Here is a 72,089-nt window from a genome sequence, read left to right as displayed (position 1 = left end):
TTTATCTAAACCTAATTAAGGATATAATTTTACAAATTTCAATTTGATATAATCAAATGAGTTCTGAATAAGATAGAATAGGATTGCCTATTGGAATAAATTCAATTACACATCTTAGATTCATTCTTAGGTTTCTCATGGATCAAGACTTTAAATGGTTTACTAAATCACAATCAAGCAAATATGTGGGAAGAATTTTTTGTATTTTCGAGTATCACATAGGTGAAATTCATGGAAAAATTCACAAGAATTCACTCATTTAGTAATAGAAATCAGATTCTAGAGATAGGAATTAGAATTCATTGCAAAGTAAGGCCTTCTTATGTAGGAAACATTTAGCCTTCCATCATGAATAAGTCAATAGTAAAACTCACTAATTCTCTCTCTAGGTATCTAACTCTAACCAAATAACTCTGTGCTAACAAGCTATTTACATGTGAATACAACATAATTTCACCCATTCATAACTTACCACGTCAAATGAAAAAAATCATAAAACCAACCAAATAAAAATGTAATAGTTGCATCAGCCAAAAGTACAATGCTCAAGCACGAGAAAATAAAATTTGATACACGACCCCTAAATCTATACAAGTTGATACACGATTCTTCTTCCATCTTCAACTAGAGGTATCCAAATGTAGATTTCGATACAACTGGATACATCAAGATTCATTAAGCTCTTTATTGCCTGGTGTCGAAATAGTATTCACATATCAAAATGATGCTCCAACACCTTCAGTAGGTTTCAATTTATATCAAAAGGAGTGATTAATGTACATTCCAATACAATTTAATACATTAATTCTTCTATCGGAATGTGTTGAAAAGAGATTCAATTGTTGAAAAGAAGTCCAAGGTACCATAGAACGTTTTATCCTTTATCAAAATGCTTCCTTAGTATCAAATTGACATTCGATACAAAATATGCTTCATCGGTTTGCATAGTACACCTTTCCCATGTTCTCTTCAATTTGACACATCATCAGTATATCGAAATAGATTAATAATGGTTCTGGTATTGAAACTTTGAGCTTATACTTCGTTAATGTCATGAGATATTGAAAGACTAGCGAATTCTACACCTTCATTCCAATATAATCTTTTTCTTTTTGACTTCTACTCTTTATTCTTGTCTTTTCCTTCTTATCCTTTTTGTTTACTTCTTTGGAATGACAAAAACCTTTAAAACCTTCTAATTCTTCATAATATCTTACTCATTCCCAAAGTCAAATCCAAAGTAGGCACTAGCTCACACATAGGTTAAAGAAGATAATTTGAATGCTTTCTCTGTACTTGTTGAACATTTTAGCTTTAGAAGAACATATGATTTGCATAGTTGAATTAGAAGGAGCAGAAGATTCCTTTAGAGGACCCCATGAGTTGAATTAGAAGAAGATAAATATTGGGATTTGCTTTCTGTCTTTTATTGTAGTTATTTTTTTTTTCTAATTAGGATGCTTTTTTTTTTGTCTTGGTAATTTGATTTATTTATTTTAGTAGTTGTTTTGGTGAATAAATATAGTAGACAAGATATATAGTAGCGAAGGAAACCAGAGAAAGTTAGGTATAAGTATGTGAACCTGAGGAAGGATTAGTGAAAAAGGATTGATTTTGCTTAGGCAAAACATGAAAATAATAGTTCATATAAGTGAAAATTAAGCTACAGCTTGTACCTGCACCTTTTAAGCACACATACCATGAAAAATGTCAATTTTCATAACCGAACTTATGTTGAATCCTTTATTTGCATGCCTTATGCTTAAATGTGCTTGATTAAAACAATAATGCTTACTCAACATATGATTACTCGTATGTGACATTCTCACTTAGAAGCCAAACAACCAGGATGCTCATGATCTTGCACATGCATCTTGGGGTGCCTTTTATGTGAACATGGAATAACTAAGTTGTCTAGAAAAAGTTATTCAACTTATCTTCCAATTGCTAGAATATATATGCGATTACTCTCACTTTGGCAATATCACTAAGCTACTACATTATACCAAGAGAAAGGAAACTTCCTTAATCTTTCACTTTGTCTTGCTTAACCTACAACACAACTAAGTAGTGCCATTAGTCATGGTTGATTGCCTAGCTATGCATACCATTTTTTCATATTTTTTTTCAACCAAACCATATTACTTCCTAATAATGAGACCAATCTCATCTAGAGTAATTCTAAATCCTTAGTTCAGCACATATATATATTATAGGAAAAAAAAAGTGGCAAACATATATATATATATATATATATATATATGTGTGTGTGTGTGTGTGTGTGTGTTTCTTATACTAACCAACATCTACTTTAGGTTATGTTTGGAATGTAGAAATGGGAATGGAAATAAGGTAGAATGAGTAAATTGTAATACCATTTGAACAATGAATTTTTTTTTATTATTCTAAAAAACAATCTAAACATATTAATAGATGGGAAATAAATTCTTTTTCTCATTCTTATTATTCCATTATTTAAAACATGGTGTTAGGAATAACATTTTAAAATTTAGCATGTGATTTTTGTAGGGAACTTTGAATTATTTTGTCTTGTAGCCCTAGATCTTGTTAAGTATATGCAAAAACTTCCTAAGGGTATTTAGATCCTAGCAACGGAAGAAAAACAACATTAAAAAACTTCTATAGATCTAAGATTATGGGTTAGAAGTGCCTAACAATGATCTAGATGCTCCTGGATCAAATCTTTGCGGTGAAGACGATTCTGGTATGTGTGATAGTCATTAGAGCTAGATCTTGCAAACAACTAATCTTTTACGCAATGACTCCTCTTTGAAGCTAGACACTCAGAGATGGTGGAAATTTTGAGGGTGAAAACTAAGACTCTCTTTCTCTGTAACATAAAGGAGAATGAATGAAAGACCAAAAGTTGAAACCTTAACCTCTAAGGAGACATTTATAGACTTCCTACTGGGTTTAAGTTACTTGAACCCACCTTACGTTTGGGTTACTTAATTGTCCAATAATTCCTATATAACCTTGCATAAGTACCAAAACACCCTTATACACATAAGTGAACAAAGAACCAATTAAATCCTTATAAATTGGACTATCAAAGTATATGAACTTGAACTGAGACAATAGGGACCCATAGGATAGTACTGGCTTCATTAAAATCCAATTATAAAGTTGACTTAACATCCTATTACTGAAAGTTAATTGCACTTCAATATCTTATATATATTACAATGAGATACTAAGTGCTTGAGTCTATGACTTGCTATCCATTGTTTACAATCTTCCTATGAACTAATGTCCATAATCTAATAAAGTAAAAATTATTAGCCTCTCAAGATTACCTCTACCATCCTTCAGTGACAAATCCTCCTATTGTGTGATCAATTGACATGTTTTAACTCACAAAGAGTTTATATCAAGTTCTACTTAAGGAACTACTTGGCCATGGTTTATTAAAACACATATCCTTAGGATCACCTAAGGGGACTGTAAACCCTTCATTTTGTTCCCTTAACACATGCCTTATTAGGTGATCTCTCAGTATTCCCTTGTAGTTCCTTGGTAGCCTACACTACTTGTACAACTTATCTTTCGATCCACCTTGGAGACTCTTGTTTGAGGGATTTATTTGGCCTCTCATTGTGATCCTTGGTAGCCCTGAGTTAGACCTAGGATGCCTATTTAGGTTCACTTAAGCTCATTTAGACACTCTAGGATCATCTAGGTTCACTTAGGTCCACTGTAGACCCTCAATTTTGTCCTCCTAGCACATGTCTTATTAGATTGTTATTCGATACTTTACAGTAGCTCCTTGGTGACCCATATCTACTCACATTACTTACCTTTCTTAAACCACCTCGGAGACTCTGATTGAGTAATTGCCTAACCCCTTATTATGACGTCGGTAGCTCTAATTTAGACTTAGGCTTTTTCGTTCATTTTTAGGATAGCTTTTAGGTATACTTGGCCCATTAGGCACCGCTCTAGGCCCATTTAGACACACTTGGCCCAGTAGGCACTTTTAGACTCATTTTTTGTATGACTTGCATGGCCCGCATAGGATTGACTATTTTATTCAATTATTTTATTTTACTTTATTTATTTTTATTTTATTTTAATCTTTGATAGGTTGTAAGATTGCTAACTCATTTTGTTTTTATTCTCTCTATTTTTATTTTTTTATTGTTTGATAAGAGAATAGGGGCTGCTATTCAACTCTCACTAAGGTATGTGCACTCAAAAAGGTAAGAGAAATATTTTGTAGGAAAAAGGAATTAATGTGGTTGCATACATATGGAAAGAGAAGATCATGCATGAGAGGAGATGAACATTCTGATTTTTGAAAAAGGAAGGGAAATAGAAGAAAGGAAAGTGGATTCTTTTGAGCAGATTGAGTTTGAGAGGCTGATACAAATATAAGGAGAAAAGGAAAAGAACAACGGGGGAGATTTGGAGATTGTCTTTGGGGGGGTTTTTCTTTGGAGAGTTCTTGAAGAAAAGCGTAGAGAAGAGCAGAAGGAGGGAGCGATTGGAAGCAAGACTGCCTAGGTACGTTTCTGGGTACTTTTGGTGTTCTTATTCATACTCGATTTCTCCATTTGGTCGTTTCTGAATATTCAATATATTGTTGATTGGTGTGGACGGAAAGGGCCACAAATTTCTTAGTTGAGACTGGTTTGCTTGCATGTTTATGCTATTTTAATATTCCTTTTAATGTCTTTGGTTCCATCTGAAAGCAATCTGAATATAGGTTTACCTTTGAATTTGATGTTATGGGTCTTGCCCCCATTTATGTCCCAATCTGGCTTTAAAATACCCATCGACTGTCTTCTTTTCCCCTGTTTTCTTTTCTTTTCTTCCTTGGTCTTTTTGTGTGCTTCTATATCTACGGTTCTTCCCTTTCTTTACTTTGATATTCTCGAATATGGAGACCATGAGCATTCCGAGAAAGGTGGGAACTTGATAAAGGCCGTGTAAAACGGGTTTTCTTGGAGTTAAACAGATGCAAAGGTTACCATAGTTCTTGAGGGTTCTTAGTTTATGACATCTCTCATTCCACCTGGACGAAAGTTCTCACTAATTCTACCCGGCCGATCTCACAGCCGCCATTCTACCCGGCCGACATCCTACTTTCTCTGGATGTCTCACAGCCGCCATTCTACCCGGCCGACATCCCACTTTCTCCGAATGTCTTACAGCCGCCATTCTACCCGGCCAACATCCCACTTTCTCCGGATGTCTCACAGACGCCATTCTACCCAGCCGATATCCCACTTTCTCCGGATGTCTTACAGCCGCCATTCTATCCGGCCGACATCCCTCTTTCTCCAGATATCTCACAGCCGCCATTCTATCCGGCCAACGTTCCACCTTCTCCAGATATTTCACACCCGGCACCTGCCGCTAGATGGGAGAGGAGGACGATTCACACTCCACCCGGATAGATGTCTTTTAAGTTGAAGCGTTTGACAGTTGAACACTCTTGCAGTGAATTGGTCCCTTCTATCTAGAATTTCCCGGCTTCACTTCATGGCAACCTTGCTATACACACATTCTCATCTATTTGCTTCTTTGATTGGGAACTTATTGTTTTAAATTGAATTTTTGAACCATTGTTCAACTAAACATTCTTGGCTTTGAAAAATTCATCTTAGATCCTTTCTAGGTATAAAATCCATATTCTAACACACTCTTGTTGCCATTTTCCTTCCGGCATGCATTTTCACTATTCTATTTGATTTTCAACCGATTTTCTTGATTTTTCTCAATTTTTAACAAGCATGAATAAACTTCATGATTCAAAACAATGGAATTCATTGAATCGACTCATGCAAAATCAACTTGGACCTTGGTGAGGGGTCCTACATTCTTGATATTTTCACTAATATTGATTTTAAAGATGATTGTTTGGTATTTAATTGAATTTGATTCCTCTTGGAGATATGCCTGAATTTTTTTTATATTTGTTATTGGGCTAACCTTGCTTCCCATAAAGGCGCTTTAGCTTGCTATCTAGGTACGCTCCTTCTCATCTATTTTTTCGAGAATTTTATGGACACTTATGCTATTGGTGACTATATCCATGCATGATGTGATTCTTGGGTGTTTAAATATATATTAGATTTGCCCGGATAAGACATATGTTGTGTGATAGATTTCTACACTAACTATTATGTTTTATGATAGCGCTTGAGAAGTTGTTCAGGTACGCACTTCGAATCTCTCTTATGGTTTGTTTTCTTGTTAGGCATGCAATATTTGAAATCACCTAGCCTACTTAGGTATCCATAATTAACTGATTAATTGCCACACTACCCTTAACTTTGTTAGTAAAGACCTTTAGAGGGCTTAGAGGGGTGCTACCTCCTAGAGGTACCTTCCCAATAAGTAACCTGATCCCCGGACCAAGACTTAGGTTTTCAAAGACATGCTTTTCCAAAAATTATGGAGTCACCTTTATTAGGGTTTTTCTTTTTTATTTTATTTTCCCTTTAAAATAAAAATAAAATAAGTGGCGACTCCGACTTTTCCAAAAATTAATTTTTCACAAATAAAAAGCGAGTCTCGTCGATCGAGTGGGGGCGCATGTGAAAAATGCGGGTCCACACCCACTTATGTACACTTGGTCTATTAGGCACCACCTTAGGCCCATCTAGGCTTGCGTAGGCACACTTGGTCCATTAGACACCATCTTAGGCCCATCTAAGTTCACTTAGGCCCATTTAAGCATATCATGTCCACCTAAGCCTATTTAGGCATATTGGCCCATCAAACACTACTACTAGGCCCATCTAAGCACACATGACCCATTAGACACCACCCTAGGCCCATCTAAGTTCACTTAGACCCATTTAAGCATACCATGCCCATCTAAGCCCATTTAGGCACACTTGACCCATTAGGCACCACTTAGGCCCACCTAGACTCATTTGACCCATTTAGGATTTAGCTTGGCCTTTTTAGGTCACCCATGCCCTTTAGGCCACTCAAGTTCACTTAGGCACATTTGGCCCATCTAGGCTTACTTAGTCCACCTAGGCCCACTTTAGTCCCACCTTAGGCTTACCTAGGCTCACCTAATTCACCTAGGCCCATTTAGGTGCACTTAGATTCGCCTAGGTCCACCTAGGTTTGTCTAGGTACACTTAGGTTCACCTAGGCCACCTTAAACACACGTAGGTCATTTTTTAGGCATTTTTTGTATGACTTGTATGATTTGTATGGTTGCATATATAAGTCACTTTTATTTGTTACATTCTTTATTTTATTTTATTTTTTAATTAACTTATTTATTTATTATTTTTTTTTGGTTTTCTAATTTATCTATTTATTTATTCATTTGCTGTTTTTGTAAGGAAACTTATGAATGAGAAAAGAAAGGGTTGACATCAAAATATTTAGTTTTTTATCTTTATTTATTGAAAAATCAGAATTTTTTAAAAATAGAGAGGATAAGTCTTAAATTTTGAAAATCAATTGTTTATCTAAAAGGAGGGGATAAGTTTTAAATTTTGAAGATCAGATTTTATTTATTTATTTATTTATTTTAAGGAGATTTAGTTTTTTATTTTTATTTATGGGAAAATCAGATTTTATTTTTATTTTTTTAAATAGAGAGGATAAGTTCTAATTTTTTTTTTTATAAAAAAAAATCAGATTGTTTTTGAAAAAGAGAGGATAGAGGTTTATGGAGGATTAGGACTTTTCTTTAGGGGGATTCACGTTTTTGGAGGGAGGGCATACAGACGGCTGTAGAGAGTTTTTTTTTTTGGGAGGTGAAGGCTTCACCACGCATCACTCACACCGACACGGCTGCATATATATGCGTGGAAGTTTTTTTTTGGAATGGGAATACTGTTGGAAACAGTTTTGTATTTTTAATAAAATAAAAAAATATTTTAAATTGTGGCCCATTTAAATATTATTTTCCCTAAAATAAATGAAACGTGGGGCACATCTCTTATGGAGTAACCACCCATGTCTAGGGACATATTACTCGGTTGAAAGCCACCCGAAGTCTTCTTTGATGGGAAGAAGAGAAAATAAATAGGGAGATACAAGATTAATTCCAGAAGAGGGAAGAAGGGTTTCTGATCTACAGAATAAGTCTGTGAGTTCCATCGGTGCATGGACATAAGGTCTTGTAAGGGCTAGCCAACTAATCCCTATTTTGTGTGAATCTAATTGTCATGACTAGAGGTATGATCTTGGATTTTCATTTTATTACTCGTAATTATTATTAGAGATATTTATCTAACAAAGACCCCACACATCTCCAACAGCCCGCCACTTTGGAGAAGAAAACAGCTGCACCTTTGGATTTTGAAACAGCCTCCATGCATTGATCTGAAAGGAATTTTACACTGCTTTGAAGAGGGAACCAGCCGCACCATTCTTGAAGCAAGGAATAAATCATTCCAGCACGCACGATAAGACTCGCTATAACACGCACAGATCTTGGAGGGCAGCTGGGTTCTTTGGACAGCAGATTCGGTTGCTGAAGAGAGGAGGTGCAGTCGGGTTGGAAGCAAGTGCTCTTTATCTTATTAGAATCAAGAATACCAATTTGCTATGGAATCATACCAATTGTGTGGGTTGTTAATGATATCATTTTGTTTATTTATTCTTTTATCAATGGGATGAATATATAGTCGGCTGTGTGAGAGTCACTGATTGCATATTTGTTATTGGTTTTTATTTTTATTTTTTTATGAACATATGGTTGGTTGCGTGAGAAACACTAGTGGCATGTTTGTGTTTTTTTTTTTTATAATCAGTAGAATATGAATAATTGAAACCGACCATATAATGTGTAAGTGGCCATTGTTGGTAATATATATATTTTAAAACAAAAAAAAATTTCGGTGAAATATATATGAGAGTCAATGTGACGGGAATGAGTTATGTAAGTGACCTTGTTCTTGAATATTAAACTCTAATCTAATGAATATATGATAAGTGTTGCCGTGTACATGTGAGTTTTTTGCTGCTTTGACATTTTAAGTTTCTTTCTTTTAAAATTAATAAATGGAGGAGAATACAATAGATGGCTGGTGGTTATAGATGTTAATGCTTGTATATTTGGAATTTCTATTAAAGTTAAAGAATCAATTTTCCGTTACAACTTTAATTTTTTGATCCTACAATTCAATATTGAGAATATTAGATAATTAGTTTAATTGATGCTATGTTCACCCTATTTTAGTCCATGTGTTTTTCGAAAATTTTAGTTAGTTAGTTTAAATAATCGATCCCATGTGAATTGGTTGATGTTTTTCTTTAATTAAATTCATTTTGACTCATTTAGTTCGTTTAAGTATTTTTATTATTTTAGTACATTAATATAATTGATCTCATGGGATTAAGTTGGTGTTTTTGTTTTGATTCAGTTCGGTTCATTCAATTAGTTTAGGAACTTTTATTTATTTTAGTTCATTAGTAAAATTGTTTCCACGTAATAAAGTTGTTCTAAAATTTGTTTTGATTTAGTGTTGATTCATTTTCTTTTTTGTTTAAGTATTTATTTTTATTTTTATATAATTTCAAATTCGTTAATATAATCGATCCTATGTTATTGGTTTTGCTTTAAAGGTCATTGATACTTGCCCTTAATTTTATCTTAGTTTATGTGCTTATTGATTTCTTGATGTTAGTTCTTGATTCATATTCTGTTAGTTTATTTGATTTAGAAGTCATTAGTTTGTTGCCTTAGTGATTGTTTGTCAAATCCCTTTTTAAAGGCCATTGGAAACTCATGAAGGTTGGCCTTACTCTCACCACTTAAGTTTGCCTATGTTTGATCCTTGTGTATTGTTGTTTGTAAATAATTTCTTTCATTTAAAAAAGAAACCTTTTCTGAAATGTTCCTCATTAAAATGCATTTCAAAAATTCAATTAGAGTCCTTAGAATCAAAATATTATTTTCTTAAATAATATACAACCAAGTCTTAATTGGTTTGCATTTTTCTTAGTTTTCAATAAAAATTCTAATTTTGAGAGGAATGTGAATCCAAGCTTGTGGTCCCAAATAGATGGGAATCCATAGGCTAGATTTACCTATATCAATTGGGGAATTGGTGGAACCCCTATATATATTGAGATATTAGGAATGCTTTCCGTATATCATTCTTTCCTTATATTATTTAGTGTTGAGATATTAGGAATGTTTAAATATTAGGAAAGTTGAGATATTAAGAATATTGAGATATTAGGAATATTGAGATATTAGGAAAGTTGAGATATTAGGATATTAGTTGTTATTTCCTTCTATCATTCTTCCTTGTATCATTCCTTCCCATTCTTAGAATGGTGATTACCCTCTATATATACTCTATACATGAACGAATGAAAGTATGAATGGAAAAAACTACCATTTATCAATTTGAAGATGGTATTGGAGCCATGGAACTGAAATCCTGGATATTTTATCGCTATGGTAGTCCGACAGCGATCATCCATCCTAAGACAAGCCCTAATATTGATAAGTCAACCTTCAAATGCACTCACAACAATAAGATTGATCCCACCAATCTGGATATCCCACAATTTCAAAGCAACGACTCTTGATATGACCAGGAAAACAATGAGGAACCAAGGGTTTGAACCATGGACCTTTAGATCATGTTTAGGCTATCAACACTTTGTTATTAATGATAATAATCGTGATTAACGGAAGAAGGATTCCAAGAAAACCTCGATTGCAACTGTTGCCGAAATAAAAACAGAGGGTAATGTTGCTGAGAAAGCCTCTGCATTGGTAGCCGCTACAGATCATGGTGGTAAGTTTTTAAATACTTTTACACCTGTTATTAATAGTGCATGGATAATTGATTCTGGTGCTACAGATCATATGACTTTTGATTCTAGACAGGTTTCACCCCTTAGACCTTCCTCACAAAAAATTGTTTCCACAGCCAATGGTAACATAACCCCAGTCATTGGGGAAGGATCCTTAACTCTTTCTAATACTTTGAATTTGGATTCTGTTTTAGTTGTTCCATCTTTGGATTACAATCTTTTGTCAGTTTCTCAAATCACCGCAACCTTATCTTGTATTGTCATTTTTTGGCCTAAATTTTGTGTGATTAAGGACATCCAAACAAGACAGACGATTGGTTGTGGTATTAAGCGGGGAAAACTCTATTACTTGGACTTGCAGACAAAGGATTCAAATAAGTTGCAACAAGCCTTGATGGCAGATGGATCTGAGGGGGAGAAGAAAAAGTCTGAAATTTGGTTGTGGCATCGACGTCTGAGACATGCTTCCTTTAGTTATTTAAAAAAATTGTTTCCTAGTTTGTTTGCAAAGAGTGATATTTATGGTTTCCGTTGTGATATTTTGTGAATTGGCTAAAATCCATCGTGTTTCGTTTCCGTTAATTTTGAACAAAAGTCCGTTTCTTTTTATGGTTATACATTCTGATGTTTGGGGCCCATCCAAAGTCCCAACTTTGAGTGGCTCACGTTGATTTGTTACTTTTATTGATGATTGTACCAGAATGACATGGTTATGCTTGATGAAGACCAAAGATGAAGTGAACTTGTTGTTTCAAAAATTTCATAAAATGATTGAAACTCAATACAATGCAAAGGTTCTGGTTCTGCGTAGTGATAATAGTGGAGAATATCAAAGTTCTGATCTTCAAAAGTATTTGGAAGGATATGACATCATTCATCAGACTACTTGTTCCAATACACCCCAGCAAAATGGAGTCGCTGAACGGAAAAATTGGCACTTGTTAGAGGTTATTCGTGCTTCCTTGATAGCAACAAAAACACCGATATCTTATTGGGGAAAAGCAATCACATCTGCTGCATACTTGATCAATCGGGTACCTTCCAGCTCAATTAATTTCCAAACACCTCTCCAAGCTCTTACTAATGTCGTAGTTGCCCCAACTGTCCCAAATCTACCTCCTCGTGTTTTTGGTTGTGTGGCATTTGTGCATCTACACAAACACCAACGCACCAAGTTAACTTCCCATGCATTGCAATGTGTGTTTGTTGGATATGCATTGCACAAAAAGGGATATCGATGTTACCATCCTCCAACTCGACAAATGTATATTACAATGGATGTGGTGTTTCATGAAGATTCGATGTATTTTTCATCTGAGTCTGAACTTCAGGGGGAGTACCATAAGGAAATTCAGACTCTCGATTATGATTATCATATCTCTAAGGAGAATGAATCTGGACAATCTGAACTAGTGAACCAAGAAGCGGGTGAGTTGGATATGAGTGGTCAACAATTTGGGTCCGAAGATGTCTTCACTGAAATACCAAACCAATCGTCGTCTGTTGAAGGTGTTCTTAATTTGGAACCTGATCTATTCATGAAACGATTACCACACCGTCATAATAGAGGTATTCCTAAACCCACATATGAACCTGAATTGTCTACCAAAGTCAAATATCCCATGAGCAACTATGTGTCTAACCATCGTTTGTCTGAATCAAATAAGTCATTTGTAAATCAATTATCTACTGTAGCTATTCCTAACAGTGTGCAAGAAGCCTTAGCTGATCCAAGGTGGAAAGCAGCCATGAATGAAGAGATGAAATCATTGCAGAAGAATGAAACATGGGAACTCGTAGAATGTCCACAAGGAAAGAAGCCAGTTGGGTGTCATTGGATCTATACTGTGAAGTACAAGGCAGATGGTAGTATTGAACGATTTAAAGCAAGATTGGTGGCAAAAGGGTACACTCAAACTTATGGAATTGACTACACAGAGACATTTCAACCTGTAGCTAAGATCAACACAGTTCGAGTGTTACTGTCTTTAGCTGCAAACCTAGATTGGCCATTACAACAGTTCGATATGAAAAATGCCTTTATGCATGGCGAGTTATCTAAAGAAGTATATATGGATCTTCCACCAGAATGCATGGTGTCAGAAAAGCAATGTCAGAAGGTGTGCAAATTGAAGAAGTCATTGTATGGGTTGAAGCAATCCCCGAGAGCATGGTTTGGAAGGTTCACAAAGTCAATGAGAGCTTTTGGCTATCGTCAAAGTAATTCAGATCACACTTTGTTCCTGAAAAAGCAACATGGTAAGATTACCGCACTCATTGTATATGTGGATGACATGGTAGTTACAGGAAATGATCCTGAAGAAAGAAAAGCTCTGCAAAATTATCTATCTAAAGAATTCGAAATGAAATATCTAGGTCCTCTGAAATAATTTCTTGGGATTGAAGTTTCTCGATCAAGTGAAGGAATTTTTCTATCTCAAAGAAAGTATGCCTTAGATCTTTTACAGGAGACTGGAATGTCGGGATGTCAACCTGTTAATACACCAATAGAAGAAGGTCTGAAATTGTGTGTTGAGCCTAATCAAGTATCAACCGATAACGGAAGATACTAGAGACTTGTGGGGAGATTAATGTACTTAGCTCATACAAGACCAGATCTTGCTTATGCATTGAGTATAGTGAGTCAATACATGCATAATCCTGGAGAGCAACATATGAATGCAGTTATGCGTATTTTGAGGTATTTGAAGAATGCTCCTAGGAAGGGAATTTTGTTCTCTAAAAATGTTAATCATCAGAGTATAGAAGTATATACTGATGCTGATTGGGCCGGTGCAGTGGATGATAGGCGATCTACATCTGGTTACTTTACCTTTGTAGGTGGTAATCTTGTGACATGGAAAAGTAAGAAGCAGAATGTCGTCGCTTGTTCAAGTGCAGAAGCAGAATTTAGAGGTATGACTCTAGGACTTTGTGAGGCATTATGGCTAAGACTTCTCTTATAGGATTTAGGTTACCTATCTAGGCAACCAATCCGATTGTTTTGTGACAATAAAGCCGCATGTGACATTGCTCATAATCCAGTACAACATGATCGTACAAAGCATGTCGAGGTGGATAGATTCTTCATTAAGGAAAAGTTGGATGATAAGATTGTGGAATTGCCTAAGATTCGATCAGAAGATCAATTGGCCGATATCCTCACCAAAACTGTCTCAAGTAAAGTGTTCTCAAAATTTTTAGACAAATTGGGCATGTGTGACATCTATGCACCAACTTAAGGGGGAGTGTTGAGACATTAGGAATGCTTTCCGTATATCATTCTTTCCTTATATTATTTAGTGTTGAGATATTAGGAATGTTTAAATATTAGGAAAGTTGAGATATTAAGAATATTAAGATATTAGGAATATTGAGATATTAGGAAAGTTGAGATATTAGGATATTAGTTGTTATTTCCTTATATCATTCTTTCCTTGTATCATTCCTTCCCATTCTTAGAATGGTGATTACCCTCTATATATACTCTATACATGAACAAATGAAAGTATGAATGGAAAAAACTACCATTTATCAATTTGAAGATATATATATATATATATATATATATATATTAAATAATCTTCTTTTGATTAGCTTATTCAATTTATTGCACACTTGAAGATAATAAATCGATTTGTCATATGTATGATGTTTTTAAAAATTTTCCAATGATTTTATGATAGTATAGACATCTTGAACATGAATTTAGAACTTTGTTTGAATTAAAAATCAATTCTAAAATGAAAGACATAAATGATTCTTTTAAGGGTCCTGTTTTCACCCGGTTTAGGACACTCGAAATGTTTTTACAAAAATAAATTATTATATGACTATGTAAATTTAATTTGATATTTTTTTTTCTCAATTCTAAACATCTTTAAATTGACTTTAGATATAAAAAATAATAAAAATTGAAAATAACTTTTCTAATTGAAAGATATAATTTTCCCGTTATACACTCACTGCACTACCTTAATTTTGAAGAGAAGGGATGTTTAATTGTTTTCAAAATTGATCTGTATGCCTTCTAACCTTGTATTTATTTTTCTTGTAAAATAGACATTCTAAAATGTTGCGTGATTTCTTGTTTGATTTTGTGGCACTTTTATGTTAGTTTAAAAAATCAGTCTATGCATGCTATTGAATTTTGTCCTAGTCTAGACCTTTAGAGATGCTCTGTAAACTGGAATCAATCAAAGATTTACTAAATTGCTTGCCTTTTGGTTGATAATATAGACATATAGAAGAGGTCCTCTGAAAATTTTTTTAATTAAAATCCACTTTAAATATTTTTTAGGATTTATTCTTTAAAGGCTCCTATTGTAATTGTATGCTAGGATTTCTATACAATGTTTAACTTTTCTGTTAACTTGGAATTAATTGATATGTCTTTACTTGATCACATAATGAGGATGTCGCATGATTTCTTCCATGTTGAAATGATGCTTTTAGATATTTGTTTAGAATTTTTCAAGTAAATGCAACTATTCTAACCATTTACTGCATGTTTTTGTCTTAGTTACTAACTTTGATACTTACTCTACCTAGAGTATTAGTTTAAATTTAACAATGATTTGTCCTAGGTGATAGATGATATTCTTTTGGAATCTTGCATTTTTTTAGCTATACAAATGTTATATATATATATATTAGTGTTTTGCATCATAGTTATTTATTATCATGAATTGTTCTAACTCTATTTCATCATGTGTAAGCACGCTATAAGTCATGCATACTATCTAGGTATGCCTCTCACACCTTTTATCCCTTTAATTATGCAAACATGCAAACTTTAAGTGTGCAAATTCAGATGTATGCTATGCTTTGCATGTTTTGTTTGTAACTTAATTATTTGAATGAGATAAAATGCATGTTTCATGTTATATATCTTGTCGTTTGAACTAACTTCAATGTTTTGTGATGACTCTTAAGTTGTTGTTCAGGTATGCACACTATCCACTTATTTATGATTGTGATTTGACTTTCTTGTTTAACATGCTAATTTTGAAATCATCTTAGCCTACTTAGGTATCCTCAATCAACTGACTAATTGTCATACTTCTCTCAACTTGGGTAGTAGAGACCTCTTTAGGGCTTAGAGGGGTGCTACCTCTTTGAGGTGCCTTCCCAATAGGTAACCTGATCCTTAGGCCAAGACTTAGGCTTTTTGAAGACTTGCTTTTCCAAATTTAAGGAGTCATTTTTCTTAGGGTTTTAGTTTCTTATTTTATTTTTCATTAAAATAATAATAAAAATAAGTGGCGACTCTAGTTTTTAACAAAAATAAATTTTCACCTTAAAAAGTGAGTCTTGTCAACGAATGGAAACGTATGTGAAAAATGTGGGTCCATAGGGACATTATCTTAATCCTATGAGATATCATTATGCCTCTTTTTAGAATACCTATTGCTATTGACTTCCATCAATAGTGACCCAATCCATAGGGATTATATAATTATTTTAAGGTATCACCTATAGGTCAAAACCATTATTAACTTTGACACAAACTTAGTATTATCTCAAGGTTAAGAGACAATATGACATAGAAATTTGGTGAAGTCATGACTACCCAATAACCTTACATCGTGACTCACCATAAGTCATGTCTAATGTGTAACCATACACATTAATACACTTATTGTGAGAATTCCATCTTGATTGCCAAGACTAGTTATCCCTCCAATTAGGAGGTAGTAACTATAATCTCAAATGTATTGCCTAAGTCCATAAATTGATTGTGAACAAATCATCTATTAGAATAGAGTCTTTGAAAGCAAGACATGATGTAACAAAGTTAGTCTTGACCTCCCACTTGCTATTCTCTTTTGCATTGATATTGAATTGAGCATTTAGACTCATATCACTTGCATTGTATATGACATGAATGCATTAGGAGTTGCATATAAGATACAAGTCATGAGTTTTTTACAAGATGATAAGTAATTCATAGTCAGTTTATGGATTTAGGCAATGTAGTAAAGATTGTAGTGCACTACCTCCTAATTGGAGAAATGACTTATCTTGACCATTAAAATGAGGTTCCTATGATGAGTGCACTGGTGTGTATGGTTACACATTAAATAAAACCTATGGTAAATCATGAAGTAAGGTTATTAGGTTGTTATGATTCACCTAGCTACTATGTTGCATGGACTCTCAACCTTGAGAGTCTAAACCTTGAGAGGATGTTGGACCCATACTGAAATCAACCAAAGGTTTTAACTTATGAGTGAGACCTTAATATGACTATATATATTCTTATGGATTAATCACTATTGATGAAGGCTGGTGACAACAAGTATTCTCAATAAAGGTACCATGATATCTCAAGGGATTAAGATAGTGTGTCTTTTTGGGTGATCCAAAGAACATGTGATCTAGAAGACTATATCATAACATTTTATTTAGTGGAAATTTGACATATGCTCCTTGGAGCTAGAATATGTCAATTGATTACATCATAGAAGGATATGTAACTCAAGGATTGGAGAGGTAGTCTTGATGAGTTGATAGCATTACCTTGTTAAATTATGAACACTTATTCATGAGGAGTCTGCATACAATGAATAGTAATTCATAGACCTAAACTTTATCTTGTTGTAATTTCATATGATATTGGAGTGCAATTAATGGTCTTTAATAGAGTGTTAAGTCAACTTTAGAATTGGATTATGAGGAAGTCAATATTTTTTTATGGATTTTAGTGGTCCCCACCCGAGTTCCTAGTTCATGGTGACATATTTTATTTGATGGATTTGAGATTATAGTTTATAATTGTGCATAAGAGCATTTTGGTAAAAACATAAGATTGCATTAGATCTTATGAACGGTTTTTTTCTAGATTGGTAGGTTAAACCAACTAATTAATTTGAGCCTATTAAAACTAATTAATTAATTAAAACTAAGTGGGTTAGATTAGATGGCTCAAGCCTAGTTTGGGCTCAAGTCACTTAAGTCCACAAGGAGCCCTATAAATACTCCTTTTGAGGTTTATGGTTCAAGCTTTTTCCATTTTCACTATCGTCTTCTAGAAATAGTGAGAGAAAAACCCTAGCCACCCTTACAGGAGAGAATAACCTATCTTTCTCTTATGCTAAGATCCATGACGGGAGAGATTAGGTAGAAGTTCATTGGGTAAATGAGTTTTACAACAGCTATTGTGGTTTTTGGTATCTTCATTAAATGTGATTTGATTTCGAAACATCTAGATTTTAGGTATAAAAACCTCTAGATTTAGATGATAATATGTTTTTGATACCACATGTTTCCACTAAGATAGATCTAGAAAAGCTTTTGATAGAATGCTGATTACTACTTAAAACATGCTATTTTGTAGCTTGTAATTAGCTCTTTTAAACACCCTTGAGTAGTAATTACTACCTTTTAACTCAATTAGCATGTTAGGGACCCTTGCAATCGTCTCTAATCAAATTGTGTTAAGTTTTGGTGCTTTTTGATAGCTTTATGCTCACCAAAGCAATTTAAGAATGAGGGAGAGCTATATATAGTTCTTGGCAAAGCTTTTGGAAGCTCAAATTTATGAAGAAACCAAGCTTTGGAGCCTCATAGTCCTTTGCCTTAGTCGTTCAAAGTATGCAAGGAAAGAACAATGGAGAAGAGGAAAACAGGGGACACAGCTGCAGTCTTCCTTCGCACTTTTGGAGCACTTCCCGAAGTCCATTTTCTACATGCTATATACCATTTCAAAGCTCAGGAAGTCAAAAATCCAACGCTTCAAACCATGTACGATTTGGAGCTAAAATGAGGAATATATGGCCTTCGGAAGACAACTGCATCAAGCTGAGGGACAATTTCGCACCTTGCGAAATTGGAACTCCAACGTGCGAAATTTAAAGTGGATGGCAGCTGTGTAGTCGCGGTGAAGCCCAGCATGCGAAGTTGATTTTGCAACTTGTGGACTTGGATCTCAACATGTGAAAGTGAATTCTAAGTTGCGAAATCAACTTGCGAAATTTTCGCAAGTCACCATGCAACGTGCGAAACTGGGATATTTATGTCGACTCTTTTTCTTCTGATATTTTTGTGTCTAAATTTCCATTTTCTCCTTGTATTCAGCCACTCATGTAATTCCTTAGCTAGGAAGTATCCAAGGAAGGGTAAAATTACCTTCCTATATAAACTCTCTTGTAAACACTAAAAAGAGGACTCTCGGGGAGCTTTCTCCAGGAGATCAACTTATGTAAATTTGACACTTAGTGAAATACAGAGATCTCTTTTGCTTTCTTTTTCTCTCTACTATTTTCTTTTTCTAGGAAGCCAAACAGCCTCTGAGAATGTTTTCCCAGAGGATGAGAGGCTAAACTTATAGTTTCTTGGAGTGAAGGAAGCTAGGTGAAAAGTCCAGATGAAAAGGTGGAAAGCTTCCGTGCATTAAATTCAGGTAGTTGGAGTTCATAAATGGCTTCTAAATCCAAAGTTTTACTTTAAATCCCTTAGAATCACTTTGAATGGCCAATACATGGTAAGCTTCAGGTCTCTGTGGATGCTTATTGCTAGATCCATATCAGTCCATTAGTTATCATGTACGAGCCATTGGAAAGTGGTTCAAGGTGAAGACCCATAGTGTCTAAAGCCATTAATGGACCTTGACTATCATTTCTATTGACTTTTTATGGATTAAATCTTCATTGTTAAACCTATACCGGTTCGGGAAATAATTATAGGTTAAATCCCCAATGCGAGGAGAAAAATCCGGAATTTTCCACTTTGCATTCTGAACTTGATCCTAGCAACCCTTAACTCCGGGAAACTTTCTTTCTTCCATTTTTACTTAGTTCTATGTTAGTTTAGTTTTAATCACCACTTTCAAAACAAATTTTATTTTCTTTTAAATTTCAAGTTTATGATAAAGGAAATCATCAGACTCAATTTCTAATCTAGAGTCTGTCACTGATAGAGTGAAAACCCATCCCTGAGTTCGACCCTAGAGCTGCTATACTATAGTAGCTTTGCTACGCCAGTATAAGGTCATAGGGTTTATAAATATTTTTTATTAAAAGACCCGACTGGGCATGAATCAAATGCATGCACCTTGCATGATTCGAGGTTAGGAAATGGAGTAATTTGAAGCTCTCATCATCATTAACTAGTAAGAAACTCATGACTTAGATCTTTCGAGTAAATGTGGCCAAACCATATACAATGCAAAAGATGTAGGCCAAAATGCTAATTAGGTATAATGCATGCAACAAGGATAAATAAAAGTGCAAATGGAATATAATAGAATTCAATAAATAATAAATTTGAAATTTGTTATGTGTTCGTCACATGCTTTTAAAAGCTCTATCATAACGCTCTATCACAACAATTTCCCACTAGCTCTTAAAACATCATTTTACTGAAGCAAATTGGTTACACATCTGGCACTTATGCTATCCCAATGATTATCAAAGACTCTCCTTGTTAATGTCTTTGTAAAGGGATCCACTAGGTTCCCCACAAAATGTATGTTCTCAACCACCATGTTTATTTCCAATATTGTGATGTAAGGTAAAAAAAAGTCTTAACTAGTAGGTTATTGAGTTTGATTTTATATAAACTAATATATAAAATGTCAAAACCAATGAATTGTGATTTTTTTTTTAACAAACTGAATCATCTACTCCCACATTTTAAAGAGTTGCTAATAACATCAAGTTCAAACAAAGAAAATAAATTATGAGAAACAAAAGGAACCATAAAATGTATGGAACAAATTTGAATGATAATCAATCTCTAATACAAAATGATAAGTCTCAATGGCTTCAATTAGGGCTTTAACCTAATTCCTTATGAATACAAAATGATCATTTAGGTTTGTGGTTTGGATCATAAGGAATCTTTGTATCCATTTGAAATGAGTGGTTGTTTTAGAATCAATTCAATCATTATTATAATGAATTTTAATTAAATTTGATTTGAAATGAATATGCATGGTAGAAGGTTTTCCTTTTTTATTTTGTCAAATCAAGCTTTATTGTTTTAGATATCGTTTCAGATAATGTCTTCTCTATTTATAGAAATTATATTTATTATTCTTGCATTCCTTCTTATAGATTTGAGGAGCTTTAGAGGATCAATTTAACTTATGTCCATTCTTGAATTCTTTTTGAATTTCTCACTAGCTCTTTGATGACTTACAAGATGAATGGAATGAGTTATTTGTAGTGTTAGACTTGATTCCTCTTAAATAAGCATGCTGCTCAATTCATATATATTCCACTTATCCTTAATAATGGTATAATTCATTTGAAAAAATCATACTATTTAGGAGTAAGGAATTAAGTATGAGTTGTACTATGAAGTACTTAACTTGTGGAATATAACGAGGACTTTGTGCTTGTATGAGAGGTGATTGTGATATTCTACATTGGAGAAGGAAAAAAGTTTCTAGTATTGTATATATATTAATTTCTCTTAACCTTATAAATGTGTTTTAAAGTCAAGCTCATTTAGGTTCCAAAAATGATAATATTTACACAATTAGAAGTAAGTCATTACAATATAGCTATAGGACAAAAAATCATTTTATTTTGTTTTATTATTTTTTATATTGCTTTACTTTTTTCTCTTCTTACTCTCATTCATTGGGTGTGTAAATTTGTTGAGAGGTACACTACTCATAATTGAAAAGTACATTTTTTGTTTGTGAAATTAGGAGTGTCATGTAATTTTGATACATGCAAAATTAAGTTCTACTAAAAAATATTTATGAATGTAATCAACTCTTCAAGAAATTTTACTTAAATGAGAAAAAACTAGCAAATGAGAGAAACATATAAATTTTCTTCATGAATGACAAACCCTAAAATAAGAAAATATTACTTATTTAACATTATGTCAACCTAAATAATGAGTTTAGTATTATTAACCAAAATAGTAAATTAACATAGATCAACACTAAGAGATCTCGATCTCATATGGAAAACCACATATTTTTAATCATGACTCTGATACCAAATGTGAAGTTTTCTCTTCTATAATTTATTGCTATAACAAATTAGAAGGATTTATTTAATTACTTATTGAATCTTTTAAATATTTATCAAATGTGCTTAACTTGTCAGTCATGTGGCATAATAAATCTCCTAAATTTTTTCTCCTTTTTAAGTAATACAATTACTCACATACATAGCTACACAGCTGCATAGGGAAAGAATAAAAAATCTTTAGCAACTAATTCTGGAATTATCCAACAAAGATCTAAAAGAGAAAATTTTCTTGACAATAACTAGTTCAAATTTTCAATTCCTCATAGATATTATTACAATCAAGCTCAAACACCCACACAGAAAAGGCTAAATACAAAAATTATGACATCATAAGGTTTTTCTTTGCTTGTACCCACATTTCCCATAGGCCACTTCTAGTTAATTAGTAATAGTAAAGACTTAAAAACTATATTTTCTTTCTCTCTCTCGGTTCACCTTGATGTTGCAGGATTTTTATTGGTCGTATCCTTGTTGTCTGAGCCAATGGAGGTGGATTTTTATTGGCTCATCCTTATTAGCCTTGGCGGGCAACTGGTGGCACCTGCCCCAAATTTATTTTCTTAGGAGACAGGTGGTGGGTTTTCTTGCGAGGTAACTGGTGGCTTTTCCAATTTTTTACGCAATTTATTTGCCTCCGAGTGATCATCCAGCCCACAGAATATGACAAACTGTAAAAGTAAAAAAATTATCAGCAGTGATATGATGAGATAGAATGTTACATTCTGTTTGAGAAGTGTTTTTAAAATTAATTTTGAAAAAAAAAAATTGAGGATGATTTTTTAAATTTGTAAAATAAAAGTATATTTAAAAACTTATGTTAAAATTACTTTTTGAACCATGAAAATAATTATTTCATATGCCGTGGGATCTTCAATCAATGATAATGGGGCCAAATTAAAAACCCTTATAAAGCTTCAAGGCCTTATAATATTTTCTCTGGTAAAACATTGTAACGAACCTTCAAGTTCTTAAAAACATCGGAATCCAAATGCGGCTCGTAACTTGACATGTGACTGTCAATGTCGGCAGAATACTTCGAGGCCTCAGGGAACATTCCCTGTAGAAAAACAACATTCAAGAAGCAAAATGGGAAAGCACAAAGAATTAGGGAAAGAAAGAAGTGTAAGCAGGTTTCAAAGTTGTGAGATAGTAAGTCCTTAATTTTTCTCTTCACATAAGAGCACAGAAAGTTTTAATACGTACTTCAGCAATCAGAATTTCCAGTATTTTCATTTTTTCTTTGCAATGGCGGTCGGCAGGTTCTCCCGGAGTATCGATTTGGGGTTCGTGTATCGTCATTAGTTTCTCTGCAATATCCTTATGCCCAGATGACTTTAGCTCCTTTGCGACTGCCACCACCTGCGCCAAATTAACAACCGTATGAAATAAGGTGCTTTCAAGGTTGAGTTGGTTCTGCTTGAATGTGTCAAGTTCAGGGGTAGGGGAGCTCGACCCTTTTCCTATTCAAGTTTCATTCAGGCAGAGAGCCTTTTATATAGAACATTATGTGAATGAATTGCCCGAAACACTCAATCTGATGTTAGAGAAGAGGGAGTGGGAACAGCAGTAGAATTTTACAATGGATGCATGATGGAAAGGAAGGTACTAAAATGTCAAAGGTTTTTGATTGATCAAGATGACACATCTTTTGAATAAGAACTCTGATTACACTACCTTAAACCTGGTGGGGAAACAAAAATAATAAGTGGTCCATCAACTGAGTGATTCCAGAATGACATGAGGGGGAATGCTCATGGCAATTGGAATGCTCTACCAGGCTGCACAATCATGCATGTCAAGGACAGGACTGAACCCAATTTGATCTGCCTCTACATTGGCATGGCATAAAGAACTAACCACAAACCAGACCATGACTGGTTTTTGTTTTTATAGATCATATAACTTGAATGTCGAGGTGAAGTTTCAGTCCTGACTCATGAATGGCAGTTGAAACATAACCAAATTTCAAATGAGTAGAACAGCATGCTGATTTTATGGGAATTGAAAATATCTAAGCAATGTCTTTCATTTTCCTCTAAATACCATAATTTAAAAATACCGATTTTTGAAAAAAGTTAAATTGTGCAGGAAATAGAACCTCTAAAAAGTGTTCCGCTGTAAAGGCCTGGGGAAGCCTACTCTTCTGACCCGTAAGAGAAGTTGATGGATAACCCACCGTGAAAGTTATAGGACCAAGGATGTGCTCAAGAGGGTGGCCCCTAGAACTCTTGTGGAGTGAAAAGGAAGAATTTTGACTGAAGCTTAAATGGGGTTTGGTAGAAAAATGGCTAAAGCAATAGGGTTTGGTAGTTATTGCAGCATTGTAGCCAGAAGACATGTGAATGGACTGATGGGGGAGGGTGCCAAAACGGTAGCCAATCACGGATTCCATGGGTAGCTTGATTGTGCTTCTTGCAGATATAAGACTTATATAGGATTAAACATACTTGCATTCCGTGGTCATATATATAACAAGGAAAAGTGGTCCTGCTGGAGAATAAACCCACTGTCTTTGGCACTAAGCAAGGGATCTTTGTCATGTGTTAGTACCCAAGAGGCTTTCAAAGATTCCATGGCGCATCTATGAATTAAATGGCCAAAATATATTTCTTTTAACCCCTCCCAACATATTTCCTCTGTCCTGGTTGATACATACAAAATAAGAACCAGCTATTACAACAAACCTCATCAACATTAATATGGTGCATAACATCTATGAAGAACTATAGGAGCTAGGCCATGAATAAGGCCCAATATGTAAAAAAATATGCAATTTGTCCTTCCGTCCAACGAAGTTCTAATGCCATATTGAATAACCTATTTTTCTAAAACCTTAAACTTAGATGATTGAGCTCAATATGTACATTATACTCCTTAACAAGATGAAGTTCAATTGTAATTATGAACTTTGACCATTTTCACGAGAACTTCAATGGTGAAGAGAAAACATCATAAACTAATGGGAAATAGATTAATTATAATCTATTGTTATAAATGACAATGACATTAGACAAAGAAGAGTAAGGGGACATGAATAGCATGAATTTCAATTCATGCAAAAGTAGCAAAAGTATAGTAAGAAAGAAGCAAGTGACCTTTTTTTTTTTTTTTTCACTAAGTAAAAAATATACTAATAATATTTTTTAAGTACAATATGAAATCCTTAAATATTATATCCAATAAAATATTTTAAACTATACATGTTTGTTTTATATAAAAAATAAAAAATGAAATAAAAAACATTTTTTACTTTAATGATTGATATTTATTTAAAATAAAAATTATATTATATTCCAATTACTAAAAAATATGATTTTTTTTCCTATATTTAATACTATATATTTGGAAACAACTCTACAATTTATCATTTATTAAATAATTTTTTTATTTCTTTGGTAATAATATTCAAGATTAAAAGATATTTAATATTTATAAATAAAAAATATCATATTGTATTGCTAAATATATAAGAACATGTTGTATATATTTAATAATATATACTAGTATTACATTTCATTGTAATTTATATAATTTTTTCCTTTTGTTTAAATTACATATTTAATCTATTATCAAAATTTATTATTTACAAAATAAGTAATATAAAAATTTAAATAAAAAGTTTTAAAATTAAATTAAAATAATAAATTTTTGATTTATGAGATATGTATATCTTAATCTCAACTTGGGATTTTCATATAGAGGGAATTATAAAATAAAGGTTGGATAATATATTTTACCATTTATTATATCTCTCATATTTAATTAAATAAAATATTAATAAGTAATATGATGTATCCTAATTCATCTTCGATGAAGCATTAAATAGGATATATTATCACTTTTTCTATCATATCTTATACAATATCCACTTAATCAAACATGTAATAAATGATAAAAAAAAAACAAAAAACAAATCCTAAAGTGATTTAAAACAAAACAAAACAAAAAGTTAATCAAATGATGGTTGGACTATCATTTTCCATACTTTAATGATGGTCGAACAAGGTTGTTCTGTTCATGTAGGCCTCATCAACCCCAACTGTCTTTAAATGGATAAATTATGTTGGAGATTGCTAAAAGAGTATATTTTGGCCACTTAAATGGATTCATGGTCCTAACTACCTGATTAATGTATGTGACACGTGAATGAAATGCCTTTGGGTGCCAACACATGACACAATGCTTTGCTTACAACCAAAGACAATATTTTATAAAGCAGCAGCCTATATTATACCTTGCTTCTTCCCCTTAAAAGAAAGGATTTATTCTCTATAGCAGGACCCTTTAAAAGGGTTTATTCTCTATAGCAGCTCTTAAAGGAAACTAATGTAGCAAAGTGAAGCAAATGATGAAAAATTGATGATAGAAATGATGGTTGAACTATCATTTTCCATACTTTAATGGACCACATTTCTCTCTCTCTCTCTCTTTATCTATAGCCATTAAAATTTTCTTTGATTTACAATTATTTTTCCGCGTCCTTGATATCTATCTCTCTTTTGAAAGGATTCATCATCAAGTGGCACCGACGAAGGTATAACCAAGAAAAAAAAAAAATAATCGTGCAAAAATGATTACAATTTTTATTTTTATTTTATAGAAAAGCTAAAACCTGATAATGGAATACAAAAAATTAAGAAACTGTGTTTTTTTTTTTAATTAAAAGTGGATTTGTTGTATGTTGTTTTTTTTTTTTAGTTTTTTTTTTTAACAACATGATTTAAAATTGCTTGAAAATCCACCTAAGTGAGGTATTAATTGTAATTTAATAGAGAAATTGTAAGATAAAAATAATATTATAGTCCCGATAAATACCTATGGAAGATCTTTGTAACTTAAGTTATAGTCTCTAATGATTGGTAATATCTTTTTTAACGAAACTATTAGAGTTTCTTATTACTTCAGTACTCTCAAGATTCTAGGTGGACATGGACACTAGGAAAACTTGATCCAGAAAAAATAGCAAAGATATAAAGAAACTCAAACATTATGGAGAAAGATTGTCAGACTCATCAATAATTGTATTATTTATAGACAAACTTATTGCTATAGGATAATAATTTCAAATTGAATGGAGAATTATCTCCATCCCATTTTTAACTAATTTAATTCAAAAACAAATTTTGAATCTTATCTACTTATCCATCATCTTTTCTAACATTTTTTTTTAAAATGTGGGTAAAACCTCTATCTCTTTTTTTCTCTTGATCTTGCATTGAGTCTTCATATAGAAAATGGAGGATGCAACATGATGAAAAGCTATAAATTAGGAGTAATTATGCTAAGTGTCCATCCCTCTAGCACAACCCATCACTTGAAAAATAATATCTTATTTATACCCCAAACTTGTCAATCACAATTGTTCAAACACTTTAAAAAACCCCTCAATAAGTCATATCTCAATTAGAAAATGATTAACCCCAAATTTTATAATGTTTGTATTCATAATTATATCAAGACAAAATTGATATGATTATCAATATTACGAGCTACAAATACTAGTGTGTTACTAACAATCTATTAGAACCTCAAATTACTTTGTTCATTGGCCTTGGATCTCGTAGGGTGCATGTTGTCTATTCCTAAAATTTAACCCAACGAAAAACAATGGTTTCAGAAAAAAAAAAAAAAACATAGATCTAGAAATTAAATGCTCAAACCTGTGATTTGGGTGTTCCAAGATTGAGTCCCATCCAATGAAGATGTCGAAAGTTGTGGTAGTCATCATAGAACTCATCTACCTAATAGTCTTTTACCCAATCTCTCATTACGTGGGTGTAAGCATAAGAGAATGATACTTCCCAATTGTCTACTTCTATCCCAACACATCAATCCACAAACCTTATTAAGCCTTTTGTCAAAACCAAACTTCCAGTGGTAGTAGTAGAAATGCAATGAATGAGGAATTTTGTTTTTTTTTTTTTAATATCTATATATATACATTTACATATACATACACACATACATACATACATACATATATATATATATATATATATTTAATTTTTGTTACTATCTTTTTATCTATTGCCAACCTTTTTATTTTGTAGAAGTCTTCTAGTTCCTAGGTTCACTCAAGACCCACACCTTTAGTAGAAATCAAATATGAGTTTCTTTTTGGTATTTTTGAGTCATATCATCCTTTAGAACAAAAGAGGATTAGCTCCTTAGTAAAGATAAGATAACACACAGAGAGTGCAACACCAATTGTGCACCTTGAAAGCATAGTCTAAACTATGAAACTGAAGTAGACAATTTAGATGGCGCACTTAGAGGAGAGCACTTTAAAGTGTGCACCTTTGCGTGACTTGGATTGCACATTCATGAGCACAAGATAGACCATGCAATTTAAGTGTGTAATTGGGTGCATGCTCCTTAAGTGCACAATCTCCTTCATAAGAAGGCTAATTGCTTTCCTTAGTCACTATGCCAAAGCGTAATAGTTAAAATTCATTATTCCTTGGCACTAACTTGGGAAATGGAGACATTTCCTAAAAATGAGCTCTAAATGCTCGCATGACTTTTCTATCCCATATATCAATGCATTAGTTGAGATATAGAGGAGGAGTTGAAAAGTAATATGATTTTCCTATAAATAGGGAAAGAACTCCTTAGACCATAGGTGCTTACCCATACTTATACACCAATGTAATGCTTTGTTATGAAAGATGATAAGGCTAAAAATATTTGAGGGTAAGGAACAAAAGAAAAAGGGTTTGAGACACACATCCATGACAAACCGTCAAAGCCAAGGCAACTCCATTAGCCATCACAGTGCTTGCACAACCTAAAAGGGTGTTAAAAGTAAAAGGTATACATGCAATAAGGCCTTCTATTTTGCAGAGCAGTAGAGACCAAACCCGTTATTATAACTTCCATATCCATAGGGCAATGTCTCCTTAGAGGCATTAGGGGTAATCGGTCTATCCACTTCCTCCATCACCTAGGTAAGGGTGTTGGAAAAGAAAGTTGGGGAGATGTACCCTAGGGCTTCACTTTTATTTTTCATACTATGAACTTGCGAAGCCACCCCTAGTAGGAATAACTCCTTTAACAAATTTAATTTTGTTTTTCATTGATTTTCTTCTTCTTCTTTTCTTCATTGCCTAGGTAAGGGTGTTGGAAGAGAAAGTTGAGAAGATGTACCCTAGGGCTTCACTTTTATCTTTCATACTACGAACTTGTGAAGCCATCCCTAGTAGGTATAGTTCCTTTATTTTTGTTTTTCATCGATTTTCTTGTTTTTTTTTCTTCTTCTTTCATTTTGTTGTTTTCTTCATTTCATTTCTTTTTTCTTTTTGTCATCAAGTTTAATTCCTTTAACCACTGTGTTTTTTTAGTCCACTTGAGTTTTGAATTGCATCAAAGAGTGTATTAAAGATTGTTTTCTATTCAATGTTGGTAGATTTGGATGGACTATTTGAGAATTGAAAATAAATAAGAATGTTTCTTCATTTTCCAATTCTCACATAGTGTGCATTACACTCTCCCAATCTGAGAGACTTGGACTATAGAGGAAGGGGTTGACAATAGTTCAAAGGTAAGAACAAGTTCAATGTTAAAAAAGAAAAGAAAAGAAAAGAAAGAAAATGTTGGTTTGCCTTCTTTCATTAAACATCTTGTAGGTGGATGTAGTGATAAGAAGCTGGAAAAATCAATTTTTACCACATGGAGCTTGGTAAGTAGGTTCTCAAGGGTGTTTCATTACCTATTGCCTTAGATTGATTGAATTGAGAGTCATAAGCTGAAAGTCGCTATATAAGCAATAGAGTGATGTTTATGTACATTTTTCCATGCATAAAAAAAAAAAAAAAAAGTTGTAGTGAAAAGACAGAAGAAGATTAAGTGACTGCTTGCCTTGAATCAATCTTTTGGGCTCAACTGTCTGAAAATTGGGAGGTGGTATATATGGATGAAGGGGAAACTTTTGTGAAACTATTTCTTTAAAACCTTTTAGTCTATCAGGAACTAATATCACCTAGTTATTTCGAGTTAATAGATTAGTTGAGTATATTCTAAGCTTGTAGTACCCTATACTTTGGTTTAAGATGGCCATACTTGATTTTCCATTCTTCATTAAAATTTTGTTATTCTTTATTCTTTAATTTGAGTTCTCATTTTTGTTTTTTTGTTTTCGTTGTTGAGTGATTAGCAACAAATTGGCAAGAGGATGTGATGAGAACTCAAATTATACACTATGATGGCTCTAAAATAGCTTACTTTAGTGTATTTGAGGCACTTATTACAATCCTAATGTTAGTGTGATGTTAATCTCTTAGGAAAATTCATTTGGCATGTTTTTTCAGATTTCTATAGTATTAAGGTAGGTTTAGAGCACTTCCAACACTTCATGGAGAAAAGAGTACCAAAAATGAGGGTACTTTACCATCGATAGTGCACTTCAACCTGAGTAGGGCTCCTGATAGTGTACTATGTAGGGCCTAGTATAGACTACGTACCCTAGGGGCACCAATCCAAACTACGCACTTAGAGAAGCGTACTTAAGATTGTGCACCTTTAAGTGGTGGTCTTGATTACGCATTAAGAGGCCTAATTTACATTGTGCACTTCATATTGTACACTAAAGAGACTCAACTCAGATTGTTCACTTCCTTTAGGTGCTTTAGAAATCGTGTGTTTCCTAATATGTACCAAGATGAGAGCACAGTATACCATTCCATCTTGCACATTGCTCATAGTTACAAGAATCATAAATATGCTATTGTTCATTAATAAGGCAAAGACACATCTATAATCCTTGGTGTGTAATTTTCCTCTAATAAAGTAGCACACCTTCCCAATAATAAAGTGTGCTATCTCCTCTAACTATGAAACATACCCTTGACAATTTCCATCTCAACACATTACCTTCATGACTCCACCATGCGCACATACCACATCTTCCAATATTCTCATACTCATAAAGGTTTCACAACAAATAATGCCCCTGTAGCTCAGATTGATCTATTCATACCACCATGTTATCACATTGAAAAGATAGGAAGTGCGACCATCTACTTCACACTAACATTTTTTTTTTATTGATGGTTGCATTGCTACATCTATAGCATGGGTAGGAGGCATGCATAGCTAGCTAGGGATAACTCGAAGCAATAGGGGAAGAGAGAGATATTCCATCTATAAATATGAGAACTATAAATAGAAAATGGGAGAGAGAGGATCCATAGGGAAATAAGTTAGATTGTTTTAGTGTTTGTGTTTCTTTTTCTTTTTGTAACTTTTTTTTAATGAATTTTTTAGTTTTGTGTTTATTTTGTTTGCTTCTTTCTTTCTTCAAGAGGTAAGAGGTGTTGAGATCCTTGTATCTTAGTTTAGTTCACCATTATTTTAGTTGTCTATAGTTAAAACACATCTTTCTTGGGCTAGTAGTTACAAAGACTGAAAGAAGTCTCTACTAACTTAGGCCGAAGGTTATGGAGGCCACAAGGAATAATTACTTGAGAACTCTTATACTAGAAATAGACTTTTTGATATGAGTAACAACCCATCTACATCATCTAATTGTGAGGACTAAAAAAAGACTAGTCAAATTGAGTTGGTCTTTCATTGAGGCGGTTGATGCTCATGTTAGTGGGAGCCTTGCGGTTGGTTTAAACCCAGGATTTGGTCCTAAGACCAAATATTGGGGTGGGAGGGAGCCCACTTGAGCTTGAGAAGCAAGTGGGATGCTTGCTTTAATCCATAAATAGATTTATGGAACTTGTACGCCATATGCTCTTGGTTCTTTGCTATGCAATCATCTAGTTGCATCATATAGATGCACTCATTAAGATTTCTATTCAAAAATAGAATCTTGACATCCATTTTCCATATCTCATAGTTGAGATGTGCCACAAGAGATAAGAGTACTTTGATAGACTTGAGCATGACTATTGGCAAGAAGGCTTCCTCATAATTGAAACTAGGTTTTTTATTATAACCATTCGCCACAAGCCTAGCCTTAAAATTCTAAACCTTTCCACCTACTCTATTTTTCTTTTTGTAGATCCATTTGCATTGTATGAGTTTTATCCTTTTAGGTACTTCTATAAGTTCCCAAATTTGATTAGAATACATAGATTGCAACTCTACCTCTATAGCCTTTTTCCAAATATATGCATCCACATCACTCATTGCTTCATTAGAATATGTGGGAACGATCTCATGTTCCTTTAATGGCCTCAAAAGACTCTCCTAAATATATGAATAAGATTGAGTATATAACAACCCTCCCACTATGATGAGATACCATTGTATTAGAAACAAGAATGGTTAACAATATATTTGTAGTTTTTTGAATTGTTATGCATGAGAGTCTCATCTAGTACTTTCAAATCAATCTTATTCCTACTTTTATTATCCATCATATAGTCATCTTCTAGGAATCTAGCATTTGTACTCACAAACACCTTTTGGTTGACCTAATTATAAAAAGAATAACTCCTAGTCCATTTTTGATATTTAACAAACTGACGGACTTTTGATCGTAGTTCCAACTTGTCTACCTTTAGTTTCAACATGTATATAGGGCACCTTCATACGCAAATATGGTATAAACCAAGTTTACAACCCATTCACATCTCTATAGGAGTCAAAGGTATTGATTTAGAAGGAACCAGATAAGAATATATCTATTGGTATTTAAGGCATATCCCTAAAAGGATGTAAGAAGTGTTGAAAAACTCATCATAGATTTTACCATGTTTATAAGAATTTGATTTCTTTTTTCCACTACTCCATTTTGTTGTGGGGTTCTAGAAGTACTCAACTGAGATATAATTCTATGTTCCTTAAGAAAATAATCAAACTCAATTGACATGTACTCTTTTCCTCGATTAGATTAAAATACCTTGAGGTATTTATCTAATTGATTCTCCATTTTACCTTAAATTCCTTGAATTTATTTAAGGCACCGAATTTCCTATGCACAAGGTAAACATAACCATACCTAGAGTAATCATCAATGAAAGTGATAAAATACTCATACCCTCTATGTGCTTGGACATTAAAAGGTCTACATGTATCAGAATGCACTAGATCTAGATGTTCTTTGGCTTTAACCCATTTTGTATTAAAAGATCTCTTGGTCATTTTATTTTCTATAAAGAATTAGAAGATTGGAAAGTCTTTTGAACTAATAAATGTAATGTTCCAAACTTAATTAGTCTTTGGATCTTATTTAGATCAATATGACCTAAGTGTAGATGCCATAAGTATGTTTGATTAATGCTAGGTATCTTCCTTTTAATGAAACATGATGATTTTCAACAACAGGCAAGATAGGAGTGATGCAAAAAAGATTTTCAACCAATGGAATTGAGCAAATAAACAAATCACTCTTTCTAATAAAAACACTATTATTGAAATAAATGAATAATATGATTTATTTAGGTTATAAACTGAAATCAAATTCTTTCAAGACTTAGATATATAAAGAAAATGCTTGAGTTTGGATGTTTATTATTCTCTAATACAAGAGTAACATCTCTTACTACTTGCATAACTATCCTTGTAGCAGACGCCAGAGTCAATTACATCGCTTCTTCATTCAACTTTCTCATTTGTTGAAACCCCTGTAAGGAATTACAGATATGGTTAGTGGCCCTATAATCTATAGAATCTACCACTAAACATGATTCAATTAAAAGTGAATGAAACATAACTTTTTTTTTTCTTTAAGTAGAATAGGCATCATTTTTCCAGTGGCTTCTTACCACAAAGGAAACACTTGTCCTTTCCCTTGTTCTTGCCTTTCCCAACCTTGGTTTTCCCCTACTTGGTTTTCTTGAAAGTATTCTTCTTCTTTTTATTATGGGAAGAACCTAAAGAATCTTTCATTTCCATGTAAACATCTTTAGCATCCTTCATAATCCCTTTAGTCATCTAGAGTTCCCTCATTAGTTTAGACAAGCTCACCATTAACTTGTTCACAGTATAATTGAGTTGAAACTAGTTAAAGGAATTTGGTAAGGTCTCTAGGATTATATCAACTTGGGTTTTCTCATCGATTTTATCACCAAGGATCTCTATCTTGTTAAAGAATGCAACCATACGAATCATATGATGTCTAATATAATTTTTTTTTTTTACCATATTGGTGTTCATAATGTTATGATAGAGCCTTTAAAAGTATGACATGATGTCATAGATTTGAAATTCATTATTTATTTAATGATATTTTCATTTCACTTTTATATATCTCTATTCCATGTATTATAATTCATGCTCATTCTCACCTAGTATCTTTTGCATTATATGTGATTTGGGTGCATTAGGAGTTGTATGGAAGATCCAAGTTTCAGGTTCATTGCAAATAGATGGCTTGTTCACAATCAATTCATGGGTCTAGATAATTCATTATAGGTTGTAGTGTACTACCTTATAATTGGAGGGATGACTGGTCTTGGTTATTGGGATGGGTTTCCCATGGTGAGGGCACTAGTATATATGGTTACACATTGAATTAGACCTATGGTGAGTTATGACATAGGATTATCAAGTAGTCATGACTTCATCAAGCTGCTTCATTGTATTGTCTTTCAACCTTGAGTGAACACTAAACTTGTGTCATCATTTTTGTTTTGACCTATGGTGAGATCGTAAATTGATCATATATTCTCTATGGATTGGGTCACCATTGATGGAAATCGTTAGCAATAGGTATTTCAATAGAGGCACCATGATATCTCTTAGGATTGAGACAGTGTGTCCCCTTGGGTGATCCTAAAGAGGTGTGTTTATGGAAACTATGGTCATAATAATTCTTTAAATGGAACTCGACATAGGTTCTTTTAGATTTAAGATATGTCAATTGAACACACAATAGGGGAATCTGTAACTTAAAGATGGTAGAGGTAGTCTTGAAAGGTTTTTTTAGCTTTCACCTTGTTAGACTACGGACATCAGTTCATGGGAAGACTGAACTCAATAGATAATAGGTCACGGACCCGAGCACTTGGTGTCTCGTTGTTATTTACATAGAATACCGGAGTTTAGTTAATTCTTTGTAGTGGGATGTTGAATCAACTTTAGAATTGGATTTTAAGGGAGCTAGTATTCCTATGGGTCCTAGTGGCCGATCCTCGCTTTGAGCTCATATACCTTGTTGGCATGGGTTATGATGGTCGGATTAGCTCTAGGTCCACTTTTATACATAAGGGTGTTTTGGTAATTATGCAAGGTTGCATAGGGGTAAGTGAACAAGGTCTCTAGATTTGACTAATTGATTAATTAGTAGGCCCTATTGGGTTAATTAATCAATTGGGACCCATTATGGGCTAGATTAAGTGACCCAAGCCCTTAGTGAGCTTAAGTCACTTAAGCTAAGTAGAAAACCCTAAAAATACCCCCTTAGGGGTTAGGGTTCATATAGTTTTTCTAGAGAGCCATCTTCCATCTCCAAATAGAGAGAGAAAGAATAATAACCTCCACCTTCCTTTCCATCCACACCAAAAGTTTGTCAAAATCAAGGTTAGAGTCATCAGGCAGAAGACTTTGGGTTTACAAGACTTTTGCAATTTCATTCTTTATCTGCACCACGCGGATTTGATTTGGGAAAATCCGAATTTGAGGTATTATTTTTCGTGCGCACTTTTTGAATCCATTTAAAGCATACAAATGCTATTTTTCCGTTGTGCATAGGATTTAGAAAAGGCCTAGCGAGGATAGTTATGTAAGTTCTTAACCCTAATCCGGGCTTAGGAAACAGAGAGATTCGAGTTTTTCCATTCATATCATCCTTGAGTTATATATCCTTCTATTGTGTGATCATCTCACATATCTTAACTTATAAAGAGCTTATGTCTAGTTCTACTTAAGGAACTATTATGACCATGGTTTACATGAACACGCCTCCTAAGGATCACCTAGTGGAACACATTATCTCAATCTCATGAGATATCATGGTGCCCTTATTGAGAATACCTAATACTACCGGTTTCCATCAATAATGACCCAATCCATAGGTCATAATCACTTTAGGATCTAACCTATAGGTTAAAGTCATTGCTAACATGGCACAAGCTTGGTATTCTCTAAATGTTAAGAGGCAATACAATGTAGCAGTTTGGTGAAATCATGGCTACTCAATGGTCTTATGTCTCAACTCATTATAGGTCTTATTTAATATGTAACTATATACACTAGTACACTCACCATGGACAACCCATCTTAATAATTGGCCAAGAAACCAGTTATCTCTCCAATTAAGAGGTAGTGCACCGCAACCTCTAATGGGTTGCTTAGGCCCATGAACTGATTGTGAATAAGTTAATTACTTGCATGGAACTTATGACTTGGCTCTTCTATACAACTCTTAATGCTCCTAAGTCATGTGCAATGCAAGGAATGCGGACTAGAATGCTCATAAGGTGTAATGTATTGAGTAAGGATAAATAAAAGAACAACAAAAACTTTATTTGATAAATAATAAACTTCGAATTTGTTACATCATGTCATACTTTTAAGGGCTCTATCCTAACACTCTTTTATTTAATTGAAGTTACTTATCCTAAGAAAATAAAGCCCTTAAAATCTAATAATTAAATTATTACTTTTAACCATTAATTATTCCAAATTTTAAATTGCATATAACTTTTGTACTTATCTCTAGAAAATAATGTCTTTGTAATTTAATAAATTAATATAAAATGAAATAAATAAATATAAACCAAAATTCATTTACCATAATCTTATAAAACATAATATCACTATATATACTAATTCAGTAAATGTTACATTTTATTTCATCGTTATTTATATTTTTTTATAGATAATATCTTGAAATATGATATATTATTTATATTAAGAAAATAGTGCCTTCATATTCTAATAAATTAATTGATATTTTTAATTACAAGTTATTAATTTTTAAAATACCTATAACTCTTGTACTTATCTTAAAATATAAACCAAAATTCATTTATCTTAATCTTATAAAACATAATATCTCTATATTTACTAATTCAATAAATGTTTTGTTTTACTCAACTCATTATTTTTATTTTTAAAGATAATATCTTGTAATACTATAGATTATTTATCTTAAGAAAATAATATCTTCACAATCTAATAAATTAATTATTATTCTTAATCATTAGTTATTCTAATTTTTAAAATATACTAAAAACTCTTGTACTTCACTTAAGAAAGTAGGATCTTCATAATCTAATATGTTAATATAATGTGAAATAAATAAATATAAATCAAAAGTTATTTATCTTAATTTATGAAACAGAATATTTATGCATATAGTACTAATTCAATAAATGTTATTTACGAGGTAATATCTTATAATTACCTCGTGAACACAAGAAGATATTCAAACAAGCATCTCTCCTTACAAAGACACTTCACAATTCTATGAGCTATCCTTAAACATGTAAACTAAGTTGAATAAAAAAATTTAAAACCAGACAGTCAAACATGACAACAATAATGGTTGAGATATTTTAAAGTTGTAATAATGATTTTCTAACATATGTCATAATATCAAGAATTCTAGTTTTATTCTTCAACCCAGATCACCACATTCAATAACATAAAACAAAATCCACATAATCCCTTAAGGCCCAATAACCTATATTCAAAATCATAATAATTATCACAAAGTGAATAATGAGATCCACATTGCATTCATTACTATATTTAGAAAACCAAATCCAAAATGAACAAAAAACCCAAAGTACGTGAAAGTTAATAATATTTGTAGTTCATTAGTAAAATCAGCCATGGGAAAGAGAAAGTCACTCGGTTATAAAATAAAAGTTCTGAAAAAGCCCTAGTTGTGATACGAAAATTGAATCTATACCTGATTAAAGTCACCAAAGCTAGAATTGATCAAGCTTCTCGATGTCATCTTCCTCAACTGGAGCACTTTCCCAACGATCCTATGGATATGGGTTTGAAGGTTAATGATGGTAATGCTAGGGTTTCAAAACAAAGATTGGTTATGGTGAGGTAGAAGAAGTCTTCATGGTTAGGGAGTTATGAGAACTTTTGGGTCACTACAACAAAGTACATTATTAGGGATGAAATGTTTCATCTCTAAAAATTTTATTTTTGTGGCATAAAAACATTGTAGATGAAAACATTGTAGAATTGTCTTTATAATTGTGTCATTCTATCTTTTTGGGGATGAAAAACTCAATTTTGTCATAGAAACATATCTTTAATGAAACAAAATCATGGCCAAAATTATTTGTCAATGAGTGTTTTTTGTGACGTAAAGTCAAAAGTTTCATTGGAAATAAATTTAACAAAAATCAATTAAATCTTCTAACAACACAAGAACTCATTGAGCTAGGAAATTATTTTCTCTCTAAATGTTACTTTATACATTGGGAGACGAAATATTTTCATCCTAAAATATTGACATATAGTTTCTACAACAAAATAATTGTCTCCAAATATTTCAAATTAGATTAGGGATGGAATATTTATGTCTCGAAATATTGACATATAGTTTGAGTAATACAAAAGTTTCTTCTCAAAATGTTTCAACTTACACTTAGAGACAAAATTATTTCAATTTAAAAAGTTAACAATTGTTTAGAGAATGGAAGAATTTTATCTCTAAATATTTCTATCCACATTGGGAGATGAAAATAACAAAAAATTCTCGTCTATGAACACATGGGGATAAAAAAATTTCAGCCCTCAATGGAATATTTTTGTCCAAGTTTGTATATCGTCCAAAATAAAAGTGACCAACAAATAATAGTAAACCACATCATGATGTCAACTCTTTGGTAAAGATGGTGGCTTGGAAGATGAGTAAGATTAAAGTAGTGGTTGCTAAGAAGAGTTAGTTTGTTGTGGCATGAAATTCCGTATCAATGATTTCAACTCTTGCAACTCAACAGGTAGTCATTGTCTTGAACTCTTGTAACTCTATGATATATATGCTCCCACAACCTTCTTGTCTTTCCATACCTTAAAAATAGCTTATCACTTTCCAAGCACTCTTTATGTTATCTTTAAGTCAATGAGAAGAATACCACCCTCCTAAATTTGATGCATCTTTTCCTGTAAAATACAATATAGTTTTTAATTAGTAAACATGTTTTGATATCATATAATGGAAGATAATTTTAATTTTCATTAATAATCTTATATGTCAAGGGTCCATGAAGGAACTTCACTTCTCCTTACCTCTTCAACTAGGAAAAAAATAGTCAATGCAATGTAGATTTTAATGGATTTGGACCTCTAATAAGATAAAGACATTTACATTTCTGAAAATGATAATCCATAATTATTCTAGTAATGGAGTGATAATATATATATATATATATAAAAGAATTAAATAAAAAATAAAAAAAACTTGAATGCAATGAATATTGAAGATTCAAAGCCTCGGGTTAAAATAGGATAAAGGAGAGGAGATGTGGTTGAGATGTGAACCATTAAGAGAAGAGGCTATGCCGACCATGTTCAATGTGGCAATGGTAGAGATAAAATCAAATAGTATGGAGCAACAACATGAGCAGTAATGACGACAATGCTTTGATGGGTAGCAATGTTGCTTCATTTGGTGGTGAAAGCTTCAATAATGGTGATGAGTGGCTATAGAAGGGCTTTTTGAGAGCTTTTGGCCATGAATATAATAAGCTACTTTCGCCTTGTCACTTTTCTAAAAGAGTCTTATGATATTTGTAAAATAGTGTTAATGTCATCATATTTAAAATTTTTATTATCTTATGGTGTCACCTTTTTTAATAATGACACTATAAATAAAAAAAACAGTCACCAAAATATCTAAGTGCAAATATCTTATATCATGCATCACATTTATTGTATCATTATTTTAATAGGGCATCATAAATAGTGACACTATAATTTGTTTTCATAGTAGTGAAATTACTTGTATCCACTACTTAATGTTTTAATATAAACTCACGACCATGCTTACAACTGCAACTATAAGATATAGTTGCTCCACCTATGTCCACGCTCTATGGTAGTCAATTTGGTATACAACTATATATATGTTATAGTCACATCATTTTTAATCTTTATTGAGGCTGCTGGCCGCTGCCATAAGCCATTTTTCTTATAGTGGATTATCAATCAATCATAATGGGCCAAATTTAAGACACCTTGTAAAGCTTCTATGCCTTATAATATTTTCAATGGTGAAACACTATTGTAACGAACCTTCAATTTATCAAACGGTTCGAAATTGAAATAATGCTTGTGATTTGATCTCTTTTCCTCAATGTCCCTGGAATACTCCGAGGCCTCATTGCGCATTTTCTGTAGAAAAACAACATTCAAGAAGCAAAATGGGAAAGCACAAAAGAATTAGGGATAGAAAGAAGTGTAAGTCGGTTTCAAAGTCTTGAGATATTACGTCCTTAATTTTTCTCTTCACATAAGAGTCCAGAAAGTTCTAATACGTACTTTATCAATGAGAATTTGCATTATTTCCATTTTTATTGTGTAATAACCGACAGCATCTCTCTCAATATCGAGTTGGCGATCGTGTATCTTCAGTAGTTGCAATGCTATATCTTGATGCCCAGATTCCTTTAGCTCCTTTGCCACTTCCACCACCTGCAAATTAACAACCATATGCAGATTTTTGTTGGTTAGTAAAGCCTTCCAGTATCAAAGTGGATATGGAAGAACAAGGCTAGATGTTGATTTGGATACACAAATTGGTTCCCAATCATGTGATGGGTTAATTGAAAAAGAGGACATCACGAATTGTTACAAGACACTAGAGTTGCAGAGTGTATTTTATATAGAACATTAATATGGGGATTAATAGCCCAAAACACGCTTATCTGATGTTACAGAATAGGGAGTGGAAATAGCAGTAGAATTTTACAAAGGATGGATGATGGAAGGGAAGGTACTAAAACGTCAAAGCTTCCAACTTTGGTTGGTATTCAAATTATTCTGTACTCTACGGAATGACAAAAATGCTTTTCAGTGTCGTCTAGAGACCAGGCTTTTTGGTTTTTCCTAGGTCAAGTGGTCCATCTACAGGGTGATTCCAGAATAGCATGTGGGGGAATGCTCATGGCAATTGGAATAGATATTGGAATGCTCTACCAGGCTGCACAATCATGCATGTCAAGCACAGGACTGACCCAATTTGATCTGCCTCTACATTGGCATGGCATAAAGAACCGACCACAATCCAGACCATAACCAGTTTTTTTATGTTATAGACCATAACTTGAAAGCGGATGTGAAGTTTCAGCACAGCCTCATGCATGACAATAGGAACAATTCCAGATTTCAAATGAGTAGAACAACATTCTGATTTTATAGAATTTTCCAACCCTTTAAACATAAGACACCCAACACTCTAGGATGGTAACATTAAATATGGGTGAAATTTAGCTGGTCAATCGAGCTGAGCTTAGTGTTCAAGCTTGACTTATTAAGGACCATTAGAAATTAGTGAATAAGGAAGAAGAAAGGAATTGGAAGCGAGGGATTGTATAACATTTATGACAATCTGCACATGGTTACTGAGTATAAAATGTGGAAGCAAAATGTTTCTTGAAGTGCTAAAAGAGCCATTTCAGGATGGAATTCAAACTTGTAACCCATTTCCTGAATCCGGCCCCTTCCAATTCCTTTTCATTACAAATTCCATTGGTTTCAAACAATGGAACCGAAAATATCTAAGCAATGTCTTTCATTTTCCTCCAAATACCATAGTATTAAAATATTGATCTTTGGCAAAAGTTAAATTGTGTATAAAATAGAACCTCTTCCGAATGTTCTGCTGTAAAGGCCTGGGGAGGCCTACTCTTCTGATCCGTAAGAGAAGTCGATGGATGACCCACCCTGAAAGTTATAGGACCAAGGATGTGCTCAAGAGGGCGGCTCCTAGAAGAATGACTAAAGCTTAAATGGGGTTTGGTGGAAAAATGGCTAAAGCAATAAGGTTTGGTAGTTATTGCAGCCTTGTAGCCAGAAGACATGTGAATGGACTGATGGGGGAGGGTGCCAAAACGGTAGCCAATCATGGATTCCATGGGTAGCTTGATTGTGCTTTTTGCAGATATAAGACTTCCACAGGATTAAAAATACTTGCATTCCATGGTCCTATATATGACAAATATAAGTGGTCCTGCTGAGAGAATAAATCTATGTTTCTAAGGGGAAGAAGCAAGGTATAACACGACTGATTTAGAAAATACTGTCTTCGGCACTAAGCAAGGGATTTTGTCATGTGTTAGTACCCAAGAGGCATTGAAAAATTCCATGGCACATCCATTAATTAAGTGCCATACAAATGATAACTTCAATAATGAAGAGAAAGCATCATGAATTAATAGGATGGGAAATGGTTTAATTAAGCTATTATTATAAATGGCAATGAACTTAAACAAGGAAGGGCAAGGGGCGGGACAAGAATAGCATGAATTTTGGTTCAAGCAAAAGGTGCAGTAAAAAGGAAAGGGACTTTTTTTTTTCATTAAAATGATTTTTTAAATAAAAAGTTCTAATACTATATTTAGTTGATATATATATATATATATATATATTTATCCTAGAACTTTATTTCCATTATGATATAATATCTTTGGATATTGTGTTTAATGAAATATATTATGCTATACTCATATTTAGTTTCCATAAAAATAAAAAATGGAATAGAAAATATGTTTTATTTTAATGTTCAATATTTGTTTAAAATAAAAATTATATTATATGTGGATTACAAAAAAAAAAAAGGATTTTTTCTCTCATATTTAGTACTATATATTTAGAAATTGTTCAACAATTTATCATTTAGTTAGCAATTTTTTTTTATTTCTTTGGTAATAATATTCATGATTTATAAATTTAAAATTTGTAAATAAAAATATCATATTGTATTGTTACATATATAAAAGCATGTTACATATATATTAAATAGTAGGGTCTAACTATAATATAGAAGTATACTTTTTCAATATCTACCCTTGTACTTGAATCACATTTGTTTGCATCCATATTCGACGGTTTGGATTTTTTGTCCGATAGGTATCTTAGCATTTTTCTAAATGATATATACTAGTATTATTTTTTCTTGTACTTTATATAATTCTCTAATTCTTTTTTTTTTTTCAATTACATGTTCAATATTTAATCAAAATTTATTGTTTTCCAAAATGAGTAATATAAAAAATCTAATAAAAAATTTTAAAATTGGATGAGAAGTGCCAATTTAATTATGAACCACATACATCCTAATATCAAATTAAAATCATTATATCCCAAAAAATTATAAATGGATAGTATATCATATTACTTATCATATCCTATATTTAGTTGAATATGAGATCAACAAGTGATATGGTAATTTATCTTATTTGGTCTTGATTTAAATATAGGATAAGAAATATTATGTCATCTCCCATCATATCCTATGCTATATCTTGTTAACGTACATGTGATTTTTAAGTTTATTTTTAAAAAAAGTTAATGCGGCAAAGTCAATCAAATAATGGTCGGACTACCATTTTCCATACTTTAATGAATCACTTTTTTTTGTTTCTCTTTATCAATAGCCATGATAATTTTCTTCGATTTTGCAATTACTTTTAATTAGGCGTCCATTACATCTTTATCTCTTTTGAAATTAAACAAATTAATGTCATATGATATTCAAATGGCTACAAAGATTCCCAAAAAGAAGGAATAATGCAAATAATTATTAAATTAATTATTTTTTTTTATAAATATGTAAAAAAAACCAGGGAAAGAAAATTAAGAAATTTGTTGTTTTTTAAGTGGATTTTTTTGTGGTATTTTATTTTAAAAAAAAATTCTTAAAGAAGATAATTTAAAGTGGTTTGAAAACAATCTAAGTGAAGTATTAATTAAAATTAATTAAGAAATAAGTATAAATTTCGTTTTAAGAGTGGATAATGCAGGTGATGCTTGATGTCTTTTTCGTAGCAGCAAGCACAAGGTTGTGCAATTCATGCAGGTCCCATCAGCCAAATTGTCTTTAAATGGAGGAAATATGTTGGGGGTTGCTAAAAGACTATATATTTTGGCCACTTAAATGGATGCATGCATGTTCCTAACTACCTGATTGAAGTGTGATGACATATGAATGGAATGCCTTTGGGTAACACATATGACACAATGCCTTGCTTACTACCAAAGACAATATTTTCTAAAGTAGCAGTCTATATTATACCTTGCTTATTCCCCTAAAAAGAAAGGTTTTATTCTCTATATCAGGGCCACTTATTCTTCCCCTTCAAGAAACTAACGGAGCAAAGTGAATCAAATGATGGAAAAATTGATGATAGAAGTGATTGTTGGAGTATCATTTTCCACACTTTAATGGATCACATTTTTTCTCTCGTTATCAATAGCCATAATAACTTTCTTTGATTTACAATCATTTTTCCGTGTCCTTTATATCTGTCTCTTTTGAACTTAAATGTTATATAAGGATTCATGATCAAGTGACCCCCACAAAATGAGGTATTAATTAAAATTTAATTAAGAAATTATTTTAATTTTTCACATGAGATTGGATAATGGAAATGATACTAACGTGGTCTTTAAAAAAAAAAAAAAAAAATGAAAACTCCTTTCTACACACATGTAAATAGATAGCCAACTAACCCTTAAAAAACTCTGCCACCAAGCAATATGAGATCAAACAAGGACTACTGAGATTCATAAGGAAATACTAGCTCCTTCATAATCTAATTCTAAAATTAACTCAACATCTTATTATAGAGAGTCAACTATATTCCAATATCTTATGCTATTAAATTAAGATAGCAAGCTCGGGTCCGTGACCAGTATCCACCGCATGCAAACTCCCCATGAACTAGTGTTTGTGATCTAACGAGGTATAAGCTATCAACCTTTCAAAATAATCTCTCTAATCCTTGAGTCATATATTATCCTATTATGTGATCAAATGACATACTATAACTTACAAAGTGCATGTATCGAATTTTACTAAAGGAATTAGTGGGACGCCACAAATTTTATGATTACATGTCCTTATTATCACCTAATGGGATATGATGTCTCAATCCCATGAAATATCATGGTGTTTCCATTGAGAATACCTATTGCCATCAACCTCCATCAATAATGACTTAATCCATAGGGAATATATATATGATCACCTTAGGGTCTCACCCATAAGTTAAAGTTTTTTGTTGATTTTAACACTTGCTTAATATTCTCTTAAGGTTAAGAGTCTATGCACCATAGTAGCTTGGTGAATCATGATTACTCAATGGTCAATGCCAATATTTATAATAAGTCTTATCCAATGTATAACTATACACACTAGTACACTCATTATGGAAACTTATTCTAGCAACTAAGATAAGTCGTCCTTTCAATTAGGAGATAGTGCACTATAACCTCAAATGAATTTTATAATTTCATGAACTGACTATGAGAAACTTATTAATCTTACAAGGAACCCATTGAAAGGAACTTTGAATTACTCTGTACCCTATCCTAAGATTAGGTTAGGTGCATGCAATAAATACCTAGGGCATTTAGCTAGATCATAACAACAGAAGCAAAACACATTTTTTTTTATAAAAAAACAAATCTAGATACTTGAATTAGAAAATCTTAACAATGATTTTGATGTTCTTAATCCTTTCTTTTCAGTGAAGAACAAATCTGAAGTTGTTGAAAGTCTCATAGAGCCATGATCTTCCACTTAATAACTCTGCCTCAAACCTTGGTACACAAATGATGGGGGATTTGGAGGATAGAGAGTAGAGCTCTCTCTTTCTGGATGGTAGAAGAAGACAAAATACTAAAACCCTAACCCTTAAGGGGGTATTTATAGAGTTCTAACTAGGTTTAAGTAACTTGAGCCCACCATGGGCTTGGGTCACTTAAGCTAGCTCAACAAGGGTTCGAATTGATTAATTAACCCAACAAAGCTATCTAATTAATCAATTAGCTTAATTCACCCCTATACACCCTTGCAAAATTATCAAAACATCCTTATGCACATAAGTGAACCAAAAGCTAATCTAATTCTCATAAACTGTACCATCAAGGTATATGAACTCGAGTGGGGACCATTGAGACCTATATGACAATATTGGCTTCCTTAGAATTTAGTTTTAGAGTTAATTCAATATCCCACTACAAAGAATCAATTAAACTCTAACACCTTATGCAAATAATAACAAGATACTTAGTACTTAGGTATGAGATGTACTATACATTATATATAGTCTTCCCATGAACTGGTTTTTATAATCTAATAAGGTGAAAACTATCAGTCTCTTCAGATTACCTCTACCATCCTTGAGTTCTAGATTCTCCTATAGTGTGATTAATTGACATATCTTAACTCATAAAGAGCTTATGTCAAGTTTCACATACGGAACTACTATGGTCATAGCTTACCTAAACACATCTTCTCTATCTCAATCCCATGAGATATCATGATGCCTTTTATTGAGAATAATTGTTACTACCGACTTCTATCAACTATGACCTAATCCATAGGGAATATATGATCACTTTAAGATTTCACCTATAGGTTAAAGCCACTACTAACTTTGGCACAAGCTTAACATTCTCTCAAGATTGAGAGACAATATAACATAATAGCTTGGTGAAGTCATGATTACTCGATAACCTTATTTCATGACTCAACACAGGTCTTGTCTAATGTGTAATCATACATACACACTAGTGCATTCACTATGGGAAACTCATCCTAATGGTCAAGACCAACCATCACTTCAATTAGGAGGTAGTACACTACAACCTCAAATGGATTGCCTAAGCTCATGAGCTAGTTATAAACAAATCATCTACTTACAAAGAACTTATGACTTGGATATTTCATGCAACTCCTAATGCACCTAAGTCATGTAAAATGCAAGATATGAAGGTCAAAATCCTCATAAGGCACAATACATGAAATAAGGATAAATTAAAGTGCAACTAAAAATTTATGAAATAAATAATAAACATAAAATTTAATACATCATATCACACTTTTAAGGTCTCTATCCTAACACCTATGACTTGGATCTTCCATGTAACTCCTAGTACACCCAATTCATGTACAATATAAGTGGTGTAAGCCTAAATGCCCACATCAATATCAATTCAAATAATGAATAGAAAGTGGAAAGTCAAGTCTAACTTTGTTATAGAGCCCTTAAAAGCAAGACATGATGTGATATTTTTTATTTATTACTTATTTAATAAGATTTTAGTTTCAGTTTTTCTATCATATTCCATGGATTATATCCTATAAGCATTCAAATTTGGCATTTTTTGCATTGCACTTAACTTGGGTGTATTAAAATTTGAATATAAGATCCAAGTCATGGGTTCCTTCTAAGCAGATGATTTGTTCTCAACTAGTTCATGGATTTAGGTAATTCATTTGAAGTTATAGAGAACTACCTCTAATTAGAGGGATAACTGGTCTTGGTCATTGGGATAAAGTTCTCATGGTGAGTGAACCAGTGTAAATGGTTACATAATGGATAGGACCTACGATATATGAATCATGACATTGACTATTGGGTAGTCATGATTCACTAAGCTACTATGCTACATGGACTCTTAACCTTACGAGGATATTGAGTCAGTGTTGAAATCATTATGAGGCTTTGAATTATGGGCAAGATCCTAAAGTATTCATATATTCCTTATGGTTTGAATCACTATTGATGGAGGTTGATGCCAACAAGTATTCTCAATAGAGATACCATGACATCTCATGAGATTGAGATAATATGTCTCCTTAGGTGATCCTAAGGACATGAGATTATGAAATTTGTGGTAACAATAACTCCTTAATTAGAATTTGACATATGTCTTGTGAGTTAGAGAAATTAGTTGATCATATAATAGGAGGATTTATAACTCAATAATTGAAATGGTAATCTTAAGAGGTTGATAGCATATATCTTATTGGATTACGAACACCAGTTTTTGGGGAGTCTGTATGTAGTAGATAGTAGGTCATATGCCTAAGTTCTATCTTGTTGTAATCTACATAAAATATTGAAGTGAAATTCACTCTTTGTAGTGGGATAGTCAACTTCAGAATTAGAATATGAGGGAGCTAGTATTTCCTTATGGGTCCCATCAGTCCTTGTTCGAACTCTAGATTCATGGTGGCATGGTTTTAAGGGTATTTTTAGGTTTCTAATTAATATGTGTTTAAAAGGGCATTTTACTAAAAAAATGCATGTTATACTAGATCATATGAATGTTCTTTGTAGACTAGGCTAATATATTAATTAGAGCCTAATAGAGCTAATTAATTAATTGGAGCCTAATAGGGATAATTAATTAATTAAGACTCAAGTGAGCTAGATTGAGCAACCTAAGTCCAAGTTGAGCTCAAGTCACTTAAGACCATAAAAAAAACCTATATAAACCCCTTAGGGGTCTAGGGCTTCAGTCTTCCACTATCACTTTAGAGAATCTAAAGAGAAAACCTTAGCCTCCCCCTCTAGAAAGAATCCCACTTGTGCCAAGATCTAGGAAAAGATTAGGTTGAAATCAAATAGTGTTTGCATCTATCTTCTCTTATCTATATTTCATGTATTATTGATTTACTGCTTATTATTTCTTGTGTAATCATTTGGATTCATTGATCTTAAAATTTGTAAAAATTGACCACCACTCAATTCGCCTATGCTCTTCGATGATTAACCTAAGATTGGATTAGCTAGACTTTACAAATGGAATAAGAAGTTAAAAACCATTCTAAGGAGCATATAACTAAAGGAGTCGATTGAAAAATAGATTCTCGAAGAGTGATCTTTTGAGAAAATTAACTTTCAAGGGAGCAAGTTAACAATAGAAGATGATTTGGTAGAAACATTATTTCGGTTTTGCATTTTGGAGATTATTTTGACATCTTGTCAAATCCTACGTGATAATTACTTAGCATTGTAATTAAATCACTTAGAGATGATTTAATGATGATGGCCGGTTTTATGTTAAGCACAAACAATGATTGTTCATGTTCTCTTTAGTGATCATGAAAGCAGAAGTTATATTCATTGAACAAAAAGAAGTGGAGTCTTTTTATTTAAAAAATATTAAAAAAATTAATAAACTAACTACATAGCCATGGTTGAATTGACGCAACCTCAACTAAATGTTCTCAACTCTAGGAACCATATGGAAGTAACACAAGAAATGTCCCTTGCTATATAGCTCCTCTCTTTGTAGGGATAGAATAAAAAAACTCATTCTTATAAAAAGCAAACTCAATCTTGCCAGATTTTTTTATTTTTCACTCTCTTATGGCTTTGTGATTTTCAATTTTGGTTTCTATTCATTCCTATCAAATGGCCCTTTCATATAATAGGAAAAGAGCACAAATATCATCTGAAAAATCAAAGGATAAAAATGATCTAAAAGAAATAGAGATAGAGCAGTTAAAACCAAGAGTCTTTGAACAAAAATCTAAAAGATATATGCCCAAATGAAATTTTCAAGACAACCCATGAAAATCTTGGATGCTAACTTCCATTATTTGATGAAAATTATTAGACTCAAAAAGTTGAAACACCAAAAGCCACACACAAAAGAATATGGTTATCCCATATCCCTCAAAGGCTTTAGAAAATTATGAAATACCATGCTAGTTAGTGCTGTACTTGTATCAGCATTTCTAATATCCAATTCTTATTACTTAACAGAAGTAAAAAGCACTAAAACTATATTTTCATTTTCTTCAAGTCCCACGACTTTTAGCGGATTCATCCTTGTCGGGTGGCGCCAATGGAATTGCTTCGCTTCGGTTTTCACTGAATTTCTGCATGTATTCAATTGCTTTCTGATGATCATTCAACCCACACAATATACCTGACTGTAAAGGTAAGATATTTATCAGATATTTATATGTATGTATAAAGAAAAAAGAGGGGTAAAGAGATTTTAGATGGGGTCTTGACAATTCTTTTTATTATATGAGGATAATGATGGTCTACATAATGATTATGGGCTAAATTTAAAGCCTTTGTATGAACATGCTAAACCTTATAATGCTATCTTTGGTAAAGAATTGTAATTAACAAACCTTCAAAGCATAAAACAATCCAAATTTGAAATGAGGACGGTAAATGTGTTCTTTCTTATAAAGTTCTTCACAATAAGTCCAGGCTTCTTCATACTTTCCCTGCGAGAAATGATATCAAAATAAATTCAAAAAGTATATATACTACGAAATTAGAAATGACTGGAGAGGGAAATTAGATAAGAAAATGTCCAGAGAATGAATTAATTATTAAGGGTCTTTAGACTGCCTAAAATTACTTTTTCTCTTTCTTATCTAATTACCAAAATGGGAGTAGAATAGGAGCAACAGAGCAAAATGGAAGTAGAAGCCTGGTCTAAGAAATAGATGGGATATATAGGGGCTGTGAGAACATGATTTTAGTGGTAGATATAGATAATTTAAACTTTGGGGAATTGTTAAAATAAAATTATGCATGATTAAAGAAAAGGCTCTTTTTGAAATTAAACACAAGTAATAACCAAAACAATATGGGAATCTATATTTTAGTACTACTTAAGATGTTTAGAAATGTAGATCTAGAGTTTCTTCGGAATTTTTAGGCTATGTTTGGTTCTTGAAAATTTTGATGGAAAATGTAAGGAAAAAAAAAAAAAAGGAAAAGTGAAAGGAAAAAAAAATGAAAGAAAATAAAAAATATTTAAAATCAATAAATTATTTTCATATACTCCTTCAAAATCATTTCACTTATTTTCTTTTATCATTTAAATATTAAATAATTTAAAAATATATAAATTTCTAATTAATTTTAATTATATTTGATTTTTTTCTTATTTTTCATAAGGAAACCAAACAAGAGAAACCTTAGTATTTCTTCCTTTTGTTAGCACTTTCTGAGAGTCAAACATAGCCTAGTAAGTCTTCTAGAAAATTTTAAACAAGTTTAATCTCAACTTCATTTAGGCACACAAAAATGAAAAGAGAAGAAGTTGGAGAAACTTCTCATCAACTAAGCACAAGCTGAATAGAAAAGTAATGGAGATAATGCAGTATGGAACTCCAAGTTAATTTTTCTAATAAATTCAATTTAAACACATGCCAAATTTTTCTCTACGCCATGTTTGAAATAATAGGATAATATGACTGAGAAATCAATTCTATTTGTCTTCTATCAATACATTTAGATTAATTTTTAGAATAAGAATAAAAACAAAAAAAAATTATTATTTATATGTTATTATGATCCCGTTCTCTTCTTATTTCTATATGCCAAACACACCTTAAATATGTTGGATAGCACAAGAAAAGTATTCAATTTTTCGATAGTAGTAATCTCAACGAGGAAAAAGAAGTAAGATATTGAGAAATTGAACTAGGAGAATGGGATATACATTTTATAAATAAATAAAAAATATTGAGGCCATAAGTAAGTACTCCATCCAGAAATTAGTTCTCTTAGAAGTGCCATGACATGGTCATCCACAAGTTACCATTGTTTGTGTGGTATGTAGAAAAAAGAATGTAAACCATGGTAATCAAGAAAGGTGCAATACATGCCTGAAGGTAGAGAATGTGCATTATTTCCATTTTCACGTAGTAAGAAGCATCTGGGTCGTCCTCAACTTCGGGATCGTGCACCTTCAGTAGTTTCACTGCTAGATCATAATGTTGAGATTCCTTTAGGTTCCGTGCTATTTCCATAAGCTGCATACAATAACGTGCAATAAGATGGGTTTTCAAGATAGGTTTCAACGTGAAAATGATAAAGGTAATAAACCAAAAACTTTAAAGTCTAGCTGATGAACAAACTTCACTAAGAAATCATGTGAAGTAGAAATGGGAGATGCACATCCTCGTATGAAAGGTTCCACTTTGCTTATCCTTCAAGAGTTCACTATAGCTATTATGTCTCCTAATGTTGATCAAAGGGCCCACAATTCATGATATGGAATTTAATTAATTAGATGACAGATGTACAACATGATCAGCAAAGTAAAGCAAAGTAATTAACAAACCTTTGTAGCATAAAACAATTCAAATCGGAATCGCTTGGCATAAATTGCTTTGTTGTCATAAAATTCTTCAGCATACACCAAGGCTTCTTGGTCTTTTCCCTATAAAAAAGACGGTATCCGGACCAAAATTCAAGAAGCAAATTAACAAAAAAGAAATGGTAATATTTTAATAAATTCAGAAAATGTATTAATCACTGAAGGTTTTCAAGCTGGCTAAAATTGTTCTATTTTTTCTTTTCGTAATATGATTACCAAAAGGTGAGTGGAAGTAATAAACAATACTAAAAATAAAAGCACAAGCCGGGAATGTGAAAGAACATGATTTTCTTTAGAGATTTAGATAACAGCCAGTATGCCATTCTAGAATAATCATATAGTAAATTAAAATATGAAGTTTAGGGACTAGTGAAATTAAACTTACGAAGCATCGTAAAAAGATGATTTGGAAAACATTGCAAGTAATAATAAATCTCATAACTCATTCAAATATCTAGAAACGTGGATCCAAATTAGTAACTTCCTGAAAATTTTTAATAGGTTGGCATCAATTTTTTAAAAAATATCAGTCTCAAGTTCATATAGGTACACAAAGGATAAAGATAATAATGTGGAGAAACACATAAAATGATTTTAAGAGAACTATGGGGATGAAATGTAGGGTAGGCAACATCTCATCAACTAATCACAAGAAAAATATTGGGATAATATAGTACATTGCTCCATGTTAATTTAATTTTGAAAGATATACCAAGGATCTTGACTAAAAACATACCTTTATTGAATGTGGTGGATAGCATCTAAAGTGATGGATCATGTTGGAAGTTATCTTAAATTCCTCCTTAGTTCATAATTTAGAAAGAATAAGAAAAATATTTTTTTCTATTGTAATTATATTCTTTTTTTTTTTTTTTTGTTCCTTTTCTTCTTTCTAAGGAAAAGTGAAGGGAGCGCGCTTTAAAAGAGGATAGAGGATTATTATTATGTATCATAGAATCATGTACACTGGTGAAGAGATAGAAGATTAAGATGGAGACTGTTGAAAAGTGGATCAAATTCCTATTTGATGCATATTCTTTATTTAATTATCATGCAATGCATGGCATTAAAGCTTCTATTAGCTCAAAAAAATAGTATCAGAGTTAAGGTGAAGATGTCAGGAATAGCCTAGGAGAATACCCAAGGTCAAAGATATTGAAAGTACAATAGGAAAGCAAAGAAGGGAAATGATTTATAAGAGTTTTGATCAAGACAATTGCAAAAGAAATTTTAATCAAATATAGAGTTAGTATGTCTTCTCATCAATATGTAACATAAGAAGCCTATATTTTGTTATTTGAAATAAGTGTTGCATACCTTTTGCACTTATTGAATCTCCAAAGGTGGAAACAATATAATAATATTTGAATAATTCAACTTTTTGAGGAGCTACAAGATAACAACAAACAAGGTGTGCTTGTGTGTATTGTAAGAACTCGAAAGATGGAATTAATATTGTAAACATAGGATCAGAAATAGTACTAAGTTCTCATTTTGCGTATCTTTATATTGAAGTACAACAAGTGACTATCTCAATAATGGCGTACTAAAAGAGTCACCGACATAGGTGAGGCATGCATGGAGAAAACATATTTATAGTGGCAGCATGTGTCATGCAAAGATGAAAAACTGACTTAACTAAATTTAAGCCAATGTGGAGATTGTTGAACATTGTTTCATTTCTATTTACATATCTCATTTTTTTGAAACATTTTATACAATATTTTAAATATAGGTATTTGCTTATAAAAATATATTTTATTGTAGAATAAGAAAATGTATTAGGAATATCTTCATAAATATTCTGGACATACTTAAAAGAGTAAGGAAACATAAGAGAGTTCATGGATCAGGAGTTATATTGTGTATTTGTTTCTTGTGTAATATGTTCTCCTTGGTATATTAAAATGATTCTCAAAGATAAATAATTCATGCATAGCCTGTGATTATCATAAAAGTGACATGATGATCCGGAAGTTACATTTGATTGCATGGTAAGTAGAAGAGGAATGTAAGCCGGGAAAAGGCATAAAGCCCCTGAGAAGGAACAGTTGGGTCTTGAGTGGTCGGGTTGCTTTAAATGAGATATTCCAAAGTAAAAACTGTCTAAAGTAGTATATGGAGTAAGTTTTGAAGAGTCAAGAAATTTTAATACGTACTTGAAGGTAGAGAATGTGCATTATTTCCATTTTCACTTGGTAAGCAGCTTCGAGGTCATCCAAAACTTTGGGTTCATGATGCTTCAGTAGTTTCATAGCCGTATCATACTGCTGAGATTCCCTTAGCGTCTTTACCATTTCCATAAGCTGCAAACATCAATATGAAATAATATGGAGTTCTCAATATCTCAAGTGCAGAGGATGCTTGACCTTTTAAGTAACCCTATTTGAAATTGGAAGGACAAACTCAATGTTGATTTGGGTTTGGAAATTCATTGCCAAAAATGTCATATTCATAATAAAATATTACTTTCAAAACTAAATGGACAAACTAAAGGTGTTGAAAAATTGTAAATTCTTAAATCTATGTGCTTTGGAAAAGATTACATCAATTCCATCCAATTTAATCACTTTAGGATTCCTGGATCCTCTTCTAATTTCTTTTCATTGCCAAACAGTGGAATATTTCAAAATATCTAAGCAATTTCTTTCATTTTTATCTAAATTCAGTAGTACTAGAATATTGATTTTTGACAAAAGTTTATATTATCTGAGATGGAACAGAACCTCAATATGATGATCAATATGCGTCTGAGAAGGCCCATCTATCTGAGATACATTGCCTTTGCAGTTTGTCCTCCTACCCGAACTGATGTTGTGAAGAAAAGGAGAAGCCCAAGCCATATTTGCCCTTCCTTTATCCACTCTATTGAATGTAGGACGCAGTGAATTATCCACCATGCAAGTTATTGAAACAGGGATGTTCCCAATTGGCCTGTTTCTTGAACTTTTGGGGAGTGAAAGAGAAGAATGGCTGAAGCTTAAATGGGGTTTGGTAGTAGCTCTTGCAGCATGGAGGCCAGAAGGCCTAATGGACTGATTGGGAAGGCTGGAAAAATGGAGGCCAATCATGGATTCCATGGCGTGGTTGTGTTGATTCTAGGTATAGGACACTACTACTGGCATTAAGAGCACTTATATATGGGCAAATATAGCAAATAAAAATGATATTGCAGCACAGAATAAATTCTTTCTTTTCTGGGGAAGAAGCAAGGTATAATATAGACCACTGCTTTAGACAATATTGTCTTTGGCAGTAAGCAAGGCATCTTGGTGTCACGTGTTGGCAGCCAAAGGCGTTTCATTGATGTCTCACACATTAATCATATGGTTAGGACTTAGGACCTACCCAGCTTTGTGAAATTCGACCATCCTTTTTTAACAACCCCCAACATATTTCCTCTACTGAATGATAATTAGGGGGTTGATGGAGCTCTATGAGTTGCACAACCTTGTGCTTGTTGCTACGAAATTGGCATTGGCATCACCTGCATTATCCATATGAATGACGAAGGAGCAGGTTTGGGGAGCACCCTTATTCCATTCTCATCCAAATTACACAACTATTTTCCATCTGCATCTCAAACCCGGACTGAGGAGGGTTAAGGGGCTGTTTCTGTCTCCATTTACAAAACAAATAAATAGAAAAATAAAACCAAAAAATGAATAAATTAAAGCTCCGTTTGAGCATATTTTCTAATGCTTATTTTTAAAAATTGTTTTTTAAGTTGAATTTTCAAAAACAATTTTTTTTAGAATTTCATGAAAGTAAAGTTGTTTGACATGGTGTTTTTAAAAACAATTTTTAAAAATAAAAAATTATTTGGATAAATTGTTACTTTAAAAAAAAAAAAAAAAACTATTTTGATTTTATAAAAATATTGTAAATTTAATTTATATACTATTAATTAAATTTAATTCTAGTCATAATAAAAGTGAAATTAGTTTTTAATTACCAAATAATTAAAAATAAATAAATACTTTTGAGTAAAATAAGAATAGTAATATTATAATAAAATCATAAATTTATTTTTTTATAAAAGAATTTCTATTTTAGTATATGGTAGAAAAATATGGATATTAATATCTTCATAAAAGCATAATTGATTTCTTTCTTTATTTCTTTTTTTTTTTTGTTAAAAATAAACAATAATAATATTTGTTAAGAATATTTTATTTAAAATGAATAATGAATAATGTTTAACCTTTTTAAGGTGCAAATGAATCAAAATTTTCATTATATATACACATTTAGTATTCTATTACGAAATATGTATTTTATAATGTTTTGGTTTAAAATGCAATATTTAACTGGATTGGTTTTTTGAATTCCAAATTATTCTTAAAAATTAAAGGATTCATTAAAAAGTTTAAATTACTAATCATGTGTCACTTAATTTAGAATCTATTTACCAAGACAATTCAAAAGATATAGTTGTTCATATAAGAGAAATAATAAAGTCATGAATCATAATATATTAGTTTTCTCCTTTTTTTTTTTTTTTGTAATGATTAGATTTATTTTTTGAGTTCTTACTTAATTTTAAAAATGGTTAAACACATTAATAAATTCAATATAAAGTGTTGCTTAACTTGAAGTTTATTTTTCTATTGAGAAAATTTATAAAAATATAATTATGTGCAAAAAAGAAAATTCATTATGAACTAATTTTTATCTATTAATGGGTTCATTATTTGAGTTTTAAATTTGTGAATTTAATGGCTAATTAATTAAGAAAATCTCTAATGAAATGATAACAAATTTCAATGTGTTTAGTATGGGAATGAAAAACTAGATTCTCTGAGATATTTATAGCACTAGAATTGTAATGATGTATGTTCATGGTCCCTTGCTCAATTTCAGTCTTTATCATTTGCTTCATCCACAAGAGTTGCATACAACAACTTCTAGAAGCAATATATTCAGCTTCAACGGTAGATAAGGATATAAAGTTTTGTTTCTTACTAAGCCAAGCCACAAGACAATCACCAATAAAGAAACAAACATCAAATGTGTTTTTTCTATCCTCAACATTCCCAACCCAGTCGGTGTTGGAATATCCAACAACCACAAGAGAAGAATCATAGGGATATCACGAACCATAATTAAGAGTCCCATTTATATAACATATAATTCTTTTAATAGTAATTAAGTGTGACTCTTTGGGATTTGCATGGTACCTAGCACAAGCTTTAACACTAAAAGATATGTCAGGACGACACGCTGTGAGATAAAGTAAACTTTCTATCATACTCTTATAGAGCATTTGCTCAACATCTTTACTAGATGCATCTTTGCTAAGCTAAGTGGTAGTGCTCATAGGTGTCCTAAAGTGTTTGATGGATTCTAGACCAATTTTGTTTTATTTTTTTATTATTAAATCCTTAGCATACTTGGATTGAGAAAGAAAGATTCCATCTTTTAGTTGCCTAATCTGCAATCCTAGAATGAAGATTAGTTCACCTAACACGCTCATTTCAAATTCAGTCTTCATTTCCTCAACAAAACAAAAGGCAAGTTCACTCTTAAACTTGACAATATCATCAACATAAATCTAAGCCACTAACAACTCATCCTTGGACCTATGTATAAATAAGCCTTTGTCAACTTCCTTTGTCTTAAACTTTTTCTCCAAAAGATAGGTTGTAAGCCTCTCATACCAAACTCTAGGAACTTGCTTTAATCCATAAAGGGCTTTCTTTAATCTATAGACATGATTGGGGAATCTCGGATCCTCAAAACCCTTAGGTTGCTCAACATAAGCCTCTTCACTTAGAATCCCTTTTAGAAATGTACTCTTGACATCCATTTGGTAAAGCTTTATCCTCAAGGAGTATGCCATTGCCAAAAGTATCCTAATTGATTCTAATCTAGCTACAGATACAAATGTCTCTTCATAATCAATCTTTTCTATTTATGATTATCCTTGGACAACTAATCTTGCTTTGTTCCTTACAATGATCCCATTTTCATCTTATTTGTTCTTGAAAATCCATTTTGTACCTATAACATGTTTATCTTTAGGCCTAGGGACTAAATACCACACATCATTCCTAATAAATTGATTTAGTTCTTCTTGGAGTGCAGTAGTCCAAGACTCATCACCTGAAGCTTCCTTCACATTCTTTGGCTCCAATTGGGAAGTATAACATACAATACCCATCTCATTTAACCTTGATTGCCTTCTAGTAACCACATGTTCATTTACATTACCTATAGCATTTGAGATTGGGTGGTTCTTAGGCATTCTAAATCTATGCTTACTCCTCATTTCTTCGGAAGTGACATCTAGAAGTACATTTTCATCTTTATTGGGATCAATGTCTCTTTTAGGGATATCGTTAAGGTTATCTTTTGTGATTTCCACATCTTTAAGGTATTCTCAATAGAATCCTAGGTTAAAATTTGACTGTCAATTATATCCTGATCATACATAGTATCATTTATAACCACATTAGAGGACTCTTGGCTAATCTATGAATTTAGATTATAAACCCTCTAGGCTTTAGTAGTAATAGAATAACCTAGGAAGATACCTACATCAGATTTAACATCAAACTTTTCTATTTTCTCCCCATCCCTGAATATATAGCATTCACTGTCAAAAGTCCTAAAATACTTAAGGTTAGGTTTTCTCCCAGTCCATAATTTATAAGATGTTTTCTTTGTTCTTGGCCTAAGAAAAATCCTATTGGTAATATAACATGCTGCATTAATTACTTTTGCCTAAAATTGCATAAGGTATTATGTATATGATCATCACTTTAGCCATTTTTTATAACACTCCATTCTCTTTTTTTTCAACCACTCCATTCTGTTGAGGAGTTCTAAGGGCTAAAAAACTCATGTTTAATTCCTTTAGACTTGCAAAAGAGGTCAACATCCACATTTTCAAACTCTCTTCCCCTATTACTCCTAATCTTTACAATTGGATGGTCTATTTCCACTTGTATTCTATTGAATAAAGACTTTAAGTGCTCTATCGTCTTTGATTTCTCTTTAAGAAAACTAAAAAATGAGTATCTTGAAAAATCATCGACAACAACTAGGACATATCTCTTCCTACCTCTACTTTCAGTTCACATTGGACCCATAAGATCCATATGTAGAAGGTGTAAGGGATTAGTGATCATTTTCGTCTTAACCTTTTTTGTGTGAACTCTTAGTTTGTTTACCTTTCATGCACTCACCACAAACGGGTTTAGGTTCATCACTTAGTTTAGGGATACCTCTAATGTTTTCAATATTCACTAAGTGCACAAGGTTCCTATAGCTTATATGACTTAGCCTTTTATGCCATAGCTTAGTAGGATCTAGCTTTGCCCTACTACACAAAAGAGGTGTTCTAGAGTTAGGACTTATTGCATAATAGTTGTCAACTGCCTTATGTCCTATGATAACGACTTTTCCCTCTTTATTGACTACCTCGCATAAGTCTTGGCAAAAATTTACCCTATGGTCTTTGTCACAGGTCTAACTAATTCTTAGGAGGTTTTTCTTTAGTCCATCAACATAGAGACAAGTAGGGATAGATATACTTTCCTTGCCTTTCACACAAGCTAAGCTCCCATCTCCAAATGTAACTGTCTCACCATTATAATCCTCTAGAGATGTGAAAAAGGCTTCGTCTCCAATCATATGTCTAGAGCAACCATTATCCAAGTACCACTTACTGGAAGATCTATCTTTAAGTGCATTGAACACAATTTGACATTTAGCCCTATTCTTTCTCAACTAAGCTTGTTTAGTCCTAGGTAGTGACTTAAAGGAACTAGGTTGACTTCTAGGCTTTTGATTAGGTTTATTCCACTATAGGGAGTTTCATCTATGTTAATATACCCCAAATCTCTTTTATCACAATGAGTTTTGCATTTATCAAGTATTTCATTAAGAACACTAGTTCCAAGGTAAAAAAACTTCACAAATGAAAAAGACTTACTAATGTTGATCTCTTGAGTGAGAGCATTATTTTTCTCAAGGAGGGAGTGATGGTTAGACTTAAGAAATCTATTTTTTTTCAAGTAAATTAGTATATTATCCATTAAGCATTTCAATCTTGTTTTTATGAGCTTAAAGAATATAATGATCTTTAAGTAACTCTTAATTAGCTTTTCATGCTCAACAACAAGATTACTTAGGAATTCAGCCTTTTGTTTATCAGTAAACTCATCATCACTATCACTATCATGCACAGATTCCATAAATGCAATAAAAACTAAAAATTCATTTGGATCGTACGTTGCATCTTCAAAAGCTATGGAAGCACTCTCTTCAGAGTTAGTATCACTCCAAGTAGCTTATATAGATTTTTTGATATCTTTGGGGTTAGGACAATCATTAGCATAGTGTCCAAGACCTCCACAGTTAAAGCATTCAACTTTCTTACCTTTGGATGAACCTTTATCTTTATTTTTGGATATTTGTTCATTAGTTCTCTTCATTTTTCCAGATTCTTGGTTTTTGCAAAACCTTTTGTTAAATTTCATGACATTTTTTTATTCTTTTAGTCATATGTGCTAATTCATCCCTAGTTACATCATATGACATTTCAATATCTTTCTCCTCATTCTCAAAAGCCTTAAAGACTCCCTAGTTACATCATATGGCATTTCAATATCTTTTCCCTCATTCTCAAAAGCCTTAAAGGTAAGGTCATCTCATATGTTCGTATGGAACCAAAAAGCTCATCAACTCTCATGGAATTGATACCCTTGCTCTCCTCTATGATAGTAACTTTAGGTCTAAATCTCTCAGATAAAAATCTCAATATTTTTCTTACTACCTTTTAATTTGGGGTGGATTCTCCAAGGTTAGAAAACAATTAACAATATCACTTAATTAAAAATAAAAGGTAGAAAAGTTTTGATATTCAAGCATCTTAATATTCTCAAATTTTGTGGTAGACAATTGCAATTTTGAGATTTTTACAACAAATGTACCTTCATGAGTGACTTGAAGAATATCCCATGCTTCTTTTGCATGTTTACAATTTGTTATCCTACAAAACTTATCTAGATAAACTCCATTAAAAATATTAAATAAAGCCCTAACATTGGCTTTACTACCTTCATTGTCGGCTTTGTCCCATTCATATATAGGTTTCAGTTCTCCTATTGATCTTCCTTGAACATCAAGGATCAATGAGGGTCCTCATCCATATTCAACTGAATTTCAAACCCTTTCGCTTTGCATTTTAAGGAAACACATCATTTGTGTTTTCCAATTAGAGTAGTTATTCCCATCAAAGTAAGGTGGACTATTCAAAGGGGCACAACTTTTAGATTGTTCCATATCAAACTTACAAGATTAATAAAAATTTGATTTTTATCCTATATGATAAATAAAGAATCAATTTTATTTTATTTTATTTTATTTTTAATTTTTTCATCCTACTTTGATATCAATTGAAAAACTGAAAGTCTAATAGGAAACACCTAGAGCCGGGAGGGGAGGGGAGAATAGGTGATTTAAAATTTTCAATAACGATTTATATGTTATACCCAATTTTTTTACCATGCGAGATGTTAGGGTTAATCTATTCTACCAATTATAGGCAATTCAAACCGAATATCAACTAAAATATATATATAAACAATGAGGCACAAAAATTTTTTACATGGAAAACCCTCACACTAATTGTGAAGATAAAAAACGACGAGGTTTAAGACCTACTAATGTAAATCCATTATATGAAATCAAGTTGCTTTACCCTGAATACTTACTCTCTACTACCTACAACTTGATTCACATCCATAGTGCAACAACCTTCAATTTCTCTAATAGATCACTTCAGCCTCGCCGAAGGATGAAGGTCTTTAAACCAAGATTCAAAGATCCAATACTTGAATGAGAGATCAGGAATGGTGTGGCTCTTTAGGTTTTCTTTCTCGAAGACCTTCTCTAAGGAATGTAAGGTTTCTCAATGATTTATCTCCAATTTCTAACCCTCAAGGAATTAATAGGGAAGTATTTATAGGTTAAAGCCTTAAGAGTTTTGGCTTTAGAAGAGTTCCAAATCAATTTGCATAAAAAATTCTCGACAGAGTATGTTTGACAACTTGAGCCAACTCACCCACCACTTGAGCGCCTCAGGTGCTTGAGAGTTATAGCTCATTTGAGCGATCTTGAGTGCTTGAGTGCTTTAAGCCGCTTGAGTGGTCATTCTCTATTTCAAAAGTCAATTTTAAATCATTTAAAGTTCAAAACAAAACCAATTCTCTTAATACCTCAACAAAGTCTAATTTTCCAAAAGCCAAACCTTTTTAGATGTATTTATGACTTCCTGGTTGGATGAACAACAACTCTTGATCTTTAATGGAGAGTAAGTCACTATCTAAAAAGACTTCTATGGTTAAATATATATATATATATATATATATATATATCCAACATATAAACAAGACTCAATGTCCTAACAAATGGGTATCAACTTGAGTTAGCTCAACTGCAATAAGCTAAATGTATGTTTTAATTCTAATTTCGATAGGCTATTTGATACCACATAAGTATCAAGTTTGAATTTAACTTGTATCAAATGACCAAAAATTTTGAGGTATTGTCAAAATTCTTTTCGATCTACTGGGGTATCGAATTGACTTGCACCCCAATGTAAAAAAGAATAGAAGGTTCATGGTTTTATTGCAATTTGTTTTGACACCTTGATTCCATATCGCAATATATCGAATTTCAAAATGATTTATTATAAATCAATCAATAGGTTTTAAGTTTTATCAAAATGTATTTCGATGTCATTTGATAAATCAAGCTTGTATCAAATAGCCATTTAAATCCAATTTTACCATGTATCGAAATTTTTAATACCAATAAGATACAATGTTATGATATTGAATTTTGTCAATTGCAATGTTTGGTTGCTTATGCCAAAATATCTTGATACAAGGCCTCAAGATTTCAATAAATTGCGGTATTTCCCATTTCATTGTTGATTTCAATTTTCCTTATTTTCAATCTCTTTATTTTTAGATATTTGAATAATAAAAAAAAACCATTTCAATGTGATTACCTAAATTTTTAAGATTGAATTAACTTGCCATGGTTCATTTTTTCTTATGATTTGTATACTTTGATTTTAATAATGGAATTGAGTTTGGTGTAAGAATAAGAGTTTGCCTAAATAAAAATAAATAAATAAAAAATAGTAAGAATAAGAATGTGAGGACTTGTTCAAGGCCTGAGTGCTTGTCTTTAAGGGTCATGCCATTCTTGTCTTTAAACCTTGGTACCCTTAACCAACTAGTTAGGAGCCATAGACACAATGTTTGTTACATGAGGTGAGATTTAGTTAACACTCAAGAGAAAATAAAAGTAGGAAATTAGACCTTGTTCTAAAGAGCTTAGGGTCTTGAAGAGTAAATGACCTTATATGGTCCTCAATATCTGTTACCTTGGGAGGATTCCTAGGAGTTGTCTGGTTGATCCATTTTTAGCCATAAAGAATGAGTTTTCCTTGGTTGAAAAAATAAATAAAAAATCTAGAAATGAAAAATGATGAAAAAAAATAACATAAGAAAAATGTGTTCTTCTAAATTTGCTAATGAGAGGTTTGTCATAGGTTGGAGAAGTGAGGTTTTTGAAATAGTTGCTACAAGGAAATATTGCAAATTAACACTTGAGTTTCCTATAGAAATGATTTCTAAAAACTTATTTGAGGATGAATAAGATGAATATTAAACATGCAACATGCTAATGTATATATTTGTAAAGTTAAAAGATTACTTTGAGTTATATGTTTAATTTAAAGATTATTCTTAGAAGGATTTACATCTGTACTTGTTTAATTTTGGTTTACAATCTTGTTGATAAGTTTTCTTCAATTACATGTTTTGATTTTTTTTCATTCTCTGTTTTGCTAGGGACTAGTAAAAGCTAAGTTGGGGGAAGTCGATTTGTGCTTGAATCGAATGGTTTTCTATCAATAAAACATGTCATTTTGGTGTAAAAGAGAGCATAGGCAAGTTCTTTTAGCTTATATTATTGCTAAAGTCCTATTTTGGTTCCTAATTAGTATGATTTTTTTAAGTCTTTCATGTAGCAAAATAGGGGGGTTCAAGACTTTATGGGGAATTGGATAGGTGAAGGAAACATCAAGGAAAAAAAAGAAAGCATTAAAGGAAGAATTTGGTGAGAATAAAAGTTGTATCAAAATGGAAGATATGGTGTCAAATGCATTTTGATACAAGCAAAGATGTATCGAATCATAATAACTAAAAAGAAATTAGAGTGCATGAAATCGAAAAGAGGAAATCAATTTGATATATCAGTTTTGGTATCAAAATTATTTGAGACCAAAGATTTTTCACTATTGTTGCGTAGGGAAATATGGATTACTTCGTTTTCTATCCCAAGATCAAGTTAAATGCATAAAATAACTACCTAGGGGCATCTAAATCCTAGCAACGAAAGAAAAAATGTCTTTTAAAACAAAAACGAATCTAGATATTTGAATTATAAAACCTTATTGACCATTTAGATGTTCCTAAATCCTTTCATTTTGGTGAAAAACAAGTCTGAAATCATTAAAAGTCTTGTAAACTCTTGATCTTCTGCCCAATGACTCTTTCTCGAATCTTGGCACTCAAATGGTGGGCCTTTAAAGTGTGGAGCTTAGGGCTCTCTATCTATGGATGGTGGAAAGAGTAGAAAAATTAAATGTTGACCCTTAAGGGATATTTATCGGGTTCCTACTAGGCATAGGTGACTTGAACCTATCACAAGCTTAGGTCAATTAATCTAGCTTGGGTAAGGTCCTAATTGATTACTTAACCTAACAAGGCCATTTAATGAATCAATTAGCTCAATCCAAAGATATCATCACTAACCCTTGTGCAATCTTATGAAATTATCAAAATACTCTTATGCACATAAGTGAATCATGAGCCAATAGAACATCCCTTATAAACCATGCCATTGAAGTATATGAGCTTGAGTGAGGACCATTAGGACCTGCAGGACAGTACCGGCTTCATCAGAATCCAATTTTGAAGTTGATTCAAGGTACTACTATAGAGAATCAATTTCACTCTAGTACCCTATGTAAATAACAACGAGAAACTATGTACTCGATTCTATGACTTGTTATCTATTGTATACAGTCTCCCTATGAATTGGTGTCCATAATCTGACAAAGTGAAAGTTTTCAGCCTCTCAAGATTTCTTCTACCATCCTTGAGTTTTAGATCCTCTTATAGTATGATCAATTGACATGTTAAGTTCCACTTAAGGAACTACTATAGCCATAGTTTTCCTAAACACACCTCCTTAGAATCACCTAAGGAAACACACTGTCTTAATGAGATATTATGATACCTCTATTAAGAATACTTATTGCTACTAACTTCTATGAATAATGACTCAATCCATAAGAAATTTATGATTACTTTCGGATATCACCTGTAGATTAAAGTCATTGTTAATATTGACACAAATTCAATATTCTCTCAAGGTTAAGAGATAGTATAACATGGCAACTTGATGAATTCATGACCCGATATACCTATTTCATGATTCACTGTATTCAATGTGTGATTATACACACTAGTGCACTTACCATGGGAAATTCATCCTGATGACCAAGACCAACTATCTCTCCAATAAGGAAGTAGTGCATATAACCTCAAATGGATTGTCTAAGCCCATGAACTAGTTATGAACAAATTATCTACTTGCAAGGAACCCATAACTTGGATCTTCTATGCAACTTCTAATGTACGTAAGTCATGTACAATGCAAGAGATGTAGGTCAAAATGCTCATAAGGTACAATACATGAAATTAAGATAGATTAAAGTGCAATTGGAAATTTATTAAATAAATAATAAATTCCAAATTTGTCACATCGTATCATACTTTTAAGGGCTCTATCCTAACATGTTGAACCTATTATCAAGATATATCAAAATTCATAATGAGGTGTCAAAATGGATTTCAAAACTAGATTTCCAAATATGATATATTGTTGTAAAAACTCTTATTTTAGCTTCGTTTTGTAATTTTTACTTTGTTATTATTTTAAGTAAGTTCTGTCGTTGATGTTTAGATGGATAGATAAGGTGACATAGTAAGATCTTGCTACATAGACATGGTATTAGTATAAATAGTGATTGTTAGATGTAGAAGACATCCTTTTAGAATCTCTTGCATCCTTTTGGATCAATTTGTGAATCTTATCTTCTTGCATCATTTTGACTCAGTTTTACTTAGAATTTGAGTTTTACTTTTCCCTCCATTTTTCTATCACTGGCTTGACAACAGAACATGAGAATGAAGGCAAAATCCATCATGATTGGGAGTTAAATCTCTTTGTATCTTGAGAAGAACCATTTTGAAATGAAGATCAAATGAGGACTTTATTTCTTTGTGGTAAATCTCAGTTCCTATCTCTTGGATCATTATTTATGATATAAATGATTGAATTCTTTTGAATATTGTTATGGATTTCATGTATTTGATGCTTGAAAATGCAATAAATGCGATCTACCTGTTTAATTCATTATGATTGATAGATCATTTATATATTGATATATGAGAAATCTAGAAATGAATTTGGAATGAACTTGCATGCAAATATGAATTTAATGTGGTGGATCTGAATTTAAACACTCTTATGAAATAATTATAGGATATAGAAATATGCAAATGTGATTGATCTCTTCTCCTAAAACACTTTTCAGAACAATTTTATGGATTCACTTTTTAGACACAAATAATTAAACTAGAAAACCACAAACCAGGGTGTTTTATTCAAATTTAAAATATGAAATGGCTAGGCGCATTAGCACATTCGTAAGAGGAGTAAAAAGTGAATTGAACATTGGTTTTCTTTGTGAGACTTTGGAAATTCCTTGTGAGGGTTTGAAACTAAGAGATGGCCGAAAATGACCAACTTTGACCCAATTAGGATTGTGCAAAGGCTATGGACTTGCCTATAGATACCTTGACTTCTACGCCCATGCCCATGCTCTGAGCATCATCTGTTGTGTGCTCCACCATATGATCAGTCACATTTTTTTAACTAAGTGTGGGCATATCAATATGATATAGTCGTGCCAATTATTCTCTATACCCGCGGTTGTTAGCCACCACATAGCTTCCTCCTTTGTAGCTATAGAATAAAAAGTTCATTCTTATAGAAAGCAAAATCAATCTTGTCAGATTTTTATTTTTCTCTTTCATATGGCATCATGATTTTCAATTCTCATTTCTATTCCTTCCTATCAACTGCACCTTTCATGTAATACAAAAAGAGCAAAAATATCATCCAAATTAAAAATAAAAGGATAAAAATGATCTAAAAGAAACAGAGAAAGAGCAATTAAAACTAGAATTTTGGAACAATGATATAAAACATACATAATAAAATGAAACCTATGGAACTCTTGGAAACTAGCTTCAGTTATTTGATGAAAATTATTGGCCTCAAAGCTGAAACAGCCAAACAGACATGTGGCAGGCGCGCACATACACATGAAAGAACATAGTTGTCCTACATACCTCAAAAGGCTTCAGAAAATTTGAAATATCATGGTAGTGAATGCCTTACTTCTATCAGTATCTCCCATAGGACATTTCTTATCAATAAATATAACTATAAGCATTAAAACTATACTTTTATTTTCTCTTCTTTCCATCTTCAACTTCCAAACTTTTTGGTGGATTCATCCTTATCGGGTGTGACCAATGGAAATCCTTCGCTTCGGTTTTGATTGAATTTATGCATGAATTTAATTGCTTCCTGATGTTGATTCAACCCGCACAATATACCTGACTGTAAAGGTAAAACACTCATTGTATATATAAAGATAATGATAGATATCACACTTGGTATATATATGTATATAGGGAAAAAAAAAAAAAAAAAAGAGAGTGGGGGTAAAGAGATTTTAAATGGGGGTGTTTAATAATTCTTTTTATTATATGAGGATATATGATGATGGTCTACCAAATCATTATGAGCTAAATTTATAATATTATGTTTGGTAAAGCATTGTAAGTTACAAACCTTCAAAGCATAAAACAATCCCGACTTGAATTGAGGAAGGTAAATGACTTCATTCTTAGAGAGTGCATCACAATAAGTCCAGGCTTCTTCATACTTTTCCTGTGAGAAATGATATCAAAATAAATTCAAAAAGTATACTATGAAAATAGAAATGACTGGAGATGGAATTTAAGGAAGAAAATGTGCAGAGCATGAGTTAATTATTTAAGGTCTTTAGTCTGCCTAAATTAGTGTTTTTTTTTTTTTTTTTCTCTCTCTAATGTAATCAAGAAAGGTGCATTAATACATGCCTGAAGGAAGAGCATGTGCATTATTTCCATTTTGACGGAGTAAGAAGCATCTGGGTAATTCTCAACTTCGGGGTCATGCACCTTCAGTAGCTTCACTGCTAGATCATAATGCTGAGATTCCTTTAGCTTCTTTGCTATTTCCAGAAGCTGCATAAATCAATGTTAAACCAACCATACTAGAATCGGTGACAAGCCTAGACAAGGTTCCATTACTCAAGACAAACCATATACAGCACAGCTAAATCTTAAGAGACTTTCATTGAAAAAGCAATAGTATAAAAAGCTATTTAAAATTGAGGTATCAACAAATTTTTATTACCTTCAATTTAAAAAAAAAAATTAAAATAATTTTTAAATACATAACATAAATCTATAATTTTTGTATAAAATATTCTACTTCTATATAGAAATTTCTAATTAAAAAAAAAAGTATATCCAAACCAACACTTAACATACATCTGATGAACGACTTCACTAAGAAATCATGAATTAGAGATGGGAGATATCTAATAGGGAGTTTTCTTCTAAAAGGTTTCATTTTAAAGCTCTGTAATTAACAAACCTTTGTAGCATAAAACAATTCAAATTGGAATCGCTTGGCATAAATTGCTTTGTTCTCATATAACTTTTCAGCATATACCATGGCTTCTGTGAATTTTTCCTGTAAAAGAGACAGCATCCGAAACAAAATTCAAGAAGCAAATTAAGAAAAGAAAATATTGGGTGACATTATAATAAATTCAGAAAATGAATTAATCATTGAAGGTTTTTAAGATTCCCAAAATTGTTATATTTTTTCTTTTGATAATATAATTACCAAAATGGGGAGTGGAAGTAACAAACAATACTAAAACAAAAGGCACAAGCTTGATCAGTCTAACCAATAGATGGAGAATGTGAAGCGATAACATTATTTTGTTGAGAGATTTAGATAACAACCAATATGAAATTCTAGAATAATCATATAGTAAATTAAAAAATAAAATTTAAGTGATAGTTAAAATTATAGCTATGAAGCATCATAGAAAATTAGCCTAGAAAACATTGCAAATAATAATAAATCTCAAAACTTCTTCAAATATTTAGAAACGTGCATGGATCCTAACTAATTTCCTGAAAATTTTTAATAGATTGGCATCAATTGTTTTAATTTTTTTTTTAAAAGATCAATCTCAAGTTTATATAGGCCTAGAAAAAATGATAAAGATAATCATGCAGAGGAAGATGATAAGAGTAGAATTAATGTGGAAGAACACAAAAAATGATTTTAAGAGAATAATGTAGATGTATATGTACAATAGGAAATATCTCATCAACTAAACACTAGAAAAATATTGAGGACAATGTAGTACCTCATATCCAATTTAATTTTGAAACATATGACAAGGATCTTATAACTAAAAACAGACCTCCATGTAAAGTGGTGGATAGTGTCTAAAGTGATGGATTGTGTTGGAAGTAATCTCAAATTCCTTCTTAGTTCATAATTCATTTTCACAAAAAAATATTATATAAAATATTTTACATATAAGCATTTTCATGTTTAGAAATATTATAGGATAGGAAAATGTATTAAGAATATCACAGTAAAATTTTGAAATCGAGATGAGCATGGAAAAATTACATAATATGGGTAGGTATGTGAAAAAGAAGAGAAACATTTGAGTGAAGTAGGTTTTGAGTTTAAAATTTAGATAACATATATAGATAACAGGGATAGGAAGCATGAGTTTACCCTTTACTTTTTCTTTCTTTTGTTGGTTTTTTATTGGTATAGTGGATTGACTTTCTTTCATTTTAGACATGATTCGTTAAATCACATTAACAATCTTATATACTTTTGTAAATAAATTTTTGTATCCTTATTGTTATTATACAATTCATGAGTTCAAAACTTCTATTAGCACAATAGTTTATATAAGAGCCAAATTGAAGAAATAAAAGAGTTAAACAAAATATAAATAATTGAAGATTTGAATATAGTTTAATGTAAAGATAGTAACAAAGATTTGGAATGCATAAAAAGATTGTCAAAATGAATTTTGACTGGAGATGTATTTTACTATCCAGCTTAAGTGTGGTCTGTCATATACATTCATTGGATGTTGAAATGTCCAAGCAATATTGAAGTATTGGATAGTTTGAATCCACGTGATTACTGGTAGACAGACAACGAGTACATGACACATGAAGTCTTAGCATGCAGTAAAGATTTAGAAGATTAAGTGTAGTAGTAAGCCTAGGATTAGAAAGAGTGAATACTTATTTAATATTCCTTTACTCAAAACTTAGCTTTCTAAATAAATGTGGTTCAGAAAAGTCATTTGCAAGCATAATACAATAAGTGATTGAATCATAGAGTCGTCAATGCATGACTAGCTCAATGAAATTTGAGTTAAAGATGAAGCTTGTTGAAAAGTATCTAAAATTCCTATTTAATACATATTCTTTGTTTGTTACATAATACGTAGCATTAAAGCTTCAGTTGGCTAAAAAAATAGGATCAAAGTTAAGGTGAAGATTTCTTAGAACAACCAAAAAGAATATCTTAAGGTTGAAAACATTGAAAGTACAATTTTAAAGCAAAGAAGGAAATGGGAGTAAAAATGATTTATAAGAGTAGTGTTGATCAAGAGTATTGCAAAAGAAATTTTAATTGAATATAGATCTAATTAGTTCTCCTCTCATCATTATGTAATATACGAAGCATATATTTTGTCATTTGAAATAAGCGTTTGCATACTTTTTGCACTTATTGAATCTCGAAAGGTGGAAATCATAGAGTTTGTGAAAAGTTTAGTTTTTGAGGATCTACTAGAAGGCAAATAAGATGTGCTCATGCTGAACAAGGGGGTCATGACCCACAAGGAAGTTTTTTGGTGCATTGTAAGGACTTAGAAGATTGTAAACTTAATTAGGATAGGATATGGTGAGTTCTCTCATTTGATGTACCTTTATAGAGGAGTACATAAAGTGACTATCTCAATAATGATTTATTGAAGGGGTCATGTGAATTGATGAGACATTACAGAGGAAGCATATAAAACGGGGACACAAAAAATTGACTTAACTAAACTTAAGCAAATGTGGTGATTGTTGAGCATTGTTTCCAATAACTAGTTGGTACATATATCTTTTAGTAAAAATATTCTATATACTATTTTGTATATAGGTATTTGCTTATAGATATATAATTCATTGCAAATTAAATAAGAAAATGCATATATTAGAAATAATTTCTACAAATATTCAAGGTTAAAGAAAATGTTTAGAGACGGAGATATACATGTAAATTCTATACCAAGTTTAGAAGTGGTCAAGAGAAGCACAGAGCTCTTGAGAAGCAACTAGAATGGTTGCTTTTTGAGTGGTCATGTTGCTTTCAATGAGATCTTGTAAGTAAAAACTGTCTAAAGTAGTTTATGTAGTAAGTTTTGAAAAGTAAAGAAAGCTCTAATGCATACCTGAAGGTAGAGAATGTGCATTATTTCCATTTGCACTTGGTAAGCAGCTTCCGGGTCTTCACTGACTTTGGGTTCGTTAAGCTCCAGTATTTCCACTGCCAAATCATACTGCCGAGATTCCTTTAGCTTCTTTGCCACTTCCATAAGCTGCAAACAACAATATGATATAAGATGGACTTCTTAAGCTCAAGTGCAGCGGAAGCAAGCTTTAAACTTCATTCATGGAGGTTGGACCGAGCTTTAATCCATCCTAGGCAAATAACAATCAGTATTAGGCTTGCCAAATCTAAGAGTCATATTCATGTACCAGGCTTGGATGATGATGCATGTCTATCAAATAACAATTATTGACAACAGCACATCAGAAAGTTTTACTCAATTCTTATCCCTTTCTGGATTCTTTAAACTTAACATTTCCCATAGCAGCCTTGTTGGGTTGTAAAGCAAGGCTTTATGAATGTGGAGCGAGAAGAACAAATTAGAACCCGTGTGGTAGTGCTTTTTAGGTAGGGACTCTGAAAGTTCATGTGAAGAGG

The 72,089-nt window shown here is 32.2% G+C and overlaps 4 protein-coding genes across 4 annotated transcripts in view; all 4 read right to left on the bottom strand.

Annotated features, from left to right (window-relative positions):
* Positions 1–21,991: 21,991 nt before the first annotated feature.
* LOC100257299 (uncharacterized) lies at positions 21,992–24,200 on the bottom strand. The gene is made up of 4 exons (XM_002270116.4): positions 23,866–24,200; positions 22,971–23,126; positions 22,726–22,824; positions 21,992–22,435 (listed from the first exon to the last, which is right to left on the bottom strand). Exons 1-4 carry the CDS (start codon positions 24,157–24,159, stop codon positions 22,328–22,330), a joined length of 657 nt encoding a protein of 218 aa, XP_002270152.2. The 5' UTR covers positions 24,160–24,200; the 3' UTR covers positions 21,992–22,327.
* A 14,206-nt stretch (positions 24,201–38,406) lies between these two features.
* Positions 38,407–41,800, bottom strand: LOC104880509 (uncharacterized). Its single transcript, XM_010657356.3, has 4 exons — positions 41,495–41,800; positions 40,170–40,322; positions 39,924–40,022; positions 38,407–38,792 (listed from the first exon to the last, which is right to left on the bottom strand). Exons 1-4 carry the CDS (start codon positions 41,762–41,764, stop codon positions 38,772–38,774), a joined length of 543 nt encoding a protein of 180 aa, XP_010655658.1. The 5' UTR covers positions 41,765–41,800; the 3' UTR covers positions 38,407–38,771.
* A 7,419-nt stretch (positions 41,801–49,219) lies between these two features.
* On the bottom strand, positions 49,220–54,898 carry LOC104880507 (uncharacterized). The gene is made up of 6 exons (XM_010657355.3): positions 54,509–54,898; positions 53,942–54,088; positions 51,747–51,845; positions 51,289–51,435; positions 49,795–49,893; positions 49,220–49,584 (listed from the first exon to the last, which is right to left on the bottom strand). Exons 1-6 carry the CDS (start codon positions 54,860–54,862, stop codon positions 49,450–49,452), a joined length of 981 nt encoding a protein of 326 aa, XP_010655657.1. The 5' UTR covers positions 54,863–54,898; the 3' UTR covers positions 49,220–49,449.
* Positions 54,899–67,112: 12,214 nt separating this feature from the next.
* LOC100267568 (uncharacterized) overlaps positions 67,113–72,089 on the bottom strand; it is a 6,305-nt gene continuing 1,328 nt past the window's right edge. Inside the window, exons 2-6 of the mRNA XM_003632981.4 lie at positions 71,554–71,700; positions 68,652–68,750; positions 68,090–68,236; positions 67,800–67,898; positions 67,113–67,565 (exon numbers count right to left, since the gene is read on the bottom strand). Of these exons, the coding sequence (XP_003633029.1) occupies positions 67,431–67,565; positions 67,800–67,898; positions 68,090–68,236; positions 68,652–68,750; positions 71,554–71,700 (627 nt within the window). The 3' untranslated portion in view covers positions 67,113–67,430. The remainder of the gene's footprint in view (positions 67,566–67,799; positions 67,899–68,089; positions 68,237–68,651; positions 68,751–71,553; positions 71,701–72,089) is intronic.

The sequence above is a fragment of the Vitis vinifera genome, chromosome 10, assembly GCF_030704535.1.
Source record: "Vitis vinifera cultivar Pinot Noir 40024 chromosome 10, ASM3070453v1".
In the NCBI taxonomy this organism is placed as follows: Eukaryota; Viridiplantae; Streptophyta; class Magnoliopsida; order Vitales; family Vitaceae; genus Vitis; species Vitis vinifera.
Note: the sequence above shows the minus strand (reverse complement) of the source record. Positions and strands in the feature narration are given on the sequence as shown.

Excerpts from the sequence above, each read along its gene's own strand:
- LOC100257299 (XM_002270116.4), bottom strand. The coding sequence starts at position 24,159 with ATGGAATCCGTGATTGGCTACCGTTTTGGCACCCTCCCCCATCAGTCC. Across the intron at positions 23,127-23,865 it reads CAGCGGAACACTTTTTAGAG|GTGGTGGCAGTCGCAAAGGA; the intron begins GTTCTATTTCCT and ends AATTTGGCGCAG. Across the intron at positions 22,436-22,725 it reads ATGTTTTTAAGAACTTGAAG|TTTGTCATATTCTGTGGGCT; the intron begins GTTCGTTACAAT and ends TTACTTTTACAG.
- LOC104880507 (XM_010657355.3), bottom strand. The coding sequence starts at position 54,862 with ATGGAATCCATGATTGGCCTCCATTTTTCCAGCCTTCCCAATCAGTCC. Across the intron at positions 51,846-53,941 it reads TGCACATTCTCTACCTTCAA|GGAAAAGACCAAGAAGCCTT; the intron begins GTACGTATTAAA and ends TCTTTTTTATAG. Across the intron at positions 49,585-49,794 it reads GATTGTTTTATGCTTTGAAG|TCAGGTATATTGTGTGGGTT; the intron begins GTTTGTTAATTA and ends TTACCTTTACAG.
- LOC104880509 (XM_010657356.3), bottom strand. The coding sequence starts at position 41,764 with ATGGAATCCATGATTGGCTACCGTTTTGGCACCCTCCCCCATCAGTCC. Across the intron at positions 40,023-40,169 it reads TGCAAATTCTCATTGATAAA|AAAATGCGCAATGAGGCCTC; the intron begins GTACGTATTAGA and ends GTTTTTCTACAG. Across the intron at positions 38,793-39,923 it reads AACCGTTTGATAAATTGAAG|GAAAAGATGCATCAAATTTA; the intron begins GTTCGTTACAAT and ends TGTATTTTACAG.